Raw genomic sequence first — 72,089 nt, forward strand, 5'->3', positions numbered from 1 at the left:
AACCATTAAAACAAACTTACCGCAGGGATTATAAAAAAACTTGGCATTTCGGCTCTGGGAGTTTTAAGGGAATAGTAAGGAAACTTTCGCATGACTGGTTGCTTGCAATGGACCAATTAGTCTAAGCTTGGGAGACATAATAAGTTCTGTGTTACAGTATTGCTACTCTATTATCAAACATTTTAGGATTAATGTAATAGTCAGACAGTGTCCTATTAGGCCTTTATACCATAGAATATTTAGTTATGGTTCCTCATTGACAGAGAGGTGACTAGACTCTGCTTTGTATATATTTAACTTATCAATCTAGCTTGTTTCTACGATAGTAAGTTACTAGTGCGTTTAAAACAATTAAAACAAATTCCCCGCAGGGATTATATAATGAGACCTTTTAGACATTTTTTAGCAGGTCACTGCACGTGCCTAAGTGAACTTCTACTGTTTTGGATATTTTATACATTCACAAACGATTATTTAAGAAAATATTCATACAACATCTGTAGTTATTTTATAATAATTGATCTCATTACATGACTTCCATGTAACTCTAATTAGAGGCAAATGGATGTGTAAAACTTAATTGATCCACAACTAATATCGAATGCTGCACAAAATTATGTAAAATGCATGTTTAACATACTTGTAACTATGTTTACAAGGTTAGAGCATGTTCACAAACAAACATTCACACAAAAATATGATTAAATTAACTCCATAACTAATAAAAAATATTGCATTCAAATTGTAACGAATTGTAATAGAAACGAAATCAATGTTTTTGTTTTTGTTAAATAGGTTTTTGTTTTTGTATGTAAATAAGCTGTAAGTTGCTGTTGCTGTATTGCACGCATACTAGACTCTACTGTAAAATCCCAACTCAAAAATATATGAATATGATTTGAAAACTAAACCTGAATGAATGGCTAAGCGACCACCTTTGATGTTTATTGGTATCAATCATTAAAAAGTGTAACTTAAACAATTTTTATGACAAAAATATGCAAAAATTCAGATATAGGCGTTTTTGGAAAATCATCTCGTATATGATTTGTGAAACGTATGTCGGTGTCGTATTAAATTTCTTTTGTCAAAAAAAAAACTGGGAATTATAAAGAAGATTCATAATGATAGGCTTATATCCAGTTTTATAAAACTGGTAATGTTGCATTGAGATTTCATCGAGTGAGCAGAGGAAATTTTTGGAGTAAACAATGTGACCAACTATTTATTATGAGATTATTCGAGTTATTGCAATAACTGTCATTAAATGACAAATTTATTTATAATACTATGTAATTTAAAAGATTTTGAAATGATCTGAGCAGCTTAAAGTTTATTAAAACAAAGGTAAGGATTAGGGTATTCGAATTATTCGATTTTTCTCTTGTTCGAATAAAACGAATAATTCGAATAAGAGATTTCAACTTGTTCGAATAATTCGATCACACGTTTAAAATTAATCGAATTATTCGAATAATTAAAATTTTTTTAAAAAAGTAAAGAATGAAGTTTTGATGTCGGTTTTTTAATATTTAATATTTAAGAAAAACAAAAAAATAACGTTAAAGTTAACAATTCAAGTATTGATAATGTTAAAAAACATTCGAAAACAAAGTCCATCATTAAATTTTCCAAAGAAATATTCTCATCAGATTAACTCCCGAACAATCTACAAAACAATTGACTAGCAAACCATTTAGTTTCCGTTTTGGATGCTTTATAAAATTTGAGCTAGTTAGACATGATCTTGAATTCAAATACAATATAAACGTATTAAGAACTTTTTATGTCATTCATTAATTCGGGTTTTAAATTGAATAACTAATTCTTTAGTAAATTAATTATTCAATATTTCTAAATTATTTATAATTAATTGTATTATACATCAAGCTCTATCAACGTTGCCGAATCTTTGCTTAATAAAGTGGTCTTGGGGAATTTCACAATAAAGGGAATCTGTCCAAAGTTTGATATCATTGTCAGTGAACGTGGCTAGTTTGAAGTCAGGCACTGCATGATTGACGCATTTACAAATATGCAAAAAGTTTATTACCATGTTAGACAAAGATGTTCAACGATGTTCAAGATCATATATAAGACGAACTCCATGCTTTTCTTGCAACAAAACGTTAGTTTGCAAATATTTGTGTTTATCATCCGATTTATTAAATATTTTGCAACACTTACGTACGGTTAATAACATCACTTATATGCATATATTTTAATATTCTCCATCACATTCAATTAAATTTGAATCTAAGTTAATATTTTGATTATTAATTGCGATGCTTCTAATATTTTGCCAGCTAAATAACAAATATTTTATTCCGTACCTTTTATTTTCATTGGTTCATGTCCTAAGTTAAAAATTTTGAAAGATTTGTTTTTAGAATTGTAACTTCTTGCAGTAATATTTATATATTTATAGAAGGAGCTATCGGAACACTCATCTACAGTGATCGAAAGTCCCATTGTCTTTAGTTATTTGTCGAATTTCAGAAACAATACAATTTATGTGAGTCATTATTACTTATTTAAATTTGAAATTATGAAACTTTTTAAGCAATTTAATAATTTTAAATATATGTATATGAACATTTATTCGGTTTATTCGATTATTCTACATAAAATTGTTAGAATTATTCGTTATTCGAAAATGCCCATTTTTAAATTGTTCGAATAGTTATTCGTAAGAAATTATTCGATTAATCGAACGATCATTAGTCGAATGAATACCCTAGTAAGGATAGATGTATAAAAAAATGTTTAGCAGGAATCATGAGAGTGTTCTGCTACCTCTTACCATACTTCCAATCCAAAAATAATTAGTAGAATTCTTGCTTAAAAGATTCTAGCTGAAGCTCATTTAAGTTTCAATATTTAAGCTGTAAATGCCTTACTGCAATAGTTTGGGCATTCACACATAAACGACCCTAATTCAAAAATGTTGGTCACATCAATACTACCATTACAATTAACAATATCTTATTGATTCACACGAAGAAGATCAAAAAATATATGCTGATCTTGATCATGAACATTGCCCACTGCTAAATGACGTTGAACAACACCCAAAAGAGCATAAAATTAGTAAAAAACAGTTTGAGTATCAGTTTTCTAAGAAAAAAAATCTATTGTTTGATGAAAAGTTTCAAACTATTGTAATAAATGTTGTATCAGAAATGAAGATGAGATTATCAGTATAAAAACTCTTGAGTTGTAATCATTTGACAACATTCGTCAGAGAGACATTTTCTGAGTTAGACACAGGTACAATTTGTAACACTTAAGCGGAGGAAATATCAAAATGAAGGTAAATTAAATCACGGAAATAAAAAATTACAAGGAATTTAAAAATTAATGAAAATTTTCTTTTTAATAATTTACAGTTGTTTGTATGTATGTGTGCTTTGTTTGCTGTTGCCAACGCTGGCTTTTTGGGACTCTTAGGAGGTGGTGGTGGAGGTGGCGGCTCTGAGCATGGACACGATCATGGACATGGAGGCGGTTATATCAGCGAATCTCATTATAGCCATGATCATGGACATGATCATGGTCATGACCACGGTCATAGCGCTCCTGCCCAAATTATCAAAGTAAAACTTATAAATGAAGATCATGGTGGTAGCTATGGTCATGGTGACAGTTATGGTCATGGTCCAGCCGCTGCTCCTCAAATCATTAAAGTTATCCATCAAGAATCATCAGGTGGTTTCTCTGGTGGTCATGGCCCAGCACCCGCTCCACAAGTCGTTAAAGTTATTCACCAAGAAGCTGGACCATCAGGTGGTTATGGTGGTCATGGTCCTGCTGCTGCTCCTCAGGTTATCAAAGTAATTCATCAAGAATCTGCTGCTAGCCATAGTCATGGCGGTCATGGTCATGGCAATCATGCCGCCGCTCCTCAAGTTATCAATGTTATTCACCAACAAGCTGAATCTTCGGCTGGCGGTCACAACTATGGTCCAGCTCCTGCTCCCCAAGTAATTAATGTTGTTCACCATCAAGCTTCTGCTGGTGCTTCATCTGGTTCACTAGGTTCAACAACTGGACCAGTTTCTGCTCCCGCTAAAGTTATTAAGGTCATCCATCAAAATGCTGTTTCTAACGGTGGTTCTTTTGCCGCATCTGGTGCTGTTCAACAGCAAGTCAGTGCTCCAGCCAAGGTAATTCGTGTAATTCACGAACAAGTACAATCTCAGTCCTTAGCTCAGTCTGGATCTTTCCAAAGTGCTTCTGTAGCTGCTCCCGAAAACACTTACTTGCCTCCTGTACAAGCTCCTGCTCCAGTTTTCAGCCCACCTGCTCCACAATACAGTGCTCCTGCACCACAATACACCGCTCCCGCTCCTCAATACACTGCCCCAGCTCCACAATACAGTGCTCCCGCACCTCAATACAGTGCCCCAGCTCCTCAGTACAGTGCACCTTCTTTTACCGCACCTGAGCCCGTCCCAGTTGCTGCCCATTTCCCCGCTCAATCCTATGGACCACCACACCATTAAGCCATATTTTCAAATTTTTCCTCTAAGAGGAAATTTTATAGCTGAAAATATTTTCAGCATAGGAACATAGTCATACACACCCACCCACACAAACGTACTACTACTTACTCATTTTGTACCTGTCTTGTTACGCCATAAATTAATTTTGTGTACTTTAGTTTTTAAGATATAGTTAAATAAATGAAAATTTTTATAGAAAAAAAAACAAGAATATTTTTTTGAGAAAAGGATTTCCGAGACACATGTTTGGTGCCTATATCCCAGTACTGATTAAGCCAAATATTCTCAATGTCTGGTTATCGTTTTTCGTAGCGATATAACTTCCAATTAATATCGTCACGATACAAAATAACCAGAGATTGAGAAAATGGGACTAAGAGGTTTTAATTAGAAATTTAGAAAAACAACACAATACATACATTTAGGTAGTTATGTGATGAAAATCATGTTTGAAAAAGAAACGTTTTAAAAAGGAATATAGATATGTGTTTATTATTTTCATTAGGGGCATTGTTTACATTGTAATAGTTACTTTTAATTTACTAATGAAAATTCTATTCCTAAATGTATTTAAATTGTTTTTAAGTACTGGTCTATATTTTCTAAGAGAATAAATCGAACGAGTATCATCCAATACCTGATGGAGATGTTAGTGCAGTAAGTTTTTAATAATATGCCTTTTATTTAAATATTCCGTTGCAATTCAAAAATGATTTTAAAAAATTCAAAAAAATAGTTGTATGCATTTGTTTAAAACTTACCTTAACGTTTACTTTAATTCAGGTTACGTTTCTATTATTTCCAAAACAAAGAAATACATTTTTTAAATTTTTTAACACAATACACACATTATTAGATTTTTAAAGGTCGCACGCATATTTTATTAATCACAATAGGAATAATTTTTTCTTTAACCTTTTTTTAACAATAAACACACATTTTCTCTTTCATTATCTACTCCCTTTTCAAAAATCATGCCATTATTACAACAACAAATACACTATTAAACGACCCGTTAAAAAAGAAGCTGCAGCAAAAATTTCATTGCCGATTGCAGTTAGCTTTTCTTAGTTATTTTAATAACTATTGACGAATATTAACCATTACATTTATTGAAAAACTTATTAAAACCCGTATAAACTAAATTAATTTATATAAAACAAACACTTTGCACTTTTATTACATTTAAATTAATTTTTATTTGCAAACACGACTGCGTGACGTTAAAAAGTCCAATTAAAACTGAATGACATGAAAATTGTAAAAGAGTACAATGACAGTATGAAAATTTGTTCTCTGGAATTGTGGGGTTACCGTATTGTGTGCATTTATTTTCATTTCTCTATTACACACACACACATACAGTGGAGAAAAAGTGCTCCATTTTTTGTAAACACCGGCAAATTGCATTACTATACAACAACAGCAAAACCCGCGAAATAAACAAACACAAAACAACAATCACAAGTGCAAAAGCCAATTGCATTATATTTTTTGTTCAAGCTTTATATTAATTAATAAATTTCACATTTTTTAATGGTTTAAACAATTATTGCACTATTAAGTATTCATTTATTGTTAATCACAATTTTATTAGGTTTTCTTATTTATTTTATTAAATTATTTTGTCAAGACAAGTGTGTACGTTTAGAATTTACGAATTGAACTGAGGAGAATAAGAAAAAATGTAAAAGAGTTCAAGTGAGAAGAGTTTCGTGCTCCATTTTTGTAAACACCGGCAAATTGCAACAACAACAAAAACCGCGAAATAATAAACAAACACAAAACAACAATGATATCTGCATTAGATTTTTTCTTAAAGCTTTATATTAATTAATAAATTTCGTATATTTTAATGGTTTAAACAATTATTGCACTATTAAGTATTCATTTATTGTTAATCACAATTTTATTTGGTTTTCTTACACAGTACAACATTTTTCAGTTAATTGCTTTGGGACTCAATTCTGACAATTGCACGTGAAAGTAGCCCCAACAAAAGGAACTTCTGCATCATTAGTTTTGTCAAGTTGGCTGCCGTAATAATTTAATGACCATACGAATTTTTTTCCTCAAGGTGGATCGTATACCGTACGGAATATCTCTTTTGTGGCTGAAGCAAAGTTGTAGATATTGAATAGTAGAAAAAAGTACGGAACATACCTACCCGAAAAAGGTGCATCCAGTGCCTTAAAAATTGCAAAAATGCCCATTTTTTTTAAAATTTTTTACAAATTTTTCACCTTTTTTACTCAATAACTGGATTACAAATCCAATAATGAACCGATCACCATGAAGGTCGTGTGATTTGTGTCTATATGAAAGTTATTTATCATGAATTTAGTATGTATACCATCATTAGTATGTATACAATCATTTTTAACAGATTCATGCACTTTAAAGTGATTTTCGGAAGCGTGTCTTATATGGGAGCTATGACTAATTATGGACCGATCATAATAACTTTTTTTGACATGAATTTTGTATATATCAAACTTATTTGGAGCGAAATTTGTGTAGATACATACATACATATATAAATTAAACATTTATGACCGATAAAGTCCAATTTCTGGAGTACATTTGTATGGGGCTAGGTGAAATAATGAACCGATTTCAGCCAATTTCAACAGAATTGGTTCTTGGGCCGAACAAATTATATGTACCAAATTTTTTTATGATCTGTCTATAATTAGTCATAGCTCCCATATAAGACACGCTTCCGAAAATCACTTTAAAGTGCATAAATCTGTTAAAAAGGATGGTATACATACAAAATTCATGATAAATAACTTTCATATAAACACAAATCACACGACCTAATTTCATGGTGATCGGTCAATAATTGCATTTGTAATCCAGTTATTAAGCAAAAAAGGTGAAAAATTGGTAAAAAATTTAAAAAAATGGGCATTTTTGCGATTTTTAAGGCTCTGGATGCACCTTTTTCGGGTAGGTATGTTCCGTTCTTTTTTTCTACTATTCAATATCTACAAGTTTGCTTCAGCCACAAAAGAGATATTCCGTACGGTATACGAAATATAACCGTGCTAATATATAGAAAAACTGATAAAAATCCACCTTGAGGAAAAAAAAATCGTATGGTCATTAAATTATTACGGCAGCCAACTTGACAAAACTAATGATGCAGAAGTTCTTATTTTTGGGGCTACTTTCACGTGCAATTGTCAGAATTGAGTCCCAAAATCATGTGTTGTACTGTGTTATTTATTTTATTAAATTATTTTGTCAAGACAAGTGTGTACGTTTAGAATTTACGAATTGAACTGAGGAAAATAAGAAAAAATGTAAAAGAGTTAAAGTGAGAAGAGTTTTGTGAGGATATGTATGGATGTAGTATTCCCATATAAAAAATAATATTAAATAACGATTTTAATGAAATTTAAATTTAAAATTTATTATAAGTACAAACTATGATCGACAATACTATGGAAATCTAAATATGCAATAATTAATAGTTCAAAATCGAAACAAATTACAAAGTAATTTATATTTTTTAGTACATATATATTTCATTAATATATCAAAATTTATTAACTTCTGATTAATTTAAAAATTGATTATGAATAAGGAATAAAGGGGTTCTAATTTAATTTTTCAAATCAGATTGTATATAAACAAATTTAAACCATACAATTTCATACTTATTTCATTCTTATGTGCTGTTTTTCTATATCGAACGAGTACATGTAAAACGTCCACTCAAAGCACTCGTTCGCTATAGAAAAACAGCACATTAATGAATTTTTTGCTGTGGCTTGAGTTGTGTGAAAAAATTCGATTAACGAGAACCGAAAAATGGAATGGAAATGGACTCTTTCAATTAGGAACAAATTTGGTCATCGCTACGAATCTGAATATTGTTACTTTAAGAAGAAAACTTATTCGGGGTTGTCATAGAATCCAATCATTGTCGGAATCGGTTTTGAAAATGACAGAAAAAGTACATTGGTCTTTTGAAATCGAAAGTTATCGGTTTCATATTCGATCTAGAATTAAATTCTTTATCGATTAAACAAAAAATTAAATTGAATTTCATAAGACAAATGTACCTTTTTTGTAGTTTTCAAAACCGATTCCGATAATGATTGGATTCTATGACAACCCCGATTAAGAAATTCCTGACAAAAATTTTCTGAAAATTTCCAAAAATAGAAAACAAAATAAAAATTATGCATTATTATGGTATTGACAAAACAATGGAAACTAATTTTTATAAACATTTTCGGGCGCTTTTAGTGACTTATTATCCCAGAAACTAACTCTCAGTATTTTGTTGCATATCCCTGGTTTTTTATTACTGCCAAATAAAGATTTAACCTATTTTGCAATCTACAATTTCCAATAGGTTTTCTATGGAATTGAAATCTGGCGATTGGCAGGCCACTTCAAAACACATACCTCATTGGATTGTAAGCACTCGGTTACCACCCTAGAGGTGTGTTTGGGGTAACTGTCGTGCCGGAATCTCCGAACTAGGGGTACATTCCTCAGCGTATGTATTATACATAACATTGTTTGAAATGGATCTCTATTCGATTCCAATCATAGTATATTTCATACTTTGCCCAACAAAACAGCATCACACCATAATGTTGCCCTCTTCAAACTTGACTGTCTTACTTGTGTACTTGTAGACCATTCTCTTTCACTCCGTCCGTCTTACAAATGTTCTTCCATCATTCCTCCCTATTAAATTGTATTTGGATTCATTCGAAAAGAGAAGAGTATTCCATTCCTATCTAGGCCAGTTTAAATGTTCTTTTGCAAATTGTTTTTGTTAAAAATAACAGGTTTTTCGTGGGGTTAACCAAGACCAGCATCATTTGCACTGCGGCTAACAGTTTTTTTTTAAAAAATTTTAGATTATTGATAACATTACGTTGAGTTATTTTTGGGAATTTCTTAAACTCTCTGGCTATAAAAATTTAACTTACAGAATATAGTTTTCAAAAATGTTTCTTTTCCATCCAAGTTTTCATTATCTTCTAATTTCGAAAGAAATTAGATTTCTTGTGTACATACTAAAGATTACTTTTCAAAGTCAGTGTTAGCATATTTTTGTAGATTACTCTACACTTTCCTTACAAGATTATTATCTTCTTATTACAAATTACATACTTATAGCCATTTAGAAAAAGGGCTTACAAGAAGTTTATATACAAAATTTCCCAAATTTTATTAGGTTTTTTCGTTAAGCCAACGAAATTATCCTTTATGTAAGTTTCTACAAATCAATATTCGAACGATTTATGATTTTCAGCGGCATTAATTTGCCTAATTATTTAAACAAATGACAACCGTTACTTTGAAGATAAAATTTAAGCAAAGACAAATCTCTTTAATATGTAAAACCTTGATTAATTAATTCGCGACTATATTTAAATGTAAAACTAATTTTCTGTCTTAAAATATATATAAAGAAAACCATAAACAAGTGCTATTTTACATTTTAAACAATAAAATACTAAACTAGTTAAAAGCCAGGTAATTAATTTGTGTGAAACGTGCTAAAAACACACCTTAATTTAAACAACAGCATCGCATCGTCGCTCTAAAACAAACATGACCTTCATAAAAGCGGCTGACAAAAAACCTACCAGACAATAGATACACAAATGAAGCATAAATGCAGAAGTGATATGCTTCCAGGTATTTGAGAAAGATTAAGCGAAAAAACAACGCAGGTATTAATTAACATACATGTGTATGTATAATAAATTGATAGAAATCTGCTAGATAAATGTAACTCAAGCTAAAATATATGTAATGAAGACAATAAATTATAATCAAATCAGTTACGCATATGGGAAAGCGTCAATGGTAAGGGGGAGAAGTCATGAATTCAAAAAAAAATAAAGCGGTAAATTTTGTTTAAAACAAATCAAATTAATTTTTACATTAAATGCCAGTTTCATATAAAATATGCAACAACAAGCTGAAAAAATACATAAAAAAGACTAAGTTTGTTTGTTGTTTTTTTTGTATAATTTTTTATATTGTTTTGGTTTGTTTTTTTTTAATTATTTCATAATCATACCAAACATTATTCATTCATACATCTTTTCATTTATTAACACCGAAAAAAGAGCTGAATTTGCTGCATTAATTCTCTTTACAACTCGCTCTCTCTTTATTTCAGCTTTACAAATTTCAAGATGTGATAAATTTTAACCAGTTTTAAGAGGTTTTTTAAAAACCTTTTATTTTATTACACTTAAATATGTTCCTATTAAGGTTTTTTTACGGAATTTTAAAGATGTTGCATTTTTGACGAGTTGTTTTATTGTTGTTTTTTAGACTTAAACAAAAGTTAATAAAAATTATTCGGCAGCTTTGACAAGAGCTTCACAAGCTTCAATGGCAATGGCAGCTTCAGCTTTAGCCTGTAAATATACAAACGTTTTTATAAGTTTAAGTTTTACTTTTGTTTTGCTTTGTTATCTTACCAAATCAGAGGAGGCAGAGGAAAGAGCTGATTGGTATTGGGACAACAATTGACGAGCTTCAGAGGCATCGATGTCAGCAATATTGTGAGCTTCTTCAGCCAATACTTGTACGGAAGAATCCTCGTTGACGGTGATGGTACCGCTGGATACAAAGTATTTGGAGGTTTTGCCATCATTTTCGTATACTTGGACAACGCCGGGTTTCAAAACAGCTGTAAGCATGAAATATTAAAGAAAAGTAAATGTGTTAAAAATGTATGTACCTATATACAAAATCAACGATTTAAGTGTAATTTAAAATTCAAAATGCTTAGAATTATGTAGGGATAATGGACGGATTCCGTTTGTATATCGATATTGCACTTGATATATACACTTGCAAACTAAACTAATTTATTCACAGTTTTAGTAAAATCAATATCCAACTATTAAAAAAACTTACCCAAAGTTGGTACATGCTTGGCCAAGATACCGAAGCTGCCGGAGAAAGAGGGCACATCGATTTGACGTACTTCGGCATTATCGAAGAAGGTTTTGTTGGCGGCAGCAAAGGTGAGTTTCATCTCGTCAGCATAGCCACGGGTTTGTACGAAACGGGCACCACGGGCAGCCAACATACGAGCACTCTTAGCCATAGACATGATGATCTAAAATAAATAAGTTACTTATTATTTATACAATTATTACATAAAAACAATGAAAATCTGTTTGTTTTCCAAAAATCCTCGAATTTTTTCCATTATGTAACTTTGTAGGTTATGACCACACAACAAAACATAATAAATTCAGACATTTGATTACTTGCATCGGTTAATTTTACGCGATCATTCTGAGATTTTCTGGAGCGTTCACCAGGTGCATTTTTATTTACCTGTTAATTTATTTAAGTCTGTGGGAGCGTTTCAAGTTAAATTTCTTTGGAAATTATGTGAAAAACCCTTAACTGCTACGGTTCTCCAAAATGCGAAATGTCAGTGCGGCCTGTAAGAAAATTTATCAGCTGTCAATATGACATTTGCAAAAAATTGGTAGCACTTTTTATTTAGTTGATGTGAGTGCTGCCAGACTAAAAATTATTAGTGTAATATATTAGGAATTTTTTATTTTAATAATTTTATTTAATATTTATAACTATTTAATTACTCATATTTTAGGAAATGATACAAAAAATATTAATGCGAATCCCTGCAACATGTATTGTGGTTTGTTTTTTCGATAATATAATCACAATAAATTTTACCATAAAATAAAAATTTAGTTTGATATTGGATTTTGCCAAAATCTAATTAAATTTTATGGGATTTTAAAAATTATCGATAAATTAACTATATTTGTGTCTGTGCATTAGTAAAATGATAATTTTTGTGTGTAAATAAATATTTTAAAAATTAAAATAAAATAATAGATAAATTTTATAATGTTTTTCTGATTGTCCATAGTACTTATGTAAACAGATTTTATTCTAATCGAAATGTCGTACGAACGAGATTTAAAGTTACGTGGCTATATTTTTTCTAACGTTAAACTAATATTATATAAAACCTTTATAAAATACATACATTGTATTAATTTAAGTAAGCAAAAAACTAACCATATAAATATATAGGGGTTTTAAATATCAATATTTTGGAGGTACCACTTGAGTTTGATGGACTTGATTTTATGGTTTTTTTTAAATATTCTGCAAACTCTGTTATATTTATACATGACCAAAAATACTAAATTCGTTTTAATCTACAAATTTTGTGATATTTTTTTCTTTTCTGGGCGTGGCAGTTGGATGCTCGAAAAATCAAAAATAACTTTATTTTTAAAAAAGTAATCTTTGATGTTTCTTTTAATGAAATAAAATTCCAAAATAGTAAAATTTTACAATTTACAACAGAGCCATATCATTATTGTTGGAAAACTTTTCCATGCTCCATTTTCAATATCTTATCAATAATATGTTTACCTCTTTCAAAAAAAATTCACTTCTCTGCTTTTCATTTCCACTTTAAGTAAAATATGACTATTTTCCCGATGAATATAGAAAAATTAAAGATTACAAATATTTTTCCATGGTAATTCTTGTTTTGTTCACATTTTGAAATAAATAAAGGTCAGATTTTCAAATAGTTTTTTAAAGTATTATCACAAAACATAACGTTATTCAAAATGAGCCCTGAAAGCGTCAAAACTAGAAAATTCAATATTAATATACATTTTTTAAATAAACTTTGATTATTGTTTGATATAAAATGTATTCATTTTAATCGAAATAAAAATTTTAAATTTATTCATATTTCCAGACTTACTTAATAATATTTTAACTCAGATGAGAAAATGTGAAATTTTCTATAAATATTTTCAAATTAAACGGAAACGTAACAGAAATCCAAAACAAACTCAACACGCCCCTCTGAATTAATGATTAGAGTCAAATAAAATTGGAAAAATATCAAATAAATATCGAAATCTTAATATGAAGTTTAAAAAATTCCAATTAGAATTGAGATTTTATTTTGAAAATAAGAAAATTCCAAATGAATTTAAGATTTTAAAAGAAATTGAGAATTCTAATGAAAAAACATTCTTTCATTTCTTTATAAATAGGATTTTTTAAAGTAAATAGGTGAACTAATAATGTCTTTCTGTGGTATGTCCGTATTTATTTTACTCAAAATATAAAATTCCTTACTTCGCATATTAACAATAATTTTTAAGTTTATTAAGGAATTTACAAATAATTATTTTCGAATTTCACTTTCTCTTTTATAAATTTAAATTTTCAATTGTATCTGGAATGTTAACATTGATAGCAAAACATACATTCATATTCAAATATAAATTTTGTTTGTAAATTGTCTTTATATTTTTTTGTATTTTTAAATTTAAACTCACATACATTTTTCCTTTAAGTGTTTATTTAATTTACATTTCATGTTTTGTTCGTTTACTTCCTAGTTTTTACCTGCTTTGGAAATATTTAATATAAGCTGTATATTGGAAAATAGTAAAACTAGCAGGTAAACAGACTGTTAGTTTATATCGACTACCTATTTTTTTCCAGTGTATTCACATCTGTTTCTACCTGTTAATTGGGTAACACTTTTATTATTCTTAATCTCTTGAGTGGTGCCAAGTTTATTTAAAGTATATTTTCTCAGATGCTAATTAATTTTCATATTTTTTTGTTTATTATTACATCAACCTTTTAAACTGCACGTTCTTGGTCAGTGGCCCGAAAGAAAATTGCAAATTAATTAACTCAGTTAATAATCAATTACTACTTAAATCTCCATTACGTTGCTAACAATTGGCGCGCTCTCTGACATATTAAACAACAAACAATCAAGTGTCAAATAAATACAACGTTACAAAATAAAATAAACAAAATTAGTAAACAAGAACAAGCATCATTTTTAAATCTATGCAAAGTGTTTTTTATCTTTTGCTAAATTAAACTTTTACATATTTATGAAAACCAGTGCCAATATTGTGAAAATTACGTGAAGAGAAATTAATTAAATTAAAGCTTTTAACTGGAGTAGAAATTCTTCAGAGGACAATTTAAATTAATTTTGAGTTTTTACAAATGTGCGCGCTTTGATTCTTGTTGTTGGTTTATTTTTGTATCTGAACTGTCAAAAAAAAATTATAAGCGATTGTATGAATGAATGGGTTTTTGTTGTTTTTGGGAGAATAAGCAAAGAGAAAAGAGAACTAATTTTCTTGAGGAATGTAATTTTTGTTCATAATTTCAAAAAAGAACATACAAATTTTTCGTCTTGTTTGCCATTAATACTCCACATTTGATTAAAAAATTTTGGAGGAAACGCAACGTTTTATTAGAGGAGTTCAGTAAATGTTAGGAATTACAACAACTTACAAAGCATTTTTGAAAAATTTAAAGTGACTTTTTTTTCCATTAGTCAATTTTTTGAACTGAGAGTGTTGAATTGTGTTTAATTTAAGCAAATAATACCTTAAATAGACAAATACAGTTTAAAAATACGCTGATAACACCTCAAAATACTACAGAAATAGTTAAAAGTTTATTATTTAATAAAACAAATAACCACTGAAAGCAACTAAAAACTATAAGAACAGCAACAACAACATGTCATCATCAACGGCTCCCATTATAGCCAGTTCTAGTTCGACAATGAGTTTGCCATCCCGTGAAATGACTGATAATCGTTTGTTTCAGTTTTATTTGGAAAGTTTCTTCAAAATTCCCAAAGACATTAGCCATGATATAATCTATTGCCAAAGAGCTTTGAAGGCTCACATCAAGGTTCATCAGGTGAGTGAATGAATGAGTCTCGGAGACATATACAAATTAAATATTATAATAAGAAATCGAAACTTACAAAACACACGCACACATTCACCTGACTGACCATCCATACACACTCACACTAGATAATGAACAATTTGCAAACTTGTTAACAAAAAATAAAAATGAAAATGCTTTTGGACGTTGGTCATTTATAGTTTTTATTTCTTATTGTAAATTATTAAAATATAATTAAATAATATATTGATTTAAGAGAAAATAATGTCATGAAAATAATTTTCCTTTGTTTTCTTTCTTTTAGATGGTTTTGGATGTCTTTCAACAACAACCAGATGCAGTAAGTAGAAAAAGTTTTTAAATCATTTTGTTATTACTACAATTGAATATTTGTTGATACCTATTTCATAATTTCTATTAATTCTATATTTATTTCCCATATAATTTGATTCAATGCTAATCTAAAAGTCTTTATTATGTACACGTTTTTTTTTTATTCTGTATTTTATTTTTTTTTTGTTCATGCCATCATGTGCTAGATTTATTTTTTTCTCTGTTGTTTTATAGGTATTTCTTTTTTAAACACTTTCACTTTATTTATTTATTAGTATTCTTGCTTATTAACCAAATATTGTTTAAAAACAAAGTTTGTTTTTAATTAAAATGTCCTTACATGACTTTAGTTTTAATAAGTTGTTTACGTTTTCGTTATATTTTACCCCAAAAGTCTTTGTTCTTCTAAAATAAAGCAAACCAACCTACAACGTCACATCATCACCATCATCATCAGCACAATGTGTGTATTTTAAATGGCAGCTTATGTTTTTTTTCGCTTTCTATAAAAATTTAATAATAGACTTACTTCACCCCTAAGAATTGATAGTTAAATAGGTGTTATATATTTTTCATGAGAAACTTGATTATTGAATAATTTTTAACAATTGTTTTAAACAATTTATTATTATGAATAGGTATGTAGGTATTGTTAGCGTAAGATATTAGTAAAAGACTTCATGTTATCTCTTAATGTTTTCTAACAGGTACCTAGTTGTTATATTAATATTATTTTAGTATTATCTGTCAGCTAATTTGTGTTGTTGTATAATTGGTTACATTAATTTCTAATATTTTTATTTTTTAAATTCAATAATTAAAATATTTTTTTCCAACCAAATGTAAATATTATTTTGTATATACATACGTACATATGTAAATGCTGTGCAGCTTTTTAGGTTATGTTGAATTATTGTACATACATATGTACATGTAGTTATAACTTTATCATTGTAATAAAACTAAAGATGTTTAATAAAATGTTTAGCAAAGTTTGTATAATTTTCTGCGGCCTTTTAAAGTTATTTTATTTTTAGATTCATATAATTCTTTTGAATCTTTGTAGTTAGACTACAGAGTATATGCAAGTTGGTATTTTGTTTTTAAACATTAAAATTGAAGATCGGACTTGAAAATATATATTATAAAGCAAGAATGATAAAAAATGGGGATCTCTGTAGCTACTGAGAGTTCTAATATGAGTTCCAATTTGTATTGCATAATAATATTAACAATATCAGACCTATAGCACTTATGTATGTATATAGTAATTTGATTACATTAATATGGTCAAACGAAAAACCATATGTGTGTCTAATTTATCATGAACAGGAATAATATGCTCTTACAAGTGTCCTTTTAGTAAACAATCCTTAATAGAAAACTACAGTGGCAATATACCTATATTGGATAATTTAAAAGTTAAATTGTTTGTCCTAACTTTATCTCTTAAAAGCAATCTGACATTAATTAGCTTTCTTAATTTTTCGTGATACCTCCAAGCTTTTTTGTTATAACCCAACTTTATGTTAAGTGTTTTCATAACTTTACCTTAAGTGAATTATAATAATAAATTGTTGAAAACTTATTAATATGACGCAACAGAGTTTCCAGCAGTTTGGAATCTTTAAATCATACCAAGAGTTATGGGTCCATACTGGCTGCTGTAATTTTCTGTTGCGAAATTTGCAACCAGAAATTTGTGGTTGCCCTCTAACAATGTAACTGAAATTCGATTGCCATCCGTAACCGAACCATTGCATACATAGTTAAACTTTTAAATTTATTATTGGTTTTCTGAGAAAACGATGGATATATTAAATCCAATATATACAAATTTTCTTATAAATCGAAATTGCAATGAAAACAAATATGAATGTTCGAAATATTTTGAAATGATAATTTTCATTTGCTGATAGAGAAATGAAGATGACTTACTGCCAGTTTCCACATGTCGAAAGAAGTTAGTCGATGACATTTTGATGCTATTTCTATAACAAAAACATTCTGCGGGTCGATATATTGCCAATTGACGACAAAAAATTATATTTTTATTAAAAATTGGTAAAATATAACAAAATATGCATTATGATTAAAATTTGCAAAAATATGCCCGCCCCAAACAATCGATGAAATTTTACAGCAAAATGTGTGATTCGGATAGATAATTAGTCTGTATTATATTTGGACGTTCGAGTAAAAACATAAATTTGCAAATAAATCCGCCCCCTACTAAAAATCTAATTAGTTTACTCTGAAGTAGAATCTAAATTAATTTCGGTGAACTTCAATTTGCATTAAAACCAGTTTGGGTATAAAATTAAATGAATCAAGCCAGGGAGACCCTCTTTTATAGAAATTCAAAAATATGGATCCATTAAGTACTATAAGTATGACAAATTTTGACTTTCTGGGAGCTTCAACAAAAAAATCTGGAAAGAAGCAAACATACACATAGCCACACAAATGAGCATTGGAAATTATATATTTATACTAGCTGACCGACCTCCAGGCATCGCTCGTTAGCTATTAATAAAATTTTACTTCGTATGGGAGGTGCCACGCCCATTGTACCAATATAGGTCAATTGTGAATCTAACCCAGTAATGTTCACGCCATACAACAATTGTTTGAAAAATTTACACACATTTGTTACGCTCTTTTAAAAACTTTTGTTCATTCATCGTTTAGCTCTCGATGAAAACACATGCGACGGACTATCGTCATTTTTTTCAGACATTTACTAAGCATTGTTGTTGGTTGTTTTTGGACGAAGCATAGCAAACACAAGCGTTTCAATTGCAATTGAACACAAAATAACAAAGTCAAAAATAAATACAAAATTAAATAGAATTTAGGCCGTATAATGCATATTTTTTCTTTTCCTTAAAATTTAAATTACATTCATTAAAGAAATTGGTTATATGTGACAAAAATTCTAAATCTAAACTTTCATTATTTTGTTCTTATTTTAAATGTTTGACATTATGTTTGCTGGGTAGCTCTCTCACCAATACATCTTCATTTTTATTTTTGAACATCACTGATCTAACCCATCCAGGGACCCGCTCAAACACATACAATTTCTAATTTGAGCCAGTTTTTGATTTCAAGTCATTCTCAATTTTATAGCCAAACCCATAGATAAATATACATAGATCGGAAACTCTACGTCAAAAACCTAAGTGGTGAGAATGTATTTGTAATAAAAACTATGTGAAAACAAACAAGTAAGAGATCTATATTCTGCTGTGCCGAATCTTATATACCCTTCACCAAATTATACTTCAAAATAAAATTTTTAAATATTTTTAGGTAAACAAAATTTATTTTTTTTGCAGTTTTTAAATTTTTTTGAAAAAAAAATTTTCGAATTTTTTTTTAAATTTTAAAACTTTTTATAGCCAAACAATTTAGCGAAAAAAATCGGGTTAAAAATATTTTTTCCGATTTTGACCCATTGTAGGTCCAACTTACTATGGTCTTATATACGTCGTTGCAAATGTCTTTGAAATATCTATCATTAGATCTCCATATTGTCATTAATATAGACTTAGTAATCCAGATATAGGTCAAAAATCGAGGTTGTCCTGGTTTTTTCCTCATATTTCAGCCATTTGTGGACCGATTTTGCTGATTTTAAATAGCAAACTTCTCGAAAGCATGTCTGACAGAATTATTGCAGATTTGGATTTCGAAGATATCTGAACAAAAGAGCGTAATAGAGCATAAAAATACACACATTTCATTCAGTTGCTTGATGTTGTTGTGGATATTTTATTTTTTACAAAAAAAGCACACAAATTAAATGCCTCTTTTTGCCTACCAATGCTTTATAGGGTCGGAAATCAAAAATGTAGAAATTACAAACGGAATGACAAACTTATATATACCCTTCTCACGAAGGTGAAGGGTATACAAAAGGCGAATGTGTGATTATTTTGAGTAATTTTAAGTTTCCCTTCTATGTCTATTTCTCTATGATCATAAATTTGTTGGGTTACTAGAAAAATCCAGTTTATTAAAATTGTTAATTTCGAAAGTGTCATAAGTAAATTTTTATACGATAAGAAAAATTTCGAATGACGTCACGAGGCATACACAAAAACTTCACTGATCGATTTTCTAATGCAGATTATAAAAATCTGTTTGTATTTCTTTTCAAAAAGCTTAATTTGTGCCAAAAATATGCAACTTTTTGTGTTAAATCTTTTAAATGCGATAATCATGAGGGTATAACTGATAAACATGTCAAAGCTATATTGTGTTTCTGAAAGCTTTTACAAATATTCACTATCTAGGGGGAAGAAAAATGACACGTAATTAGTTTATGACTGGTAGGGAAGGATTGGACAATTTAAGTGTGTCTTCTTTTTGCAAATTACAGGACTAGTACATTTGTACAATTATACAAATACAATTGAATCAAATTTCTTCAATTAAATTTTCATAAGATGATGAAATCTTTTCTTTTTAAATGCATAAAGGGGAAATACCGAACTTCAAAATAGAACTGCAGTTCTTTCGTCATATATATGCTCGTATTTTCTTTTTTACATTAAACTTAAAATTGTGCTATCAAATTAAATACGCCCTCTGAACCAACACTAACTCATATCTTTTAAAAAACCCCATAACAAATTATCAACCAAGTTTTGCAGAACTCATATTAGATGTAATTTTAAAAGAACATTTGATTCGTCAATATTATATTATTAGCAGATAATTGAATTCATAACGTAGCACTCACTATGTCTTACTAACGCCATTTAATTAAACTCTAAATTATTTACAGAAAGTAATGCATATCATTTATTTTTTTTTTAAAAAAACCTGAGTCATCATAATCTTAAATACTCTTAAATAACTATAAATAAGATTTGTTATAAAGTAGATGAGTATAACAATAATATACAGCTGAATACCAAAAGTACTATATTTCTTGTTTTGTTTAGTAAATATAAGAATCAACATTTATTTTATCAATATTTTTCTAAAATAAACAAAACAGAAATACATACGAGTACATACCTACCTACCTATCTACATACATACAGTACAAACTTAACAGAAATTATTTTTCCTCATCTCTGCCTTGGACGATAACCCAGTAAAATATTAGCTGGAATTTATTAAATTTAATCTTTAAGATTAAACTTTATAAGAATTTTAGAAATGTGAACAAAAAACAGGCAGTGGAACAAGCTGTAATAGATTTAAATTAATATAGCTTTAAATATTCAAAAGATTTGCTGAACTAAATTAAATTAAAGCAGAGTATGTATTAAAAACTAAACAACATGATTAAATTTTGTTTGATAATAAGTCACTGGGCTAGTCTTTGTACACTCTTAAGTAAAAATGTGTAGATTTTGCATAAACACAGTGTAATTTGAGGTTATGTTTTGTCAATATGGCCGTTGGTGCTACATAATTTTGTAAAATGAATACTATTTCCAATGAAATCAATAACATCTAAACTGATAATTTCTTGAAAAAATCTATAAAAATTTCTTCCTATAACCTTTTAAATGCATTTTCTTTGCTCAAGCTACAGCGATTTATGTCTATTTTAACGCCATTTTCTTCTTAAATGTAGTATGTGTGTAAGTAGGTATATTATGGTCGGTCGGTTCGTTGGTTGGTCGATTTGTATTGTTGTTGTTGCTTTGTTTATTGTTTAAGGTCGTTATTATTTTGTAGTCAGTTTATTTTATTTTATTTATTTTTATATTTCAGTATTTTTTAGTCATTGTTTATAAAGGTAGTTTGTGTTTTATACATATATTTTTCAATTTTATTTTGTCATGTAGTTGTGCTGGTACAAAGAAAGTGTTTAATTAATTTAAAGGAAATTATTTGTTATTGAATTTTCCTTATTTATACATCAGCACATAACGATAAACATCATTTTGTATGGCTAAATGATTTGTTAATCTGTAAATTATATGATTTAATATCATTATTATTATTATATGGTGGAATACATACATAATTATTATCTTAAAATAAATAAATTTAAACATTCATACATTAGTACAGGTTTAATGTACGTGCTATAATCATAGAGAAACACACATAGAACAGAAACTGGAAAAAAATTCAAACAAAAAAAACTAATCAAAACAAATCATACATACTAGTATTGTTTTTGTTTTCTTATCATTTGTTTTACTAATACATTCTCACCTCATAGATTTTGACAACTGAGTTAAGTATTTGAAATAAAAGTTTCTGCTCTATGTACATATATTCCTCTCTGATTATGTTTACTTTATAAACGCATCTGTCTCCAGTGTTGTATTTTCCACTTTTTTGTTGTTTTATTTATTCATGTCATCATTAGGGACAGATGTAACAAATTGTGTTGAAAATTTTGAAGATTCTTTGATTTTGTTTACTTTGTTCTCACTCACATGTGCGTAATTGGAAACCAAATGGATTTAGTTTCTTGTAAATTAGAATTAGATTTGAATAATTGGAAGTTGAAGATATTTATAACTTTAGAAAAACTTGTGTAAATAAACAAATCTTTTCTATTCAAGGAGTTTTAAGAGATTTTGTTAAAATACACACAATACTTACAATATTAACCTCATTTTTTCACATTACTTTGAGAATTTAACAAAAAAAAAAATGCAGTGTAAATTACGTGAAGTAATTTACAAAATAGGAGACTAATATTTTGAAAAGTCCGGAAAAAGAATCAAAATTTTCTTAAATGAACAGAAGAAAGAGATTTTAAAGTACTGCAATTATCCTAGCAAACATTTAGCTCTTCTCAAATGCCAAACTTTTGAGAATTATTAAATAAACATTTGAGAATAATAGCCTTCTCAAAAGAAGGTGAGTTTATTCTCAATAAAAGTTTTTAGAATGATTTTAGCTTTATAGTTGGAAAATTACAATGTTTCCAACGTTCTTCCAAGAACATACTCCAAAGGAAAACAATTTTCAAAGTTTTGTATGAAAATCACTCAGTTTTTTAAAAAAAAATTTGATTGTTTCTGAATCAGGCCCTAAATTTTTGGTTGGAGATTAAATTTTTAATATCAGATTGAGAAAATATAATTTTTCAATAATTTTCTTGCATTAAATTTAAATGTAAAATTCAAACCAATTTGTTGGTTTCATAACCCTTTGAGTATTAGCTTTCTTGAAAAGAACATTATTTTTCAAACGTTAGACCTTGTGTTTGTTAAAATATAGAAAGCATTAGCAGGTGATTCAAATGTTCATAACAAGATATCTGTATATATCGATTCTGCTTATCGATTTTCGGGCTAACATCGACATCTTTCGAATAGCTTCTTTGTGGTCCAATGTTCCTGACAGATATTCTTAACACAGAATTGGAAACAATACGAACAACTTTCTACCCTTCACCCAGAGTAGTATATAGTTTCTCAGTAGCCATGTCCGTCGTTTTAAAAATCTTGTTACAAATCAATCGATAAATTTCAACATTATTCGAAAAAGTTTGAAACTGTGGCCTAGCCTATATATGTATATGTAGGTAGGTTAATACAAGTAAGAAAAGTGAGAACATTTATATGAAACTAATTGTTTTCTTAATTATTACCATGATTACGTATTTTTTGAAATCAAATCGATCTTAGAATTAAAGGCGGGACAAATTACAGAAAGATGTAAATTTTTAATCGAAAATGTGTTTATTTTATTAATTTATCGAAAAAGTCGAAAAATGTTTAACCATAGAAACTAATTTAAATATTAAATATGTCTTTGAACTCACCATGGTGATAAAGATACACGTTTGTCATTTCGTATGTAAATTCAGCAATATTAATTTGCTAATCTACAAATAAAGAATATATAGTACATATGTATGAATATTCTAGGGCTTTTCATTTGTTGTGATGCTATACAAAGTTTTGAATCTCTGTATTATGAACCAATGGCGCTGGTTTTTTATAAATTGTGGAGCATGTAGTTACAGGATTGTAGGTTACTAGAATATATGAAATATTTCCAATTTCTGACTGATTATTATGCATTTATCAATATACAAATTCTTTTTAGATTATCATTATTAATATCAACAAATATCTCAAATATATTCAAAAACTTGTTGGCAATTAGGTCATATTTTCCAACAAATATAACACTTTTTTCTACATGTTCATTTTTAATTCAATATTATAATTTAATTTATTTTTTTTCCAGGATCCCCAACAAAAGAAACGCATTCTCGATGAACTGGAAGGGGAAATTTATGAAATCAATGCTGAACAAAACTTTCTATTCTTACGTCTCAGACGCATTATAGATGAATTTATGAAAATGTTAAAGAAAAATGACATACCAACTGATGCCACCACCACCAATGCCTTTGTGTCCAAAGAACTGGTACCCCTAATTAACGATACTACTTTGGAAATTATACCCACAACTGTAATCTCTCGCAGTAGCGAGGAGAAATTAATCGAAAAATATTTCGAAGTTCAAAAGGATACAAAACCTGAACCAGTTTATGAACATATGGAAATTATTGATTTAGACGATGATGATGACAGCAAAGTTGTGGTAAAGAAGAAAATTGAAAAAGCTCATGGCAGTCGGATAGAGCGCATTAACAATGCCGCTGTAACGGGTGAAAGTTTATTGAAAAATTTTCAAGGTAATATGGCGACTCAGCCTTCATTGCTGAAACCCTTCAATCAAAGAATGACCCATGATTTGATGACTTTGGATGTTAAGCCTAATACTGCTAAACCTGTAAAAACTTTGGGTGATCTTTACAAAAAGAAAAAAGAGGAGAAGGTGATTAATCAAAGAATGGCTCAAGAGTTAATGGCGGTGGATGTTAAGCCTAACATTATTAAACCGCTGAAAACCTTGGGTGATCTTTACCAGCAAAAAAAAGAGGAAAAGGATAAAGACTTCGAGTTGCCGGTATCCACAAATGTTAAAATGAGTCGTATGAATTTGAGACAAGCTCTTAAACGTGCCCAAGCCGCTGTTAGAGGACCCACCAGTAACACAATACCAGCACCACCTCCACCACCTCCAGCACCCGTTGCACCAGCACCAGTTGCTGCTACAGAAGTGGTTGTGAAGAAGTCTAATGCCGCTAAAACTAGAGCTACTCGTGCTGCCGCCGCCGCAGCAGCTGCTACAGCTTCAGCCTCTTCATCTGGTTCCCAGAAATCACCCGAAAGAAGTTCTTCATCTGAGGAAGGTACCCCAGAACGTGGCCATACACCACCTCATAACTATTGGCCCGATGAATTTGAGGAGACTCGCACTAAGGCCGAAGAATATGGCCAGGAAATGTTTTTGAGATTGTTCGATTTGTTTACACCCGAAGTAAATGCTCAATTGCAGCAAAGACGTTCGAAGAGACGTAGACGTTGTGTACAGAATAACAGTTATCATTATGGCAGGATTGAGGTAAGTTTTAAATAATTTTAAAACATTATTAATTAACTTTAATGAAGTGCTAAATGAAATCATAATTAACAAATATCTTTTATCTTTCTCCAGCATCATCCTGCTTCATCACTAAATGAACCAGATAACAAAAAGAAACGCAAAGCTTTTCTTTTGTCGCCTCAGGTTAAAAAGGCCATACCAGCTAAACGCACTAAAAGACGTAGTGCCGACAATGTGTCTGAAGCAAATTCAGCACCAACTTCACGTTCTGCCTCTAGATCACCAGATGACAAACGTTCATGCAATGAGTGTCTAAAGACTGGTATTAGTCTAGAGCAATGTGAAGAATGTAAATTATACTATCATGCCCAGTGTCATCGCGAAGAAGACGATCCCATGATTACAAATGATCCCAAAAAAAACTTAAATGATTTGAAAAAATGTCCAGGCTGTAAAAGAAAACATGATAAAGCTATAAAAGATGGTAGGTAGTCATAACAAAAACACAAATTTCCAAAAAAAACAAATGTTTTAATTTGCAATTCCTTTACAGAATTCTTGCTACATAAAAAACTGCAGTGTAGTGCCCAAGATTTGGAATTGCAATTAGCTAAAGAGAAGGATCGTAATGAAATTCTGCAAAGAACTGGCAAATCCTATAAAATACAAATGAATAATATATTTAAAATAGTTAATTCATTTAAAACTGAATCATCTACCTCTAAATCTAAATCTGCCGATGTAAATGTTGTCTATGACTTGGACAAAATATTGTAGATGATGATGTCATACAATTGGCAGAAAATAGCATATTGTAAATGCTGCGTATAAACTTAAGAATAGTTTGTATACAACATTAATTTGTAGAAATTTAAGTTTTTAATTACCCTATTGCTACTAACATACAATATATTATTTTGATTGTTCATTAAGTTTTGAAATAATTTTCTTTTTTATTATTATTAGTTTTAATTATAATTTTTTTTTTTATTTCTTAAATCTAGCAATTTGTCATATAAACAATGTTAATTACTATACCCCCCATCATGTTTATCAAAAATTTCCTTTTTTTATTATTATTAATATACATATCTTTAAGTTTTTATGGTTCTTTTGAGTTTTTTATTCCTACAATTCAAAAAGTCCTGCATTATTAAATAAATAAAACACATTTCATTTTAATAATATAAAAAAAATTTGTTTATATAATTTGTTTAATATAACATTTGAAGTTTTTTAAAAGGTTCAAGGAAGCGACTTATTTATTTAAAACATTTATTCCACATTTTCTTTATTTTTTTTTTAGAAATTTCTATTTAAAATTTCATAATTTAACAGGCAAACAAGAATTTTACCAAAATCTGTGTAAAATTGTTAATATTGCACCAATGGTTATGATTTGCTTAAATTGTAATTTATTTAGTGTTTCACTGCCATTGCACAAGTCACCTTGACAGAAGCACATGTAGACCTTTTTGTAATTGTATATTGTGTTGGCACAGCGGTCTTGATTGTCATCAGGGCCACGTTGTACACACATACGTTGTATGGCTTGATCGTAATCTGAAAGAGGAAATTTTTTAAAAAAAAATTTTATAATTAGAAGAGAATTTGTTATAATTCTTATGGTAGCAAATTAATTCTTAAATGAGGGAAGAAGTTATATATCTAACGTCGTTAATGTATACAATATTCATTAGCATCTCTGGATCCTTGTCCGTCTATCCTTCACCAAATTGTACTTCATAACAAAAATTTTAAATATTTTTAGGTAAACAACATTTTTATTTTTTTCATTTTTTGGAAAAAACTAATTTCGAATTGTTTTTTTAAATTTAATTTTTAATAATTAGTGAAAAAAAAATTCGGGTTAAAAAATATTTTTTCCGATTTATCCCATTGTAGGTCCAACTTACTATGGTCTTATATACAAAGTCGTCGTTGCAAAGGTCTTTGAAATATCTATAATTAGATATCCATATTGTCTATATTAATGACTTAGTAATCCAGATATAGGTCAAAAATAGGTAAAAAATCTATTTTGTCCTGGTTTTTTCCTTATATCTCAACCATTTGTGGACCGATTTTCTAGATTTTAAATAGCAACCGAGCCGGAGGAATTCCGAAGATATTGATGTATTAATCGTGTATGTAAGTTATTTGGGGGCTTCGGTATGTTGATTTCAACAGACAGACGAACATGGCTTAATCGACTCCGCTATCTATAAGGATCCAGAATATGATTAGCTTTCAAATTGACTAACTCATGAACACGATTTGATTTGCCCTTTAACTACTTGTAAAGTAGAGAAAAAAGTACAAGAAATATGCAAATTTAAGACAGTAATTGTGGGTCTCCTATAAAGAAACTTTTAGAAATTAATCGAGGATCTACTATAAAGAATCTTTAAAATAGAAATTGTTGGTCTTCTATAAAGATACTTTAAGAAAGTAGTCGTGGATCTTCTATAAAGAAAATTCAAAACAGCAAACTGTCGTTTTCTATGAAGAAACTTTATGTTAGTAAACGTTGATATTCTATAAAGAAACTTTAAGACAATAATCGTGGGTGTTCTATAAAGAAACTATAAAACAGCAATCGGGGTTTTATGTGAAGAAACTTTAAGATAGTAATCGGAAGTCTCATCTATAAAGAAACTTTAAAACAATAATCGAGAGTCTTCTATAAATAAACTTTTAAGCAATAATCGTAGATCTCCTATAAAGAAACATTAAAACAATAATCGAGGGTATTCTATAAAAGAAACTTTAAAACAATAATCGAGGGTCTTCTATAAATAAACTTAAAGATTGTAATATTAGGTCTCCTGTAAAAAAATCATTAAGACAGTAATCGTGGGTCTCCTCTAAAAATAAACTTAATTTTAAGGGTAATCGTGGGCCTCCTCTAAAAATACTCTTTTAGGCAGTAAACTTTAAGACATTAATCGCTTTCTCTAAAATAAACTGTATTCGTGGGTCTCTCTAATAATACTCTTTTAGACAGTAAACTTTAAGCCATTAATCGTGGTTCTCTAAAATAAACTTTAAAACTGTATTCGTGTATCTTCCCAAAAAATAAAGTTTAAAACAGTAATCGTGGGTCTTCTCTAAAAAGAAACTTAAGACAGCCGAATCTTATATACCCTTCACCAAATTATACTTCAAAATACAAATTTTAAATATTTTTGGGTAAATTTAAATTTTTTTTTTTTAAATTTTAAAAAACATTTTTTTTTTAATTTTAAAAAACATTTTTTTTTAAATTTAAAATTTTATTTTTTTTAAATTTAAAAAAACTTTTTTTTTAAATTTTAAAGAACATTTTTTTTTAAATTTAAAATTTTATTTTTTTTTAAATTTTAAAAAACATTTTTTTGTTTCTCAAATTTTTTTTTGCTGAAAAGAAAAATTCGGGTTAAAAAATATTTTTTCCGATTTTGACCCATTGTAGGTCCAACTTACTATGGTCTTATATACGTCGTTGCAAAGGTCTTTGAAATATCTATCATTAGATATCCACATTGTCTATATTAATGACTTAGTAATCCAGATATAGGTCAAAAATAGTTCAAGAGAGACATGGCTTAATCGACTCCGCTATCTATAAGAACCGGAATATATATATTTTACAGGGTCGGAAAATTATATTGTGGAAATTACAAACGGAATGACAAACTTATAATCCCCTTCTACCCTTCTCACGAAGGTGAAGGGTCGTAACTCTTCTATAAAGAATTAAACAAACTTTAAGACAAAAATCCTATAAAGAAACTCTAAGATAGTAGTAATGGCTCTTCTAAATACATACTTTTGGCGAAACAAATCAAAATCCTCATAGGTAGTATAGTGCAGTCAACATAAATAATCAACTGTTAAAATATTTGAAAAAAAAAATAACTTACCATCCGTAGCATAGGTACCACCACCCTCAATAACTTTGCCACACCAGCCGGAAGCACAGGGTATAGCCGCTAGGCCCGGTTCACTCTCTACATCGGTGGCATTGAAATTAAAAGGATCTCTGCAACTGCCCAGTTCACCTCGTGAACGACAAGAATAACAACGTCTTAGTATAGCTGTATTTGTATAAAGCAAAAGAAAACAAACAAAAACAACATGCAAATTATAAAATAAACAATAATAAAAAAAACAAGTAAATAAACAAGAAATGCTCGTTTTTTGTGCACACAAATATTTGCTAAAAAATTAAACCCTGACATATTCTAGATATTCAAATAAAATGTGACATTTTACTTAAAAAAATCACTAGTTGCACACCTTTATTTTTCCACTTGAACATAAAAGAAAACGAGTTAAGTGACAAAATTCTTTTGCTTAATTACAGATTTTCATAAAGAAACTACTGCATACTACTACATACATACAAAATACTTTAAATGAAAAGTGAAATTAATCATGAAACCTCAAAGTTTTTAAGCAAGAAAAAAACACATTAAAATGATTCATAATATTAATTCAGTTAAATTACAAAATTTATGTATATAAACTAACACACAAAAAAGAACTTAAACAATTAAGTTATTGTAAACACAAAAACATTCACATATTTATTAAATACTTTAAAATAGTAAAAATCTATTTTTAAATAGATTTTTTCTAGTTGCTGAGAAACAAAACAAAAGACTTTAAGACACCAACTCGATTTCTTTAAATTCAATGAAATTGTTTTTCTTTCTTACCATTAGAAAAATTAAATAAATTTAATAATATCACTATCACAGTTATTTGTATGCTGACGATTTTCATTTTATTCCACAAAATTTTTCTAAATATTTTTATTATTATTGTGTATTGTAGTTTTTTCTTTTGTACTTTTAGAAACTAATTGTGCAGAGTGGCACACATTACACTTCTTTTTCTTGTTACTTTACTTCTTTTGGTTAAAATAATTTCAGCATTGCCACTAAGTTGTGTTTTCATTTCCAAAAAAAAAATATAGCCACGTTTAGAGAATATGTTGAAACGATATAATGGAAAATGGTGGTAACACCATTAAATATCTCCACCTAATTTTTTTAAATTCACCTTGTCACTATTAATTGTGTGGTTGAATTGGCTAAACTTAGCGAAGACACTTTAAGTTATTCAATTCACCTTCAAGGAAACTGCTGTATCTACATTTGATAGGTATTACTGTTGCATAAGGTTTCAATGGTTACATTTTTACCATCTTTTTTGATGGTGGTTATTATATTGATTGATACCGTTTGTAACAAATCAAAATATTTGTCGCAGACTCGTATTAGTATACATATATGTATTATCTGGGTCCTCATACGATTCTAAGACGATCTAGCTATGCCCGTCTGTCTGTTGAAAACACTATAGGGCCCACACGAAAGGAGCTAGCTGGCTGATAAGGTTTGCTTAATATTGAAAATATCGGTTATTTCACCTAGCCCCGGAAAACAGTTTGAGCTGTCATAAATATATTGATTATGCGACTATCCTAATAAAATTTTGCACAAATTAGTTCTAAGTTCTCTTAAATTATACTGTAGAAAATCGGCCAATATTTGTCTCTAGCACCCATAAAAGGTTTCCCTTAGAAAACGACTTGAGCATTAAAAATTGTCTTATAATAATTAATATCGTAATGAAGTTGGACGTAAACAAGTTTTATATGAACTTAAATCCAACTTTTGTAAGCATCCGTCCATAATTGATCCATATAATCCATATATCAGACAAATATTTTATTGTCAATATATGTATATAATAATATTGTTACGAAATTGCAGTATCATGTCCTGGGATACAATTCCTGTGTTCTTTAATTATTTTTTTACAAGAGTCCAATACCTTTCCACAGGCCAAAGTTCTGGAAAGTTGGGTGGATTTGAATACCACTCAAGGGACTTAGTGGCATGATGCCAAATCGGACCAGAAATATGATGGCACTCTGTGCTGTTTTAAGAAAGGTAAAAGCCGTAGACACCCCGCAATCTTCTATCTTCTATATAAATAAAATCAAAGGTCGTTCGTTGGTAATTGCATCAGTAGAGAACGGCCGGACCGATTTAGACAATTTTTTTTTTTTTAAAATGTTGGTCATAGTCCAACTTAGGTTTTTACGGAATTAAAAATTTATCACGCCCACTTTTTCCATTTATCTGAAATCGGTAATTCAATTTAAGTTTTTACTGAAAGAAAAATAGACCACGCCAATTTTTTCGATATACATATCTATCGATTTAACTAATTTTTTTTAATGTTCGCAATAGTCCGCAAAAGCTTTTACAGAAATAAAAATTGTCCACGTACACTAATACGCCCACTTATTAAATACATCGATCTGTGATCACTCATATTTCAGACCAAAATTCGATTACTTATATAAAAACTCAAAATAGCTTAAATCGCTAATAACTTGGCCAATAAGCGTTTAATAAAGAAAAGGAGCTCGATCTGTGATCACTCATATTTCTGACCAAAAATTGATTTTTTATATAAAAACTCAAAATATCTAAATTCGCTAATAACTTGGCCAATAAGCGATTAATCATGAAAAGGAGCTCGATCTGTGATCACTCATATTTCTGAACAAAAATCGATTTTTTTTATATAAAATCTCACAATAACTTAAATGATTAATAATTGGCTAATAAGCGTTTAATCAAGAAAAGAAGCTCGATCTCATATTTCACTCATATTTCTGACAATATCTAAAATCGCTAATAACTCGGTCAATAAGCGTTTAAACAAAAAAGGGAGCTCCATCTGTGATCACTCATATTTCTGACAAAAAATTAATTTTTTATAATCAAGAAAAGCAGCTCGATCTGTGATTACTCATATTTCTGAACAAAAATCGATTTTTTATATAAAAACTCACAAAATCTTAAATCGATAATAACTTGGCCAATAGGCGTTTAATCAAGAAAAGGAGCTCGATCTGTGATCACTCATATTTCTGACAAAAATGCGATTTTTTTTATAAGAACTCACAATATCTAAAATCGCTAATAACTTGGCCAATAAACGTTTAATCAAGAAAAGGAGCTCGATCTGTGATCACTTATATTTGTGAACAAAAATCGATTTTTTATATAAAAACTCAAAATATTTAAATTCGCTAATAACTTGCACAATGAGCGTTTAATCAAGAAAAGGAGCTCGATCTGTGATCACTTATATTTCTGAACAAAAATCGATTTTTTTATATAAAAACTCACAATATCTAAAATTGCTAATAACTTGGCCAATAAGCGTTTAATCAACAAAAGTAGCTGACAATTCGATAACTTGGCCAATAAGCATTTACTCAAGAAATGCAGCTCGATCTGTGATCACTCATATTTCTGACCAAAAATCGATTTTTTTTATAAAAAATCAAAATATCCAAATTCGCTAATAACTTGGCCAGTAAGCGTTTAATCACGAAAAGCAGCTCGATCTGTGATCACTCATATTTCTGACAATTCGACAAAAACTTGGTACAAATCGTCTGTAGTATGGCCTAGAAAACTATGCAATTCGTGAAGAATTTTCGGAAAATGCCAGTTCTTTACAACCCGTATTTTATCTTCAACTGATTTTACGTGATGCCCCAAATACTTAACTTATTTCTGAAACAGTGCACACTTCCTCATGCCAGTTATGTCGAGATACACTAAGCTTGTCTTTCAGTAGAATCCTTTCAACACACTTTCAACTAAACGCACGAATGTGACTGGAGTATTGTAATGTCCAAATGGCATCTTATTAAATGCTGTTTTATCTTTGTCTGAATCCCTTCTTGCTTCATGGATTTGAAGACGGTTCGATTAGAATAGTTCGTTCAATTTAGTTGATTAGCTCCTTAATTTCTCTTCATTTGTTATAGGAATTCTTCTGGGTGCTTGCTTCGCCAGTATTTAGTTGATGTTTTTCAGTTGTTTGACTATTTAAGGATGTGTCCTTAGTATTAGTCTTATTGGGCATTTTCCACCTTTTTAGGAATAACTTCGAGATTTAACACTTTGCACATTTGCGGCTTAAACATTATTTTCGCAGTTTCTTGTGTCAGCGCGAATGAGACGGTTTCTGCCGGTCACATATGTAATGCATTTATTACAGGATCCAGGGTGTTGAACAAGGCTCACCGCCTTCAACTTTAACCTATTATAGAGCAGCATGTGCTTAAATTCTTCAGACAATGTTCTGGAAGCCTAACTCTTCATCCAGTTTTGTATAATGTTTTACATAAATCGGTCGAGTAGTTCTAAACATTGAGCAACAACTTTTAAAAATGGTAACTTTAACAAATATGTATAGAATTTGAACATTTTAAAAACTTTTAATTTTATTAAGCAAATAATAAAAACGATTTTTGGAATATATTTTTTTTAATATTTTGTTATATTTTCAAGGTGAGTTTGCCAATAAATATGTAGATATTTTTTACAATTTAAATATTTATTTAAAACCCATTTTCTACTATTATTATAAAGCACACACTTTGATTCTGAATAAATACTACACAAAAACACATACAAGTACATTTATATTTTGTAATTTGCACAGAACAAAATGGAAAATATGTATGTATGTATGTAGAACTGTTGTTTGTATTTTAAATTGGAAAATTTTTGTAATTTTCCCACATACATAAATTATTTACATATTTATCACATCCCCTGCCCCAAAAGAACCAAACGGCTTGCAACACACAGCAAAATACTTGATGTAAAATGTGACAGCATCAGAACAAAAAAAAAAAATGGAATAAAAACCAATCAAAAATTGCGTAGTGTTTTGTAAATTCCCAATCCATGAATATAAACTAAGTAGAGATACAAAACATACTCATACGCACTGGTAGTTACAAGTACTGCTTGCTACTCACACACATCAGTCACTCATTCATTCAGTCAGTCACATCATTGTGTGGCACATACAAAAGGCAAATATAATTTTCCAGTTATTATTACAACGCCATGCAAACAACAATCACTCACACACAGCCCAAATAAACTTACAACAGTTATGGAGACAATCAACAGTAAAACAGGGCCAACAACTACAACTAAATAACTATGTACTGCATACAACAACAGCAGCAGCAACATGAGGCAAGCAAATAGAGTAATTTCCATTCAACACATTTTACAATTTTACACTTAAAGCTCTAAAGGGAATTAAATCAAGTTGTAAACATGCACACACCCAAACACTCGCACTATGGGTTATGCTACATATTTGCTAATAGGGATATTGGACGTTCGTAATAAAGTCTGGTTGTATGTGTAGGAGAGTGTTTGGGAGGGGGGGAAAGGGTAAAAAAAATATGGTTTGAATAACTAGATTTTAAAATGAAATGAACGAAAACATTTCAACGCTTCAACACCTTCAGGATTTGTGTAGTAGATTGTGTGTGAGTGAGTTGAGAATTCAGATTGTGATGAGTACGAGATGAGATTGTTTGTTGGTTTGAAGTTGGATTATAATGATGATTTAATGCACACTTGAATGAATTAGAGAGAATCTGTGATTGTTGTATGTAGGTTTGTTTTATATGCTGCACACTTCTTTTGCTGTCAGGATTATGCTAACCTAACATCTTATAAATGTTAAAATGTCGAAGTATGTACTTGTTATAAATATGAATATATATTGTAAGAGATTTCATTTCCTTTTCCGTTTCAATGAATTTTTATTATCTATTTAGATGCAAGTCAAATTGTAAATGTTAAAGGAATGATGGAAAGGAGATTTACAACAAAGGCGCCTTTTATATTGCGACGATGCTAATCATTTGAAGGAGCAGATTGGATTTCAGAATATTGTTTTTAATGCTTTAGATTTTAAAAGAAACAATTAGGATGAGCTTGCAGGTATCGAAAATAACAACATTTCATTTACAAATGTGCATCGATTTCAATAAAACAAAAAGAAGCCATATTTTATACCAAGAGAAAGAAAATTGGATTTCTAAATAGATATTTCCCACGAACAAATTTAGAACAAGTTTCTGATCTCTTCCTCTATATTTCTTCTACACCTTTACTATATCTGACTTTCTTCTTTTCTTTTCATCTCTATCTGGCCTGAAAGTATAGAAATATACTTTCAGGTACATATCACAAAGGGACCCACTGCATTGACCCTGATAACCTAAACTTAAGAACGAGTACAATTAGCTCATCTTCAGATTCTAATAGCATCCTGAGAACTAGTAATGTCGCAACCACTTCCAGAACGGGTTCTATGTAGCAATATTGTAATTCGGAAGTACTTCCGAAACTTAATATGTAATAGAATCACAGAAACAATAAACGTTCCATAACATATTTTCAAAACTAATTACATGTGTAACAATTTCGATTATAAAGTAGTGATGAAAGAACTAGTTCTACAACTGTTCTCAATAAGGAGTGCTTATTACTTAACGCTGCTGTATAACTAATTTAAAAAAATTATAATTTGAAGCCAACATCTTTGATTAAAAACTGGTTTGAGAACCGTTTTATTAACAACTTATGGACCAAGGCTTTAAATCTTTTTTTTTATTAAATATTGAAAATAAGGACTTCAGGAAGTTATTTACAAAATTTTAACTTTGTACCGAAAGAGACCTGCAAGGATTCGAAAGGGACCTGGTACCATTGGGTCAGCATCAGCCAAAAGATAAAAAAACTCATAGATTTTTATTGACATTTTATTAATATATTGATTATTTTTGTAAATTTTATAAAATTTTCTATTACAAGTCGACAAAGGGTTAAATCTTAAGCTGTGTTACATTTTAATCTATTTTTTTATATTCCTTAAATATTTAGTTATTAATCTGGGATGCCTAATCAGCCTAACCCTGATACGTTCAATTATACTTTACTAGGGCAAGCCCGGGCATGTGCACACATCCATTTATTTATTACATGACTGATGAATAAGCACTATGATACCGCTCAATACCCTTCCTCCTCCCACTTTTATGCTCAGAAAGACGATACACATGTATACAAGGAAATTAATATACACATAAAGGGCGTCCCAAAATTAGGAATGTTTTTTTAAATTTGTAGCTTTTATTTTGAAACTATTGGCCATTCTTAAGGTAGGGTCACACATGGCAAATATTTGCTTAAAAAAGCGTAACCACTGTTTTTAGCACAAATTTGTTTGATGTGTTTACTCTTACAAGTGTTTTGTAAGATCAAACAGCATCAAATAAAATAAAACTAAATTTTTAGTTTTGAATCATTCTAAGTAAAATAAGTTTTTGAAATAAATAATAGAATTCAAATGTATTTTATTTAGTGGTTACGTCTTTTTCGTCAAATATTTGTCATGTGTGACCCTACCTTTAGCTATGACCTCTTCCCATCTTTCAGGAAACATATGGATTCCGAGCCAAAAGAACTGCTCATCTTTTGAGGACAAAAACGAATCAAGCCAATATCGGATACTCTGTTTCAAAGTGAAGAGTATCCCAGAGAGAGCGTTCTGTATCGATCGAAATAAATAATAGTCTTGAATATAAAGCGGGTGAGGCAAAACTTCCCAACTACTTCATTCTGGTCAGATTTCAGCAGCTCATAATAGATAGTACCTTTTTGCTCCCACTAGAGAATTACCTTCGCGTCATGGATATTTGGCTTTGGTGACAATTCGGCAGGTTGATCGCGCTTCACATACGATCTCTTACGCATCGGATTATCGTAATGGATCCATTTTTTATCGCAAGTAATGATTCGTGAAAAATTATTTTCTTTTATAGCGTTGAAACGGACATGCAAAATCGTCTTTCAAGGTCTCTCGGCATGAATTCGTATGGTACCCAATTTTCTTGCTTTTGGATGAATCCTGCTGTTGCAAACATTTTGAAATTGCTTCAGTAACACCCAATGATATTTCATGCTCTTGTTGAGTTTGACAACAATCTTAATGCCTCCAATTCTAGGTCTTCTCAGTAAAACTGAGAGTCGTCTTAAGAATCTATCAGATTCCTATATAAATTTTCAACCAAATCTGGGAGAAAAAATACTATAACTGAAAGTTCCATATAAAACAAATAAAGTTTTAGTTCAATTCTAAAGGTTGGGTCACACAAGTCAAATATTTGCTCAAAAAAGCGTAACCACTTTTTTTAGCACAAATTTGTTTGACGTGTTTACTCTTACAAAACTAAATGTTTTGTTTGAAGCATCCTAAGAAAATAAGTTTTTTAAAATAAGTAAACGAATTTAAACGTATTTTATTTAGTGGTTACGTCTTTTTCGTCAAATATTTGTCATGTGTGACCCTACTTTGGCTAGCCTGGGCGATCTTTGTTTTCCGTGTCAAAATCACCAATTCTGAAACGCACAAACTACCTCTAGTACATTGAAACCGATGGAACACATTCACCATAAGCTTTGGTGAGCAATCGGTGTCCTTCAGCAGCACTTTTTTCAAATTAGAAGTAAAACAAATCATTTCCCACATATGAAGATTCATTGGTACAAAATTTTAAATTTTCGAAGCAAAATAAAACTTTGTTGTTTACACTATAATGTTCAATAACTAAGTGAGAATAAATGACAGATATGTACCCTTTAAAATGACATAAGTCATTAAAAACAAGTAAGAGAGCTTGAAGATTCTATATATATGTAATTTTTTTGAAATCGGAACACAAACGAAGAAATATTATTATTTTTAAAATTGAACATACCCGAGGTCTCCTAGCAAAAGAGGTCTTGAGCTCCAAATCTTCTCGTAAAAAACCGGAAGCTCGATTTTGATTTTAGAACCATGGTTTCTTCTGAAAAAGTTCATAGAATTTTCCGTAGATTACAAATTTGCTATACGCTTTACCTGATTTGATACTAAAATTTAAACAGGTTCTGAACAACCAGTTTGTTTAGCTTAATCAATAACTCTCTTCATAGTTGACTTAGTTAAATCAATATGCCGACCATATTTCATACAAAATCTTCGAACTATGTCCCCAAAACTTTCATTAATTTTAAAATATAGTTCAAAAAAGAAAACGCGTTGTTGTCCTGTGTTTTTTTTTTTTGGTTGGCAAAATGTTACTGCACAAATTCAAATCTTGCGAGAGTTTTGAGAAACCCTTTTACATTTTCATATCAATTTTACATTCATACAAGATTTATTTAAAAAAATACAACCTTCTTTTCGCCTCCTCAAACTCAATTATATATGCTGAAGAAGAAAAAAACAACAATTTTCATATTAACAACAAATTCATTCATCTTTGCAATAATATTTTTACAAACGTGATCAAATTAAAATGTAAAATAATTTAAATGAAAATAAATCTATAGGACTGTAAATAAGTGACAACATGGAATCATATCATTCTAGGTACATATATGTAAAAGTAATTTTTATATGTATTTTCAGTGTCTACTAGGGAAAATAATATCTACTAAGGACAATTTTATTACAAGTACTATTCTGATAACAGTAGCTATAATAAGTTCGTCAATGGTTTTGCAACAAATTACAAATTTTAATGACAAGTTATTTGACATGATCAAGATTATTGAGAGCAGTAAAACTGAGAGTCGTCTTAAGAATCTATCAGATTCCTATATAAATTTTCAACCAAATCTGGGAGAAAAAATACTATAACTGAAAGTTCCATATAAAACAAATAAAGTTTTAGTTCAATTCTAAAGGTTGGGTCACACAAGTCAAATATTTGCTCAAAAAAGCGTAACCACTTTTTTTAGCACAAATTTGTTTGACGTGTTTACTCTTACAAAACTAAATGTTTTGTTTGAAGCATCCTAAGAAAATAAGTAAACGAATTTAAACGTATTTTATTTAGTGGTTACGTCTTTTTCGTCAAATATTTGTCATGTGTGACCCTACCTTAAGTCCTTTACATATGTAATTGTATGAACATAATTCCTGATTTCCATAATTTATATAAGTAGGGTATTGAATTATCGGGTCTACTTACTTGTTCACATAATGAAATTGATGTCGCTGCATCACATACAAGCACCGTCTGTCTGTCTGTCTGTCTTCACTTACACACAGTTTCACATTTATTTAGTCTACTCTACGATAATGATATGCAAATGGAATCATGTTCTTTATCTGAATCAACTCTATGTGTGCATGTGTAAATTTATGTTTGTATGAATGTTATTAAATGAAATACTGTGTAATTTACAAGTCCATTACATTACAATAATATTCATTATTGTTATTTGAATTTTCATTATTTTTATTATTCCTTCTTTAAATCTGATTGGATTTTTGTTTTTTTAAACAAAAAGAGAAAATACATTTAAATTTTTAATATGTTTATGACTATAAAAGGGAATATAGACGAATTGTTTACAAATTGATATATCACAATCATAAGATTTTAAAGGTTGTAAAAAATTTAAAACATGTTTCGAAAAATACGATTTTTTTAATAAACAGTGGATCCAAAATATCATCGGGACATTATTGAACATAATCTAATGAATTTTGCCAGATATACTTACTGAGACAAGAGAAACTCAGAATTTTTTTGATCGGCTACTGTTCTTAACTCAAGTTCAGTTCTAGTTCAGTTCTAGTTCAGTTCTAGTTCAGTTCTAGTTCAGTTCTAGTTCAGTTCTAGTTCAGTTCTAGTTCAGTTCTAGTTCAGTTCTAGTTCAGTTCTAGTTCAGTTCTAGTTCAGTTCTAGTTCAGTTCTAGTTCAGTTCTAGTTCAGTTCTAGTTCAGTTCTAGTTCAGTTCTAGTTCAGTTCTAGTTCAGTTCTAGTTCAGTTCTAGTTCAGTTCTAGTTCAGTTCTAGTTCAGTTCTAGTTCAGTTCTAGTTCAGTTCTAGTTCAGTTCTAGTTCAGTTCTAGTTCAGTTCTAGTTCAGTTCTAGTTCAGTTCTAGTTCAGTTCTAGTTCAGTTCTAGTTCAGTTCTAGTTCAGTTCTAGTTCAGTTCTAGTTCAGTTCTAGTTCAGTTCTAGTTCAGTTCTAGTTCAGTTCTAGTTCAGTTCTAGTTCAGTTCTAGTTCAGTTCTAGTTCAGTTCTAGTTCAGTTCTAGTTCAGTTCTAGTTCAGTTCTAGTTCAGTTCTAGTTCAGTTCTAGTTCAGTTCTAGTTCAGTTCTAGTTCAGTTCTAGTTCAGTTCTAGTTCAGTTCTAGTTCATTTCTAGTTCAGTTCTAGTTCAGTTCTAGTTCAGTTCTAGTTCAGTTCTAGTTCAGTTCTAGTTCAGTTCTAGTTCAGTTCTAGTTCAGTTCTAGTTCAGTTCTAGTTCAGTTCTAGTTCAGTTCTAGTTCAGTTCTAGTTCAGTTCTAGTTCAGTTCTAGTTCAGTTCTAGTTCAGTTCTAGTTCAGTTCTAGTTCAGTTCTAGTTCAGTTCTAGTTCAGTTCTAGTTCAGTTCTAGTTCAGTTCTAGTTCAGTTCTAGTTCAGTTCTAGTTCAGTTCTAGTTCAGTTCTAGTTCAGTTCTAGTTCAGTTCTAGTTCAGTTCTAGTTCAGTTCTAGTTCAGTTCTAGTTCAGTTCTAGTTCAGTTCTAGTTCAGTTCTAGTTCAGTTCTAGTTCAGTTCTAGTTCAGTTCTAGTTCAGTTCTAGTTCAGTTCTAGTTCAGTTCTAGTTCAGTTCTAGTTCAGTTCTAGTTCAGTTCTAGTTCAGTTCTAGTTCAGTTCTAGTTCAGTTCTAGTTCAGTTCTAGTTCAGTTCTAGTTCAGTTCTAGTTCAGTTCTAGTTCAGTTCTAGTTCAGTTCTAGTTCAGTTCTAGTTCAGTTCTAGTTCAGTTCTAGTTCAGTTCTAGTTCAGTTCTAGTTCAGTTCTAGTTCAGTTCTAGTTCAGTTCTAGTTCAGTTCTAGTTCAGTTCTAGTTCAGTTCTAGTTCAGTTCTAGTTCAGTTCTAGTTCAGTTCTAGTTCAGTTCTAGTTCAGTTCTAGTTCAGTTCTAGTTCAGTTCTAGTTCAGTTCTAGTTCAGTTCTAGTTCAGTTCTAGTTCAGTTCTAGTTCAGTTCTAGTTCAGTTCTAGTTCAGTTCTAGTTCAGTTCTAGTTCAGTTCTAGTTCAGTTCTAGTTCAGTTCTAGTTCAGTTCTAGTTCAGTTCTAGTTCAGTTCTAGTTCAGTTCTAGTTCAGTTCTAGTTCAGTTCTAGTTCAGTTCTAGTTCAGTTCTAGTTCAGTTCTAGTTCAGTTCTAGTTCAGTTCTAGTTCAGTTCTAGTTCAGTTCTAGTTCAGTTCTAGTTCAGTTCTAGTTCATTTCTAGTTCAGTTCTAGTTCAGTTCTAGTTCAGTTCTAGTTCAGTTCTAGTTCAGTTCTAGTTCAGTTCTAGTTCAGTTCTAGTTCAGTTCTAGTTCAGTTCTAGTTCAGTTCTAGTTCAGTTCTAGTTCAGTTCTAGTTCAGTTCTAGTTCAGTTCTAGTTCAGTTCTAGTTCAGTTCTAGTTCAGTTCTAGTTCAGTTCTAGTTCAGTTCTAGTTCAGTTCTAGTTCAGTTCTAGTTCAGTTCTAGTTCAGTTCTAGTTCAGTTCTAGTTCAGTTCTAGTTCAGTTCTAGTTCAGTTCTAGTTCAGTTCTAGTTCAGTTCTAGTTCAGTTCTAGTTCAGTTCTAGTTCAGTTCTAGTTCAGTTCTAGTTCAGTTCTAGTTCAGTTCTAGTTCAGTTCTAGTTCAGTTCTAGTTCAGTTCTAGTTCAGTTCTAGTTCAGTTCTAGTTCAGTTCTAGTTCAGTTCTAGTTCAGTTCTAGTTCAGTTCTAGTTCAGTTCTAGTTCAGTTCTAGTTCAGTTCTAGTTCAGTTCTAGTTCAGTTCTAGTTCAGTTCTAGTTCAGTTCTAGTTCAGTTCTAGTTCAGTTCTAGTTCAGTTCTAGTTCAGTTCTAGTTCAGTTCTAGTTCAGTTCTAGTTCAGTTCTAGTTCAGTTCTAGTTCAGTTCTAGTTCAGTTCTAGTTCAGTTCTAGTTCAGTTCTAGTTCAGTTCTAGTTCAGTTCTAGTTCAGTTCTAGTTCAGTTCTAGTTCAGTTCTAGTTCAGTTCTAGTTCAGTTCTAGTTCAGTTCTAGTTCAGTTCTAGTTCAGTTCTAGTTCAGTTCTAGTTCAGTTCTAGTTCAGTTCTAGTTCAGTTCTAGTTCAGTTCTAGTTCAGTTCTAGTTCAGTTCTAGTTCAGTTCTAGTTCAGTTCTAGTTCAGTTCTAGTTCAGTTCAGTTCTAGTTCAGTTCTAGTTCAGTTCTAGTTCAGTTCTAGTTCAGTTCTAGTTCAGTTCTAGTTCAGTTCTAGTTCAGTTCTAGTTCAGTTCTAGTTCAGTTCTAGTTCAGTTCTAGATCAATTGTAGTTCAGTTCTAGTTCAATACTATTGCTTTAGCAATTGCTTTTATAATTATATATCGGGTCAGTCATTTAGAATTTACTTATCCATATGAATATCTTTTTTTTAACAATTTAAATGCAATGTGTGGTTTGCGAATTGTTCATTATTGACTTTATTTTGATTTTGAATTTACAAATCAATTTAGCTGAGGTCTAAATAATTATTAAGGTTATCAGACATTTGTCGCCTTTTATAATTGTTTGTCTGCTTTCAAGTTTTCCAAATTCAAACTCATTTCAACATGAATGACGACAGACACAGACCAAAAAACCAAAAAAAATAAAGAAATGGTGCTGTGTTCGTTGAAAAATCTGTGTTAAATGTGTGGGGTCTTTTAATTAATTTCAAATAACATTTCCACAACAATGAGCCATCATAACAAATTTATCAAATTTATACATATTTAAACGATAATAATAACTATAATGTATTTGTTGTTGTTATTGTTGTTGTATTTCATTCTTACAAAATAAAACAACATCAGAAACATAAAAAACAAAAAAAAGATCAAAGGAACAAATGGGCAGCTCTTAAAAAAATGTACTCGCATGGAGAGAATGTGAAATTAACTTGTGTTATTTATAAGATTTTAAATGGAACAATATGGAAATTAGTAAGATGAACAGAGAACAGCAACAACAATAACAAGAAAACACGTTATATAACAGAGAATAATGCAACAAAAAAAAAACCACTCGTATTCTTTTTTTTTATTTATAATTTTTGGAGATACAGGTAAAGGTAACAATAAAAGAAATTTGAATTTAAGTTAAAAAGACCCAGAGACGAGCACAGACAGAATGACGTCTTTTAACAGCAACAAAAATTAAGAGGAGTCCCAAACTTATATCAATAAAAAGCGCCAATCAATTGGAAACTTCTTTCAACATACAGTATGATTAAAGAACAACAACAAAAACATATATACATGCATCAAATAAAAATTCGAGCACTACAACATTTTAAGGCTTGTGCCACAAATATTACACACTATGAAATTAACAACAACAACAGAAACGAAAAGAACTGAGGAGCAGAGTAAAGAAAAGGCCGATATTGTCACCTTTATTTTCTGAATTTGTTAAAATAAAATGCATATCAGTCTAACTGTCTGTCTGTCCGCCCGTCTTTCTGTCTGTTAGTTCGTGTGTATGTCTGTCTTCTGTCGATCGATCGATCGATCTGCATGTTATAACAGGGCTTTTATTTAATGCATTTAGACACCAACACATAACGATCATATTGAATGGCCTGCCTGACTGCAATGTATTGATGATGGGCGGCTTAATATTACCTTAAGATAAGATCAGATTTATAACAAACTACGAGTGTATACGAATATACATATGAACACACAAATAAACATTTATACTTGTGGTGTGTTTCTTTTTGTTGTTATTGGTTTTTGTCGAAATGACAACAAAAATATGTGACATATGTGACAATACACTCGAAAAAATTTAAGCTATCGATGTTACCATAGATTCTGCATACTCGTTCGGTATTGTCAACAACATCTTGACTGGATTAATATTTTGTTTTTCATCATCGCCATCAAGATAATCGAATATCTGAGTATCCATCAACATCTTGTCAAAGTGCACATCCTACTTGAATAAAGATCACTCTATGTTTTCACCTAGATTTTATGCAAAACTCACATCAGCAATTGTTAATAGGCAACACAATCTAGATAAGATTATTAATATTTTCCTTGTGAATCGCAAGTTAAAGTTGTCCGTCCGACCATCTTTATATACATGTAAACCTTGACCAAAGTGCATTATTGAATAAAATCGATTCAAGTTTCCAGGCAATCCTGCAACCCTAAATATTTGTATTTATTATAGATTCTATACTGTTTCCTCGACGCATTACCCAGAGTGTGCTGATGGTATCTAAGTCCACAATATCCTGTAAATTATCCGATAAGTACCCTTAAGTCGCCCTTAAGCTTGCATCATTTTATTGAAACAAGAACGACTTCCGAAATTGTTATAAAATGTTGGTGATAAAATACAAGCCAAGCCAAAGAGCTTCACACATTTCAATCACGAGGAAAACTTTTGATCGACCAAAAACATCGTGTCTGTGACTCAAGATCTTTATAGAATTTATCCAATGTTGGTTTGCATTTTTGCATGGTTTGCATTTATTCTTTTGAAAATACACCAAGAGCTATCCAAGTCGTGAAACATCTCTCCCCGTAGATCAGTTTGAAAGTTAGGAAAATATTCAGCTGCATTCTTTCCGACATCGTTAAAGGAATTACGATGATAAAGCAACATCCCGAGTCAAAAGGTTTCTCTAATTCAATAGTAATTGTTCTTCGTTTCAAACTAACTAATATTTAAAGATCGTCATAGGATTGTTCCTAAATTTAAGGCATATTTTGCTAATAGTTGCAAACAGTTTTATTTTGCATTAGGTACAGCATACTTTCGTCACTCAAAAGATTTTGAGCTTTTTGACTCAAAGCAATGTTGATAAATTTTGATCGTGGTGCTTAAGTAAATTCTTCGATGGTAATAGACCACATGGATCTTTAAAGATGAACGAATTCCATTGAAAGTTGTTTGTAGACAAAGTGTTGGTCAAACAAATTAAATGTACATTAGCTAGCGATAATTAAAATGCAGAGCAGTTTATGTCGGGTTAATTGTCAAACTTCGCACGATTGAAGGTTATGAAAATATCCTGCTGCTTTCTTTCGCAAATCGTTAAAAGAATTACGATGATAAAGCACAATCCCGAGTAAAATTGTTTCTCTAATTTTCTTAATTCAATTGAAGTCGATCTTTTTTTTAATTTAAGTCATCCAAAAATAGAGCCTACTAATAATATTTAAAAAAAAAGATCGGCATTGGAGTTTGCAAACTATTTTATTTTGCATTAGGTGCTGCATACTTTGGTACTCAAAAAGTTTTGAGTCTCTTGACTTAAAGTAATGCTGAAAGTTTTTCACCACGTTGCTTTAAAAGACGTAACTAAGATCTCGCTTAATCATGGAATTATACATATGAGCCCGAACTTAGACAGTATTCTTTAAAAATTCTTTAAAAATAGTTCATAGAAAACGTGTTTATCTAAAGGTAGGGTCACACATTGGAAATATTTGCTCAAAAAAGCGTAACCACTTTTGACGTGTTTACTTTTACAAGTGTTTTATAATGTCAAACAGCATCAAATAAAATAAAACAAATTATTCTGTTTTGAATCATCCTAAGTAAAATATGTTTTTGAAATATATAAAAGAATTCAAATGTATTTTATTTAGTGGTTACGTCCTTTTCGTCAAATATTTGTCTTGTGTGACCCTACCTTAAGAAATGTAATTAACATTTTCAGGCATTAATGTTCAGATCAGATCGTTTCAACTTTTGGTAATGAAACATCTTCCCTTGGATTTCATAATTAAATAGGAAAATCTTTGTAAATGCAATTCATGCCAAGATCGGTATGTGCTCGTGAATTAAGGTAAGCTTGGGCAATAACTCCACTCTCATACATTTATATTGGCAATATTATGGCAGCGAAATAGAAAATTTTGCATTGGATATTGCAAAAGGGGCATGTTGAATCACGATTGTTGATTGATCAAAAGAAAAATTGCAGAATTTCGATTGCGATACTCAAATATTCGCGAATATCATGGCATGCGATCATTAATGTATAGAGCAGACCCAACCGACTTTTAGTTATGATGCAATATCCTTGCCTTCGTTGATTTTTCGAATTGAATTCTTTCAAAATCTTTTTGTGTTACAAATCGTCTATGCTGTTCAGGAACTAATATTTTAAGATCGATGCGTGATGTATCCTAAATTATTGAATGCATAATCACTGAGTTCACTCTCATATATTTAAAATTGCATGAAGATTTATTCAAATTTGATATTGAATAATTTGGTAATCCGTTAAAAAATTATCATGTTGATTGATGAAAAGAAAAATATATTAATTTTGATTGTGATACTTTAAAATACGTTAATAAGATCACTATCGTTGACAAATCATGTTTATGTCACAGCAGAAGACTGTATGGGGCTTTTGATGACAAACTGAATTCAAACAGAGTCAATCATATAGGAAACATTTCGAACCGAATAAACAGCTGTTTCTTCTAACGATTTGTAAATATCTCTAACATGCTGTACAGATCGATCATTTCGAGCCTGAAAAAGCCATTCATGCATTTAGAACTGTTTTGGGGATTCAATGTTTGGGAAATGGTATTCCAAAGCTTCCGAAAATATGTTTTAGTGCTTACCTTCTTTTTAACAGAAGATATGATTTTTGTATGGTGAGTTCCCACTTGGAAGCATTTCTATGTGTGTTTTGTTCTGTTTTAGTCTTAGGCCCTAATTTTGTAAATCACGTCACCAAGTGATATTTATGTGCAAAGCAAAAACAACAATTCACACATTTCAAAAATTTGTTTTTGTTTTATGTACAAATTGTGAACCAAACAAACGCACAAAAATTCAAGCGTTGATTTGCCTTTCATAATTTGAAAATTGTGTACACAAAACAAAAACAAATTTTTAAAATGAGTGAAATGTTGTTTTTGCTTTGCACGTAAACATCACTTTGGTGACGTGATTTACAAAATTAGGGCCTTAGTTTCTTTTTTACAATTGATCGTTTATTCCCTTACACTACTGCATCTAAGAAGGTGCCCCAAAAATGTTTAAAATTTTCAATGGGTTATAGTTTTTCTTAAATAAAATATGTAGGTTTTTAGCAACAACTTGGTTAATATGTTTACAAAATTCTTTCAGACCAATGACCAAAATCTAATACATCAGCCCTTTCAATAGCTGGAGTCAAAGGTGAATTGTTTGTAAAATTTTTGGAATTTGAGAAAAATATATTCGGATGTCAATCAAACACACAACTTATAGATAACAATAGGTTAGGGTAGGTTACGTGGGTTGCTCGCAATTTAGCGAGTTCACTCGGAGGCCATGTGGCCCATTCTGGTACCCTTAGAAATACTGAAATGCTGAAAATTCGTACATAAAGTGAGAATAGTTTCCCTCCCTAATTTCGTTGACTATGTGATTCCTGTGGTCCCCGTGGGAACCAACCGGTACTTCTAATAAATCTGATCATATTTACTAGTGACACATCTCTGAGACAGTCCAGATCATGGAAAAGAGCTCTACCAAGATGTAGTCTATGCTCTTGTAAGGCTGGGCATTCACATAGAAGGTGCTGGACCGATTCCTCCTCCACTTCATCTAAACAACTTCTACAATAGCTTTAACGTGGGTAACCCATACGTTCCGACATATGTCCAATCATACAGAGCCCAGTAATTATACCCGTAAGAAGCCTAATCGAATTCCTGCTAAGACAGTCCTAGTTCTATCCTCTGTCAGATTGGGCCAGAGCATTCTGAATATTCTACAAGTGATGATATTTGACCACCTGAGTTCCGTCTCGCTCAAAGCCCATTCATCTATCAATTTCGATACTGTCACTAGGGGAGTGTGAATATCCCTTTGCGCTAGAGATACGTCCAGGGACGAACCGTTGGTTGCGCACTTATCAGATACTTCATTTCCCCGGATGCCCTCGTGTCCTGGAACCCATATCAACTCGACGTGATGTTGTGTCAGTTGTGCCAGTGATTTGATACAATTGAGATAACGATAAGAATTCATTAATTTATTATCATGTTTTTAAAACTCTTTCTATTTTCTCTGAGTGTAACAAAATTGTGTGCCTATGTGTGTTTGTAAGTGTGTGCTTTTATTGTATTGAAAATATGTTTTAATTCACTACATCTTTATGGATTTTCATATTATCTTAAGTGACAATCAAATATTTTAATGCAACATATTATGAAAATATTGTATGCTGTCCACAACAAATCCCAAAAATAAAAAAAAACGAACCATTTTTTTTTTGGTTAACAAAATAAATCGCCTTATTATCGCAAGGCGCGAGCTATTTATTCATGAAATTCTTGTTATGAATACTTTTCTAATTTCGATATCACAAACTGAAAATTTAAGAGATTAGTGGGTTATTTTTATGAACCCACACTAACAACAACAGCAATAATCATGTGTGTAAATAGATAAGACACAGCACAACAGCAACAACTAGAAAATAAGACAGGCAGGTTCAATTATGCAACACAACAAAGCTGACCAATATGTGTGAAGACCACACCATCACCAGCCCTCATATCCATATTGGCTATACATTTGAGACTGTTACATCTACCACTACCCTGCTCCTTGAAGGCAGCAACAACAAAGTTTATGAAAACATTTATCTACATTTCCTATCTATTAGTTGTGGTATTTAAGTGCAAATGTTCGTAAATTAATTTCACAAATTGCATTTAATTCGCTACAAAATTGCATCGTAAACTCGATTTAATGTTCTGATAAGAATTGTTTGATATTTACACTCGCCTCTCCACTAGTTACAGCAAGAGCTGCACATTCTATGAGTGTTTGTGTGTTTTGCAATTTCCAACACCCATGCTTACCCACAAATGTTTCTCTACTAGGGATGAGATATTAAAATTTACAAAATGCCCCATTTAGATGGGAAGTTTGGAAGATGTTTGTACTTTTTCGCTTATACATTTAGATTAAAGACTGTCTTTTCAATCGCACTTAAAACACGTCGAACCGAATGATCCACCTTTTCTTCGGAAATGTCTACTGTATAAATTGATCAATTAAGAAACCACCATTTGTTTAGTAGAAGTCTTTGAAAAAATATGAAAAATCAATCATCGAATATGCATTTCGATCACAAAGAAAAGAACTGAATTATTGATTCGATTGCGATACTCAAATTGTCGCGAATATCATGACATGCGATGTATAGAGCAGACCCAACCGACTTTTAGTTATGATGCAACATCCTTGCCTTCTGTACCCCCTTGATTTTTCGAATTGAATTCTATAAAAATGTTGTTGTGTTACAAATGCCAATGCTGTTCGGGAACTAATATTTCAAGATCTATGCCTGATGTATCCTTAATTATGGCATGCATGATCACAGAGTCCACTCTCATATATTTAAAATTCCATTAAGATTTCTTCATATTTGATATTGAATAATTCCGTAATCCGTTAAAAATTATGATGTTGATTGATGAAAAGAAAAATATGGGGCATTTCATGTCAAGTGAACCAACTTTTGAAATCGATGTCTTCCGATCGGGATGAAATTTGCACCAAGGTTAGCTCTATTGGATAGTAACTCAGACACAATTTTTCAACAACATCGGTCGAGAACTCTCTGAGTTATAGGGGGTAAAATTTTGACAATTTGGTCAAACAGGGGTTTTTTCTTATCCATGTAACTTATTACCTATTGTTCTTAGCAAAATGTGTCCCAAATAGTATAGATAGCTATTTCTTCGATCTTTCGAAAAAAAATATTTAAAAAAAAAAATAAAAAATTTTTAATATTTTTTTTCCGAAATCAAAAACTTTTTTGACTTTTTTTTAAAATACGTCCTTTTTTTTTTTTTTTTTTTTTTTCTTAAAATAAAATTTAGATATTTTCCTTGAACACCTACTTGGTCGCTTAGTGGGATGCGAGTGGGATATCTATCAAAATAAATATTTTGTAACTCAAAACATAAAATTTTTGACTTTTTTTGCAAAATCAAAAACTTTGTTGACTTTTTTTTTTCAAAATGGACCCTTTTTTAATCTTTTTTTTTAGGTCAAACAAAAGCTTAGATATTATCCTTGAAGACCCTTTTGGTCGCTTAGTGGGATGCGAGTGGGATATCTATCAAAATAAATATTTTTTAACTCAAGACTTACAATTTTTGACTTTTTTTTTTGCAAATACGATTTTTTTCCAAATGGGCCCTTTTTTAAAATTTTTTTTGTAGTCAAAAGAAAGCTTAGGTCCATTCCTTTAAGATATTTTTAGTCCCTTAGTGGGATGCGAGTGGGATATCTATCAAAATAAATATTTTGTAACGCAAAATCAAAATTTTTTTCCAATATGGGCCCTTTTTTAAATTTTTTTTTTGCTCAAAAGAAAGCCTAGGTCCATTCCTTTAAGATATTTTTAGTCCCTTAGTGGGATGCGAGTGGGATATCTATCAAAATAAATGTTTTAACACAAAAATTGTATGTCTTGAGTTACAAAACATTTATTTTGATATATATCCCACTCGCATCCCACTAAGCGATCAAAACCATCTTAAAGGAATAGGCCTAAGCTTTCTTTATAGCAAAAAAAAAAATTACAAAAAGGGCCCATTTTAAAAAAAAGTCAAAAAAGTTTTTGATTTTGCCAAAAAATCAAAAATTGTATATCTTGAGTTACAAAATATTTATTTTGATAGATATCCCACTCGTATCCCACTAAGGGACCTAAAATATCTTAAAGGAATGGACCTAAGCTTTCTTTTGACTAAAAAAAAATTTTTAAAAAAGGGCCCATTTTGAAAAAAAATTCGAATTTGCAAAAAAAAAGTCAATAATTGAATGTCTTGAGTTACAACATTTTTATTTTAATAGATATCCTACTCACATCTTCCTAAGTGACAAAATGGGTCTTAAAGGAAAAGACCTAAGAAAAATTTCGATTTTGCAAAAAAAAATTAAAAAATTGTTACAAAATATTTATTTTGATAGATATCCCACTCGCATCCCACTAAGGGACTAAAAATATCTTAAAGGAATGGACCTAGGCTTTCTTTTGAGCAAAAAAAAAATTTAAAAAAGGGCCCATATTGGAAAAAATTTTGATTTTGCAAAAAAAAATTAAAAAATTGTATGTCTTGCGTTAAAAAATATTTATTTTGATAGATATCCCACTCGCATCCCACTAAGGGACTAAAAATATCTTAAAGGAATGGACCTAAGCTTTCTTTTGACTACAAAAAAAATTTTAAAAAAGGGCCCATTTGGAAAAAAAATCGTATTTGCAAAAAAAAAAGTCAAAAATTGTAAGTCTTGAGTTAAAAAATATTTATTTTGATAGATATCCCACTCGCATCCCACTAAGCGACCAAAAGGGTCTTCAAGGATAATATCTAAGCTTTTGTTTGACCTAAAAAAAAAGATTAAAAAAGGGTCCATTTTGAAAAAAAAAAGTCAACAAAGTTTTTGATTTTGCAAAAAAAGTCAAAAATAGCTTGTTTTGAGTTACAAAATATTTATTTTGATAGATATCCCACTCGCATCCCACTAAGCGACCAAGTAGGTGTTCAAGGAAAATATCTAAACTTTATTTTAAGAAAAAAAAAAAAAAAAAAAAAAAGGACGTATTTTAAAAAAAAGTCAAAAAAGTTTTTGATTTCGGAAAAAAAATATTAAAAATTTTTTATTTTTTTTTTTAAATATTTTTTTTCGAAAGATCGAAGAAATAGCTATCTATACTATTTGGGACACATTTTGCTAAGAACAATAGGTAATAAGTTACATGGATAAGAAAAAACCCCTGTTTGACCAAATTGTCAAAATTTTACCCCCTATAACTCAGAGAGTTCTCGACCGATGTTGTTGAAAAATTGTGTCTGAGTTACTATCCAATAGAGCTAACCTTGGTGCAAATTTCATCCCGATCGGAAGACATCGATTTCAAAAGTTGGTTCACTTGACATGAAATGCCCCATATATTAATTTTGATTGTGATACTTTAAAATATGTGATTAAGATTACGATCGTGGACAAGACTGTATGAGTCTTTTGATGACAATCTGAATTACACAATAAATCTTTACTACATAATTTCGGTATAGTGAGTTTCCTTTTGGAAGCAGATTTTGTTCTGTTTGAATCATAGATTTTGTTTTCTTGTTTACAATTTATCGCTTAATACCTTGATTTACTGCATTTGAGAAGAACATTTTTCGAAATGAACGAAAAATACTTAGTTTAGTTTAACAGGCGGTTTAGTTTATACTTGGATTTATTCAGTTGGTCTGAAACGAGAAGAAATGGCTAGTGAGTTAGTGAGTTAGGAAAGGGCTAAGACATAGGAGATAGTGTAATATAAGAAATCGAAATTGATTTTGGAGTTTAAGAAGATGTGAGAAGAAAAGACAAAGACAAGTAATTTGAAGCATTTAAGGTTTCTCCGAGGAGATTCATATGTTCTCCCACGGTAATCAATTGCTATTCTTAATAAAGACATAAATACACTCTAAATCAGAGGTTCGCAAAAATAAATCCTCTCACCAATACACTTACTCTCACCAACACATTCAATTCATTATTTTATTCAGTGCACCTACAAACACAAAAACTGAAAAAATAAAGGAAAAGTCATACACCGGTGCTCATGCGTATTCCTAGTTGTCTCGTTGAGTGGACAACGACTACTAAAATGTAAGAGCATAAGAATACGTGTGATTTGATTCTGCACAATTGTGCTATGGGCTGCGCATTACTGCTCTAAATTCATGTCCGATAGTTCAGAGAGACTATGGAAGGGACGATGTCCCAAAAAACCTAATACGTAGATCTCCTAGTGCCTTCTTCTCCATTATAACAAATCCTGCAGAAGTCATTGTATGATTGCCAAATTACGTAGTGTCCTGTAATCATTGCCACATCGTTTGGTTCACTCTTCCGTCTTATCTGAGGAAGCTTGTAGAAAATGACACTAATGCGGAGCTTACATGTATATAAAGATAACGGAATATCGGAAATCTATGGCGCTTTTTTTACGCCAGCTCATCAGAAACACAGTTGATTACTATATCTCTGTGGTCAGGCACACCTGTCATATGTCTCTCAATTATATTCATGAATGCGTGGCTTTCCTGGACCAGACTCGATGTCGTGAATATCTCTATCAGAAGCATTATTTCAGCACTATATATATACGATAGTACGTTCCCGATTTCCTGTTATATCACAGCTAGCCGCTTTTTTATAGCCGATCCTTCAGCCTGATGAATACTACACCCATTCGGAATCCTAAACGACATTCTTATCCACCTCCGCCAACTCGATCCCCTTTATTAGAGCCGTCCATATAGACGGAGAGACTTGTCGTATCAAGGGGGACCCTCCATTAAGTCTGTGTCGTTCGGAATTGAAAAACAGAAGTTCTCGAATGTGTACCATCGGTTTCAACGTGCGATATATGGCTTATGCGGTTCAGAAGTGATGATTATGACACGGAAGATAAAGATCGACCAGGCCAGCCAAAAAAGTTTGAAGACCAAACTCAACAAGAGCTTGCAGAAGCATTGGGAGCTACTCAAGCAGCAATTTTGAAATGCATTTGAAATGCAATTTTGAAATGCGAATTGAAGACGAGGGACTTTGAAAGACGATTTTGCATGTCCGAAATGATGATTCAACGCTATAAAGGAAAATCATTTATGACCGAATCATTACTTGCGATGAAATATGGATCCATTACGACAACACGAATCATAAGATATCGTATATGAAGCCTGGGCAATCAGCCGAATCAACACCAAAGCCAAATATCCATGGCGCTATGGAAATGCTCTATATTTGGTGGGACTAAATGGGTCCTATATATTATATGCTGCTGAAATCTAACCAGACCATCACATAGAGCCTGCACCGATCACAACTGATTCGTTTGAAGCAATCATTTGCCGAAAAATGCCCAGAATATGCGGCCAGACATGAAACCATAATATTCCTGATAAAAACTAATTTGAATGAAGTGGTTGAGAGGTTTTTCCTCACATGCCTTATAGTAAAGACCTCTGCCCCTTCCGGATACTATTTGTTTCGATCGATGCAGAACGCTCTCTCTGGGATACGCTTCACTTTGAAACAGTGTATCTGATATTGGCTTGATTCGATCTTGGCTTCAAAAGATGAGTACTTCCTTTGGCTCTGAGTCAGTTTCATTACTAGCTTACTTGACCAGCTACATAACTAGTTATTTTAATATGTACGTATTCTAGGCGGATGCTAATTCACCCATAATAGTCAGTTTAAAAGACAGCTTCTAGTACTCAACCCAATCCGATTCAACGAGTAAGAGAACTATATTCGGCTGTGCCGAATCTTATATACCCTTCACCAAATTATACTTCAAAATACAGATTTGAAATATTTTTAGGTAAAAAAAAATTATTTTTTTTCCAAAGTTGTTTTTTTCATATTTTGGAAAAAAAAATTTCGAATCCAGATATATGTAGGTCAAAAATATGTAAAAATTCGAGGTTGTCCTGGTTTTTTCATCATATCTCAGCCATTTGTGGACCGATTTTGCTGATTTTAAATAGGAAACTTCTCGAAAGCATGTCTGACAGAATTATTGATGATTTGGATCCCGAAGATATCTGAGGACTTCAGAAAATTTACTTCAACCGACGGACAGACAGACAGACAGACAGACAGACAGACACGGCTTAATCGACTTCGTTATCTATAAGGACCCAGAATATATATATATATATCCAGAATATATATACTTTATAGGGTCGGAAAATTATATTGTGGAAATTACAAACGGAATGACAAACTTATATATAACCTTCTCACGAAGGTGAAGGGTATAAAAAGATAGTATAATAGTCGATTGTTTGTAATTGACTCATTCTAAGAAAATGTGAGTAAAATCGATTTTCCTAAATTGATATTAAAAAAGACTACATTTTATATTACAAAGTTACAATTTATTATTCAACATATTACTTCTGTTGGGTAAGATAACTACTTATTCGGAGGAAATGTGATTAAAATGGCTTAAGCCTAAAGTGAAATGAAAAAAGTAGAAACAGACTACACTTCATATTACAAAGTGACACTAAGTGACAATTGACTCTCCAATAGATTGCTTCCGGTGGGTAAAATTAGTATTAGTACTTGTAAAACTGCTAAGATTTGCTGGAATTGTACCAAAGAACCCAACAAAAGTACCTAAATTTTCAATCCCAATTTCGTACCTGTCTGTTCGATTGTTTTGACCGCTTTTGCAGTTTTATATTTTTTTTTGCATTTGATTTTTACAACATTTAGTTGCTCTTTTATGTTTAAAACTCACCAATAAATACAAATTAAATGTATTTTTGTTGTTCAATTTACTCATTCCTTCTCAGATGGTTGGTCGGGTGTTGCATTCGTTCGTTTGGTTTTTTTCTGATTTGGTTTTTGATTTTTAACAAGTTTTTGTACTTTGGTTTTAAGCTTTTTTGCTCTGGTTGTTGCTGTTGTTTATTGATGTTTGTTATTAGTTGCTTTTTTTTTGTTGGTTCGTATGTAATATATTTGCCACATGTTGCATGCTTGTAGTTTATATGATTTTATAGTAATTTTTTTTTTTGCAAATCAAAATTTAATTTGTTAAAATTGACATTTTTATTAAACGTTTTTCTTGTTCATTGTTGCATTAAGAAGGGCAAATTTTGTAAGCCAGCACGTGTCCTGGTTTTAGGGATATTATAAGGAGGATATATTTAGGATGAAGGGAGGTAATTACCACTGTATGTGGTTAAATCATTAACAAAAAAATAAAATAATATGAATTCTTTTAATTTATGGAGTGTGATAAGGAATTGGTGCGATAAATATAAATCTTAAGTTACTTAAAATATTTTTTCAAAAATTTCAAATCTTTAGAAGATTTTTACCATCAAATAGAAAAATATTAAACGATTTTTTTATAATTTTTTTAATTCTTTTTTTTTAGCTCGAATGCACTTTTCAGAACCCCACAAATCCGGTATTGCATTTACAAATTTCAATACAATCAAAATTCTATACAGCTTTTATTTAAATCTCGTTTCATAATCTTTTTTCAGTCAATAAAACTCTCACATTTAAAAGCAATCAAAATATAAATAAAACTAACACAGACATCTGAAACGTTATCCGCGCCTCAGGGGGTGTCTTAAATTTTATTTCCAAAAACAAAAAAAGATGAAGAAGAAATATAATACAATTATTACAAAAACGCTACCGTAAAAAATAAAACACAGTAGCTAACTGTGGAAATTTAAACAAAAATTACCAAGAACTTGAAATAGCGGCATTTTCTCTTGAAATGTGGAGATTTTGAGTTTTCAAAAAATTAATTACAATTAAATTGCTACGTTATAATAATCATCAGCATCCAAATGAAACTTAACCAACATCATCAACCAATTCACCGGGAATTCAGCGGAAAGAGAAAATTAATAATAAACACATACTTTTAAATTTACAAATACATTTACGTATGTATACATTTTTGGAATATATGCGAATGTGTGAGTATTTTAATAAAACTTAAAAGAAAGGAAGAAGAAAGATTAAAAAGAGTAGAAATCACAAATTAAATGAAACGAAAAGCAGGGAATTTTTAAATATCTCACACAGTTTCATTAATAATTGTTTTAAAAAAATGAATGGAAACGAATGGCAAATAACTTATATTTATATAAATTAGACTGCTGCTAAATTGTAAGGAAAAAATAAAAACTTCAGGTAAAGCAGAGTAAGCTCCCTTTCAGTTCTGTTCTAGTTCAGTTCTAGTTCAGTTCTAGTTCAGTTCTAGTTCAGTTCTAGTTCAGTTCTAGTTCAGTTCTAGTTCAGTTCTAGTTCAGTTCTAGTTCAGTTCTAGTTCAGTTCTAGTTCAGTTCTAGTTCAGTTCTAGTTCAGTTCTAGTTCAGTTCTAGTTCAGTTCTAGTTCAGTTCTAGTTCAGTTCTAGTTCAGTTCTAGTTCAGTTCTAGTTCAGTTCTAGTTCAGTTCTAGTTCAGTTCTAGTTCAGTTCTAGTTCAGTTCTAGTTCAGTTCTAGTTCAGTTCTAGTTCAGTTCTAGTTCAGTTCTAGTTCAGTTCTAGTTCAGTTCTAGTTCAGTTCTAGTTCAGTTCTAGTTCAGTTCTAGTTCAGTTCTAGTTCAGTTCTAGTTCAGTTCTAGTTCAGTTCTAGTTCAGTTCTAGTTCAGTTCTAGTTCAGTTCTAGTTCAGTTCTAGTTCAGTTCTAGTTCAGTTCTAGTTCAGTTCTAGTTCAGTTCTAGTTCAGTTCTAGTTCAGTTCTAGTTCAGTTCTAGTTCAGTTCTAGTTCAGTTCTAGTTCAGTTCTAGTTCAGTTCTAGTTCAGTTCTAGTTCAGTTCTAGTTCAGTTCTAGTTCAGTTCTAGTTCAGTTCTAGTTCAGTTCTAGTTCAGTTCTAGTTCAGTTCTAGTTCAGTTCTAGTTCAGTTCTAGTTCAGTTCTAGTTCAGTTCTAGTTCAGTTCTAGTTCAGTTCTAGTTCAGTTCTAGTTCAGTTCTAGTTCAGTTCTAGTTCAGTTCTAGTTCAGTTCTAGTTCAGTTCTAGTTCAGTTCTAGTTCAGTTCTAGTTCAGTTCTAGTTCAGTTCTAGTTCAGTTCATTTCTGAAATTTAGCAAAAAGTAATTAAATCACTTATTTCCCTAAAGTTTTTTTTTCTTCCACAAAATTTAGCTGTAGCCTAATAAATATGTATTTATGCCTGTGATGAATAGGTGTGTGTACTAATATATCCGTATCTGTGTGTATATTTTATCATGTATGTATTTGTATCTTAAGGGCTTGCGTGTTAACGTGTTAAAATACATGATTTTTGTCTTTATTTAAAAAGAAGAAAACTTCATTCAACTAAAACAACATTAATTATACAATTTTAAGATGAAAAGGAAATTACACAAAATAATCATGTGTTTTATTAATAAACTTATACAATTATATTAACTTAATCTATCAAAAATTACTTTCAAACTTATGAATCTAATGAGATTTATAAACGGATTGAAATTGATATGAAACTAATTTTATTTTGTTTTTAGGATATTAAAACAAACGGAAATTATTGCTTTTGTTGGAGATTCAAATATTACTTTAAATTTTAAAGAAATTTCCAGTGACATTGAATGTTGTAAAAGATTGGGAGTTATTGTATAAACATTTCTTATTTAATTAGTTAAACACAGAATTTAATTTGTCTTTGATATAAATATGAAATTAAACAAATAAAAAATATCTAAAATAAAGAAACTTGAAATGATTTCTTAATTTCACCTGCTCTCAATGACACAAAATTAATTTTAAAATGTTTTTCTTTTACAAAAGCGGAAACATTAACTCCACTCTAATTCATAATACACCAATAAATATTAGGTTTTTTCCCCGATTCTGCGGTTGACATTACGAACAGTGTCACAATATGAGTGGACTTCTCTAAGCCAAAACCGTTAAAGTGAAAGGTCAAAATACTTGATTAATAAAACAAATTTTGATTTGGTCTCACAAAACCATCAAACCATTCAACCAATATCAACGATGCATGACACAATTAATGATGACCATAATTAAACCAAACTAAACAATAATAATAAAACCCAAATAGTAATAAAAAAGAAAAAAAAAATAAAACATTTTCGGTGATAATTTAAGTCACATTGTTTTAATTAAAAACGCACTTTATTATTTCAATTTCAGAAATTTATATGTTAATTAAAACTAAAATTAAAACAAATTGAAAATCATAAAACCGTGTGACCCTTGACACATTTTGTTTGTATTTTAAAATTAAATTAATTTCAAAACGCACATTAGTTGACATTTTGTAATAACATAATTTTAAATAAAAACTAACGGTGATCATTAGTAAGATAGACTATTTTTTGTGAACAGAGATTTAATTTTAAATTTATTGCACTAAAAACTAGTGTTCAGCAATTGTAAACTGTGAAATATGTTTAAAGCAAATGAGCACCCACCTATTTTCATTGTAATCGTCTTATAATTTGTTTGTCTGTTTATGGAGCGGAATTATGTCTTTTTTGTTTCATAAAAACCAATTAATAAATTTTCGAAAATGATCTGAACAAATCTCTAATGAGGGTCAAATAACATTAACAACTACTATTTATACTCTTTCTTACTCATTCTCGCTCAAGCACTTCTGATAAGTGCTACATATATGTACATATGAAATGAAGGCATCAACACGCATGTATAAATGGGCAGGACTTTAAAAGAGAATTTCTTTATTTAACAAATTGTTAAAACTGGGCAGAATCTTAACACATTTTTGTTGAAAAATCTGAAAAAAAAATTTTAGTTTTAAAAAATGTCCATGTTAATGACTTAGTAATCCAGATATGGGCATTTCCATGGTCACATCGCAGACTTAAATTTTTCTAATTTTTACGGTTTATTTACAGGAAAAAAACCCTATTTTTAAAAGGTAAAAAAAGGTGATTGGAGCTTGCTAAGGCCGGAAAGAGCGGATATATAAAGATATAAGATATCATACATAAAGGAACATATATCGAACATCAAATGCCTTCTCTAATCAACACCTTTGTACTTTAAATAACTTCACTCTTTCCCATATCTGCTTATAAAATCAAATCCAACAAATAATAAACATACAAACAAACATTTGATTAAGGAGTGATATAGTAGACGAGATTTTAAAACTATTAATCCCCTTCTCAACTCAAAACTAAATCAACAACCATCAAAAAACCGTCAAAGTAACAAACAAGACCGAAAACAAAACATGAAGAAGGGAAGAAGAAATCCAAAATAAAAGAAAGAGGAACCGACTCTGAACGACAATGAATGGTTTAACAAAACGTAAGCGACAGCGACAACATTGCGTGATTAACAAATGCCATTAAATACAAAAATCTTTTTTTTAAAAAAAAAGAATTTTGAGTTTTTAATTCTTTCAATTCGTTTGTTACTTTTCCTTAAATTTGTTTCTCTTTTGAAATGTTTTGATGATGTTGTTGATGAAATGACATGACGTGACGCAAAAATATAAATGTTTGTTGTTGGATTTTGAGAATAGTTTAGGGTTTTTTTTTGTCTTTCTTCACAATTATTTGATTTAGGAAACAAGAAAAAAAGATGAAAGAAATATGTATTTATGAATGAAATCACGTACTGAAAATAAAGCTCAGATACACAAACATAGAAGATGATGAATTTAAAAGTATTTGAAAAAAATTAAGGTTTTTAAGATGTTGAAGCTCTGGCAACGCCTTTAAATGCCATAATCATGCTACAAATTAATGAATGAATGACTGAAAGAATGTATAAAAATGCATGAATTGTAAGATTTTTTTAAATAAATTTAATAACAACAAAATCAAATATATAGCGGAGCTTTGGCAGATCATTTAAATGCTCAGTATTCAGCCAAATAATCAAAATAATTAATAATAATAGTAACAATAGTACGACAGCGGCCTGAAAAGTATAAAGCCTCAGTCTTTAGTATAAAAACACTGGCTTTAGTATAAAGACACTGACTTTAGAACAAAGACACTGACTTTAGAATAAAGTCGCTGGATTTAGTATAAAGACTCTGACTTTAGTATAAAGACACTGGCTTCAGTATAAAGACACTGGCTTCAGTATAAAGACACTGGCTTTAGTATAAACACACTGACGATAGTATAATGACACTGTCTTTAGTATAATGACACTGACTTTAGTATAAAGACTCAGTCTTTAGAACAAAGACTCAGTCTTTAGTATAAAGACTCAGTCTCAGTCTTTTGTATAAAGATACAGTCTTTAGTATAAGGACTCAGTCTTTAGTATAAAGACTCAGTCTTTAGTATAAAGACTCAGTCTTTAGTATAAAGACTCAGTCTTTAGTATAAAGACTCAGTCTTTAGTATAAAGACTCAGTCTTTAGTATAAAGACTCAGTCTTTAGTATAAAGACTCAGTCTTTAGTATAAAGACTCAGTCTTTAGTATAAAGACTAAGTCTAAGGCTTTAGTATAGAGACTCAGTCTCAGTCTTTAGTATAAAGACTCAGTCTTTAGTATAAAGACTCAGTCTCAGTCTTTAGTATAAAGACTCAGTCTCAGTCTTTAGTATAAAGACTCAGTCTCAGTCTTTAGTATAAAGACTCAGTCTCAGTCTTTAGTATAAATACTCAGTCTTCAGTATAAAGACTCAGTCTTTAGTATAAAGACTAAGTCTCAGTCTTTCGTATAAAGACTCAGTCTTTCGTATAAAGACTCAGTCTTTAGTATAAAGACTCAGTCTTTAGTATAAAGACTCAGTCTTTAGTATAAAGACTCAGTCTTTAGTATAAAGACTCAGTCTTTAGTATAAAGACTAAGTCTCAGTCTTTAGTATAAAGACTCAGTCTTTAGTATAAAGACTAAGTCTCAGTCTTTAGTATAAAGACTCAGTCTTTAGTATAAAGACTCAGTCTTTAGTATAAAGACTCAGTCTTTAGTATAAAGACTCAGTCTTTAGTATAAAGACTCAGTCTTTAGTATAAAGACTCAGTCTTTAGTATAAAGACTCAGTCTTTAGTATAAAGACTCAGTCTTTAGTATAAAGCCTCAGCCTTTAGTATAAAGACACTGTGTTTAGTAAAAATACACTGTTATGTCAGAATTTTGTTTAAGGGATTCATGATTCGTTCAAGGAGAATAGCTAATATTTGTTTACTTAAATTAAATGTAATAAAATCCCTATATTTTAAAACTACTTTTCAGATTACCCTCTCTCAACAAATTATGAATGAATTTTTGTGATTGTTTTCAATACAATTTAAACTTTTTAAGCTTAAAGGGGGCTTATTGTAGGCGCGGCATATTAAGGTCAAAAACACCAACAATAACTAACGTCGGCAAAATTTCAATGCTCTTAATACCAAAAAAAAGCGGTAAATGTTGTGTTAAGCCACAATTAGGTGAGCTTTCAAGTTTCTTTTATAATTTTAAAATTTTCTTATTATAAATGTTGTTGCTGTTGTCGTATTTAAAGCCTTAAACTGAACAGGCTTGACCGTTTCACTAATTTGATTTCTGGTTGTGGCTTAAAGCACCTCAAAAACAACAATAATAATAATGTCTTAAGGATTTATTAAAAGCTAAGCAGGATGTATGTTAAAGTTAAAGTATGATTTGGGTGCTTTCAGTCAAATGATTTCTGCTTAAATGAGGGAGCGTTTAAATGCTGAAGCCAAAAAGAAGGGCAAAAACTTAACTGTGTATGTTTAAAATTCAAAGTGACTGACTGACGCCACACGACAATATGTTAACATTATAAATAACACAAAAAAGAACCAAACAAATCAAGAGCTTCAGACTGAGCAGTTAGTATTTAAGAAGGTTTGTTATGTGAAGTTTTATAACAAAAATAGTGTGAATTTATGTTCTCAAAAGAGGAAATATATTTATGATTCTAATTGATTAACAGGATGTCTGAATGTCCAAATAGATGAACTCCTATATATATTTAAATTTATTACATTATTTAAACATAAAAAAATCGGCATTATATAATCCTTAAATTTTAGTGAATTAGTATTTATTGTAGGGTACACATGATAACACATGACCGACTATACTTTCCTACTTAATATTTCTATTTATTATGCTAAACAAAGCTTTCGCTTGTTAAATTACTAAGCAACCCTCTTTACGTTTAAAAATCTTAAACTAAAACTTTATCTCTATTAAAAATTCACTTTAAACATATGTATCGCTTTTCTCATCTCCAGCTCTTTCCCTTTTGCTTTTATAAGATAATAAATCTTTTAATTTGTTGCTGTTTAAAAAAGTGTCACACATTTAAAACAAATATAAACCGTAATGAAAATAATTCCTCCAAAAAGCCACTTTAAAGAAACAAAACTAAGTTTTTTCTTTCATTTCATTGTTAACAAAAATCAGCTTCATAAATTATACACTGAACCAATTTACACAAATTAAGAACTTCCGCTTTGACGCCTTTTTTATCACCAGTTAGGATAGAGAAAGAGAGTGAGAGAAGGAACAAAAAAAAACAGAGCTGCAACAAAACAAGGCTAATTTACATAAACAAACATTTGTTTTGAACACAAACACACATTAACACCCAACACTTACAGATACTACAGCATTAACAATCCACTTAAAGTCGTAGGAAAAAAAATAGAACAACTCAGCATCAAACAAAAAAGAATTAAAAGAACCATTATGGTGACATAAAAGTGAGTACTTACACGTACGAATATTTCCACCTTTTTTTATACCCACCACCAAAAAGATGGGGGGTATATTAGTTTTGTCTTTCGGTTTGTGACATATCGAAATAATGGTGGTAGATCCAAAGTATAAAAGCAGGGAATTGAAGCTGAGAGACCCTGAAAGACGATCTGAAATGCTGCTTGAACGCTATAAATGAAAATCATTTTTGCATCGAATCATTACTTGCGATAAAAAGTGGATCCATTACGATAACGATCGTATTTGAACCAGCCGAATCGACACCAAAGCCAAATATCCATGGTGCTAAGATAATTGTCTGTATTTGGTGGGTCAAAAATGGAACTATCTATTATGAGCTGCTGAAATCTGGCCAGGGACTACAATTTTAGCTCTTTTTACATTCCTGGTACCAAAATTACCAGAATTTGTAAGCATGTATATTCGTACTACTATTTATAAATCGACAACCACTGAAACAAATCTCCGCAATTACGACACCTTTTTTAAAAAGCTTAACATAAAAAAGAACCCATCATCAAACATCCCAAGGGAGGCAACCAACAAAACACACTCTAATTCATCCTCAGCATCTCATACAAATACCAGGTTATTGGCTGAACGAACAAATTCAAGAAGGGGGTTAAAAGCTGTAGTTGTTGTTAGTAAGTAAAAAGAAAAAAAAAACTGGTAATAGCAATAGAGTTAGTACGTAAGTAACGTAATGTAATGTATGCCATCATCATCGTCATCATACAGCAAGCAGCCTTTTAAACAGCTTTAGTCGTTTGGCAAAATGTTGGTGGCAAAGTATTTTTGTGCATTTGTATGCACGAAGTATCATTTGTGGGCAATTAGCAAACAAGTGTGAAATTCCTTTTGGGTGAATGAGGAATGGAAATAAGAAACAGCCAACAACATAAAGAGAATTAGGAAAAAAAAAGTTTCGTAGGATTTCCTAATGGTACTTAAGGGTTGTTGGCAACAACAAACAATTGACAACATTAAAGAGGGTGGTAAATGCGTAAAACGAAAATTAGATTTGGAAAGAGAGAGAGAGATGATTGAAAATAATTACAGAGGTCAGGCAGTTGCTTATGAAGGATTTAGTGTAAATAATTTAATGTTTCTATCTAATATAAAAGTTTATTGTTGCTAAAAATTTTGTTCTAATGTAAGCTGTTTGAAAAAAGTGGTCCATTTTGGTGTTTTTCAATTGTTTTTCATATTTATTTCAATGGAGCTATACTCATATTACTCTAGAGTCGGTGGGTGTTAGGGTTTTGAATTATTTGAATTGTATTTTAATCGAATATAAGTTCATATTTTGCTTATTATTCAAGTAATTTAATAAAACCAGAAAATTTAATAAAAAATTAATAATATATTATTGCCCAATATTTTTCAAACAAAATTTTTTGAAACAAAAACAAAATATAAAAAAAAAATTACGACATACAACGCTACAACACTACGACACCAATTGTGAATTGGGCATATATATAAATGGTCTTCTAATAGGGACTTCCGAATTTTGACAGTTGATGACGTCAGCAAACATAATTGTCGAGTTTGGGATGATAAAAAACCATGAGATCCAAGACCGTCCAATGCATCCCGAAAAAAATAACGGTTTGGTGTGGATTTTGGTCTGGCGGCATCATCGGTCCATACTTATTTCAGAACATCTGTGGCCTGGCCATCGCCGTAAACTGCGAGCGCTATAGGTTGGTAATTACCAACTTATTTTGGCCTGAAATGGATGTGGAGGATACAGACGATATGTGGTTTCAAAAGGACGGCGCTAAGTGCCACATTGGACATTCTGCACAAGCGATTTGAGGGCATGGTCATCTCACATGGAGGTAGGGTTGCCAGATTAAGATTTGCAAAAAGCTGGACATTGGGGTATAAAAAGCTGGACAAATCAAAAAAAACTGGACATTAAAAAAATTACTGAGAAAAAGTTAATTTTGGTTTTATGTAAATAATTTTTATTAAAATATGTTTTTATCCATTGTAATCAACATATGTATTACACGGTGCTACAGTAGGGAAAAAACTTGGAAAACGACAAAAAGTTAGTTATAGGTCTTGTTGAGTACATTACAAATTGTGTCTAAAAATTTGAGAACACTCTCAAATTCAGAAGTTATTCTATAAACCCGTTTTAACAGATGTTTGTCAACTTATCGACCAGTAACTCAGTCAGCTTTTGTCCGATTTTAATTTTTTAACGGGTTTAGAAAGAAAATTTAATACGCTTTAAAATGACGTGCATTTTTTGATTAATACATTTTTTAGTAAAATATTTGTAGAGTTTCTAATTTAAAAGTAATTTTTTTCGAACTTTTGCAAATTTAAACCGATTTTAAGAAATAATGTCTCGTTTTTATCTATATACAATTTTTTTTAAAACATTGTACAAAAAAAATATGTTTGAAAGCTTGCCTTTCCATAACTGTTTAAAATTTTTCGGTCTAAAATTGTATGAGTTAGAGGTACTAAAGTAGTACGTAAAACAGTTTTTTCAAAATAACTCAAAATTTTGGGGGTGTTTCAAAATCTTGGTCGCTTTTCAAGTTGTTACAAAAAGTGTTTTTTAGCAGTGTGTTATTATTTAAAAATTTAGAATCACAATTAAATATTTTCATTTCGTTTCTTAAAATTTATTTAACTAAACTTAAACTTGTTTGGTTCAGTCCGTCATATACATATTTATGCACTGTGCATCAAATTTCGGGTCATTAAATCTTTCCCGAATGAGACCAACGGGAAGTGATGTAGAACAAAACCCCCAAAGGGTTTTAAAAAGTTAGCTCGTATTTTAAAGTTATGTGCCTTTAAAGTTCAGCTTTTTTGAGTTAAAATTTTTCATATATATTTGATTTTTAAAATTTAATTTGTATTTGTTTTACATAGTTTATATAAAAATGAACTACATTATATAGTTCGGGGCCAGAATTTGAAGTAGACAAATTTTGTAGTTCACTTCCTGTGTTTTCTTCTCCTTCATCATCGTAATGCAAGTGCTCCAACAACAAATTTCCGCTAATACAGCATCGGGAGACTTCTTTCCTCGATATCTGCAAAATTTGTGTTAAAATGTATTGGGGAAAAAAATATATGTATATTAAAAATTACCTTATTTCAAATGGCATTGCAATTTGGTGGTACTGTTCACCTTGTTCACCTTGTTCATCTGATTCGGTCGCTAGTTACTGACCGAAGTAGTCTAGATGATGATGTATGTAATGAATATTGAGCGACATATTACCGCCTATTTTAGAAAAAGCATTCATAATTGCGTTAATATATCTCTGATAGCTGTCAGACCTATTTTTACCCAACAACCCGCCAATAACCTCTTTATTTTAATTTAAAATATTATCAAATTCCTTATTTTTGACCAGCTTCCGAATGTCTGGACCATTCACAATAGTGCTGTAACATTCTACTACTTTTGATTACTCAATACTACTCAACACTTTTCGTTTGGGTACTCAATACTATTCGAAACTTTTAACGGATTTTTTTAAATTTAAAAACGATATATTTTTCTGCTTTTCGGTAATGTATTAGCAGACATCACTCCTTTTTAGAAACATTTTAGGTTTACAAGATTATATCAATAAATATTTTGAACTTTTTAACTATTATTCCAGTTTTTTTAATAATATTTTATTCTGATTTGAAAATTTTTTACGCTAATATTGATTTGAGTTGTATTTATAGTAGAGATGCATTTTTTGCACCATAACCGTTAAATTTAAATAAATTAAATTGTAAAAATACAAGTCTAAAAGTATTGAGTAACTACTTTTGAGTATTGAGTACTCAAACAATATGGCAAATACTCGATACACGATACCCACTACTCAATACTTTTACAGCAAAAAGTGTTAAAATTAATGAATTTTAAGTATATAGTATATAGGACTAGAACATTCAACTAAAATTACTTTATATAAATATTGACTTACTTCAATAGATTATTCATAAAATATATATGAAAAATTTTTACTCAAAAAATCTGAACTTTAAAGGCGAATAACTTTAAAACATGAGCTAACTTTTAATAACCCTTTGGGGGTTTTGGTATACTAAGTATCTACTTTCATTTCCCGTTGGTCTCATTCGGGAAAGATTTTCTTGTTGCACAGTGTTATTAAATACTAAAAACACTGTCACTTTATTTCGTTTTTGAGCTTTCGGATTTTGGTCAATTCCAAACCTAGAGGTTTGTAAACAATTTTGAAAATCTTTACAAACTTCCTCTAAATTTGTTCGTATTAATATTTCAGCTCCAATCAGGTCGAATGACATTCGGTTTATTTCTTTCTTTAGTATACAGATTGTTTAAAATAGTAAAACCTCTTTCACAAAAAGCTTTGCTTACTGGTATTGAAAATACGAAACATACAACTTTTCTTAAATTCTCGAATTCATTCCTTTCACCTTTGGTAAAAAAAATAGGACCATATCATTTGCAAATCTCTTGGTATTTGTTTATAAACTTCACGAAGGCTGCATTAATCGATATATGTATAGTTTATCGTTATCTATTTCTTCAGATATTTGAAGGTTTTGCGGAAGTTTTTGTAAATCTTCCCAAGAAAATATCGCACACCCAGTTCAAAAGTGACACAACTCAAAATTAATTTCTCGGGTTATATAAACCCGAAAAATGAATTTTACGCTTAAACTATGCACTATACACTTGTTTATTTATACAAAAGATATCAGTGTATTTTGTTGTTGTTAACTGTGGCTAAAAAAACACTAATGTCTTTCATTATGTTTCAATTGGTATATATTTATTTTCGATTTCTGAAAAATTTAAATTTTGAGTTGTGTCACTTTTGGACTGTGATATGTTTTTTTTTTAAATTTAAAAATGCTATTTTAAAAAAAAAACATTTTCTAAATAGCTGACCGCTGTTATTAAAAAGTCTTCTACTTCAGTCTTAAAAGTTCATTAGGCGAAATGCTGTTAACTTTGGAGCCATTCTCAAGAGCTAAAATAGTTGTATGTACTAATTAGTAGTAAATTTGAAGTAATAAATAATATAGATATTATTGTCGAAAATTTCAATTTAGCTGGGCAAATGATATTTTAGCTTGAAACTGGACAGGCATCAAAAAAGCTGGACAATCCAGCCAAGTCCAGCCAGGCTGGCAACCCTACATGGAGGTGATGTGAACCAGCCACCGAGATCGTGCGATTTGACCCCATTTAGCTTTCTTTGTGGGGTTTTCTTAAGTCGTAGGTCTATTCGAATAAGCCACAAACCACAGTGGCCCCTAAAGCCAACATAACCGATACCATCGGTCAAATTCAGCCTGAATTATTCGCTAGGAAAATGGACATTTAGGATGCGCGCCACCCAGCGAAGCCCCGAGGACATTTGTTCAATGTTATATTCCATACATAACAATTGCCAGAGTAAAGGAAGCACTTAATAAAATAAAATAGTCTCGTTAAATATTTTATGAGATAATTGTTGATTAAAATACTTTAGATTACAAAGTATTTTTACATTCTTATAAGGTTTACTATAGACCGATTCCGGGTAAACAGGGCGGTTTTCAAGTTAAGCTAAAACCAAACTATTATAAGGGTTGGATATGGGCTGTCAGAAATGGAAGACCGGCACTTCCGAATTTAGTAGGAATATAATGATTTGGAGACTATAGACTATTTTATCTGCTATTAATTTAATTGGCTGGAAGATTCTACTACTTTTATGTTCCATTAAAATATATGTATGGCGATTGTTGTTAATGTATAATGATGGCTCTCCGAGTAGAAGTATATTTTGCTGTACATTAACCAACCTTACCTATTGTACCATCCATTAAGACTCCGACTTTCTGAAAACCAAATTTACTGGCAGTTTATTTATTACTGCTTTTGATGGTCACACATATGCTATTTGCTTAAAAACCCAGTAGTTTCAGAATCCTAACTTTTTCTGTTTTATGACACATACAAAAGCTTGTCTCCATTAAATATTCGCGATGAATCATCCAAAATCTCTACAACATTTTCTTCTCTTTAAGACTTCTAACCATTTTCTTATACTGCTCGACCTTTGCTGATTCTTTCTACATTTTTAAAAGCTAAATCAAAGTATCGTATAAATTGATAGGACTTTCATTAGGAAATGGTGTAGTTTAAGTTCCGCAAGTAAATAATTTTGAGTGGATATCCGTATATCACTTCTTTTCATCAGCATTTGATAAAACAGTTTGTGAACTGATTCTTCCAAGACCTTCAGCAGTTTGGCCATGAATTCGATCTTATATAACACTATGCAACAAATGAAGACTTTTGGAAAAACACAAGATCATGACAGTATAGGTTCGACTCTACTACCAAAGGGTAGTAAAACCCTATACTCAGTTTGTCCATTTTGGTGACCGATTTTTTTTATTCTCTGAAAATCAGTGGGGCCTCTAAAAAGGTGTCATCAGTTTTTGGTTAACAGCTAATTCAGACTTTGTGATACGGCTTCACTTTATATGGCAATAATATAGCTAGGAGTCCGCCAAATAAATTTTGTTAAAATTGTTTTCCAAAAAATAGCTTTTTCGTGGATCGTGGAAAATCATAATGAAATTTCTCCTCATTTTCTGTGTAACCAGGTGAGGTTACTACCAACTTTCCACATTCAAAACAATATTTTATGAAAATCTGTTACAGAAAGAGGATAAAAAGACATCAACAATTACACAGGTTAACAAATAAAGAAAAAAATCTATCTTTATTTTTCAATATAGACTGTCAAAAGCAAATTCATGTGTACGTTTCATAATCTTACGCTCTCTTTGGGATATATTTCTATAAATAAATTGATTTTACGCTTTATCGCAATGACTGAAATGTGTTTTTTCTACAGTCAAAAAAATTAGAAAATCTATAACAGACTTTCAGTTACTTTATTGTATGTATTTCAATTACTTTATTGGGTGTATGACTTACAATAGATCTTTTGAACTCGGTCTTTGTTTTTAATAACTTATATGTCAATTATTCTCACTTATTTATTGAACAGATTTTTTGCGAAAATATAAAATTTTGTGCCAACAAAGCGTCATATGCAGGAAGTTTTGCTTTATTTTTTTAATTTGAAAAAAACTACCGCTCAAGCACAACGATTGTTCATCAAAGCATATGGTGAATGTGGTCCAACAGTTTCAACGTACGAGAGATGGTTTGAAAATCTAATGTGCTGTTTATACCCTACACCACCATAGTGGGGAGGGTATTATTTTATAATACAAGCAAGTACTTTGAGTGAAAATATTACATGTTTTTTGTTATTGTAACCAAACCAAAATACATGTAAAATTACCACTCAAAGTACCTACTCGTTTGTATTATAAAAACTACATATATTTATTACCATACAGATTCCTTACATTACCGGAATCGTGATAATATTAAAATTCTATAGGTAGTTCTAACAATTTCAATTAAGATATTTCAAATAAAATGCAATACGAACTTTAAACTACTAACATTTTAAAAACTCAAACCAAAATGTTAACCCTTCATCTCATTGAAAAATACTAAACAATAAGTTTTTATCGACATCGATACTTGCAACTTGTAGTTAAACTTGCGCAAATATCTTTATACCTATCTACTTCTTATAACAACAAATGTGTTCATAAAAACAAATATTTAAACCCTCCCCGACACCCCTTTACTTAACACTATGAAAAAAACAATTTTAGTAAAAGTTTAACAAAAAAAAAAAACAAGAACCAAGAACTTCATCATCATCAAAACCATCATTATTTAACTGGCGTCAATTTACTGTTTAAATGTCAAACAAAAAAGTGTTAAAAGCCGAAAAAATAACAAAAGAAAAATATAAATGTACAGCAAATACAATGAGTGAGAGAAGTAGTACCTTTTTTTGAAAACGAAATTCTATAAAGATGAAAAAATCATTAATTGCAGCAAAAACAACAATACAATAAAATCCCTCTCTACTTACTTTAATGGAAGAGTGAAATAGCATGAACAGAATTTTGTATCTATAAAATACTGCTGTAAACAATTTGAAAATGAAAGAAACAAATCTTAAGTGGGTTGTATAGAATGGATGCTTTGCGCATTTGTTAAAGTAGTAACAATGAAAGAAAACTCGTTTAACCAGATGTTTAAAATATGTGGGGCGGAGTTTCACACAGACAAAAACCTCAAAAACAAAGAAAAACAGACAGATGCTGCAAATTTCAACTCTAATCTAAAGGAAATCAAAGAGATGAGAGAGATTTGATACAAATTACAACAAAGTAGTGGTGTATAAACATAAACACAACTCTAAAGGTTAATTCACCTTTAGTGGTGGAATGTCAGAGAGTAACGGGGACATTAGGGTGAATTTAGTTTTTATTATGGCAAGGGGAAATAAAATATGTGGTGCTATAATTTTGTTCTGTTGAATTTGTTTTTGTTAATTTCACCTTATTTCAAGATGGCCGTAGTTTGAGTTGATTTATTTAAATTGTTGTTGGTATGTACCTACATATAGATTGTGTAGAAATTTGTAATAAAGTAAAGTTAAATTTTCATTTTACTGTTTTAGAATTATAATGAGCGTGTTAGTTTATTAGGTTAGTCACTTTGTGTGTGTGTTAATGTGTATTTAATAATTTAATTTTGTTTTTGTGATGTTTGACCTTTAAGTTGACCTTTGGTACAATATTGTGATGTGTGATTATGAATGAATAGATGTATTGTAATATTTTGCTGACTGGAATTTATAACCAAATTTAAAAATATTTTATGAAATTAATTTGCGTTAAAAAAAAAACATAAAAAGTAGAATCTGTTGTAAAATAAAAAAAATTATTGATACCATTTTTTGATATTTTAACGATTTTCGAACCGTTTGAAGTTAAAAAAGAATTTATTATCTTGTCACAAAGTCAGCTTTCTTGTTT

General features: G+C 30.4%; 4 protein-coding genes across 4 annotated transcripts; 2 read left to right on the plus strand and 2 right to left on the minus strand.

Moving 5' to 3' along the window:
- Window positions 1-3,307: 3,307 nt before the first annotated feature.
- Window positions 3,308-4,505, plus strand: LOC135958402 (hornerin-like). Its single transcript, XM_065509306.1, has 2 exons — window positions 3,308-3,313; window positions 3,390-4,505. Exons 1-2 carry the CDS (start codon window positions 3,308-3,310, stop codon window positions 4,503-4,505), a joined length of 1,122 nt encoding a protein of 373 aa, XP_065365378.1.
- A 5,986-nt stretch (window positions 4,506-10,491) lies between these two features.
- Window positions 10,492-12,000, minus strand: ATPsyndelta (ATP synthase, delta subunit). Its single transcript, XM_065507033.1, has 4 exons — window positions 11,847-12,000; window positions 11,418-11,622; window positions 10,976-11,187; window positions 10,492-10,912 (listed from the first exon to the last, which is right to left on the minus strand). The coding sequence occupies exons 2-4, from the start codon at window positions 11,614-11,616 to the stop codon at window positions 10,850-10,852; spliced, it is 474 nt and encodes a 157-aa protein (XP_065363105.1). The 5' UTR covers window positions 11,617-11,622; window positions 11,847-12,000; the 3' UTR covers window positions 10,492-10,849.
- A 2,648-nt stretch (window positions 12,001-14,648) lies between these two features.
- On the plus strand, window positions 14,649-25,900 carry Lint-1 (l(3)mbt interacting protein 1). Its single transcript, XM_065508311.1, has 5 exons — window positions 14,649-15,263; window positions 15,559-15,594; window positions 23,775-25,001; window positions 25,095-25,467; window positions 25,537-25,900. Exons 1-5 carry the CDS (start codon window positions 15,078-15,080, stop codon window positions 25,758-25,760), a joined length of 2,046 nt encoding a protein of 681 aa, XP_065364383.1. The 5' UTR covers window positions 14,649-15,077; the 3' UTR covers window positions 25,761-25,900.
- Window positions 25,901-26,154: 254 nt separating this feature from the next.
- Window positions 26,155-29,863, minus strand: rtv (QVR superfamily protein rtv). The gene is made up of 3 exons (XM_065508312.1): window positions 29,687-29,863; window positions 28,889-29,062; window positions 26,155-26,546 (listed from the first exon to the last, which is right to left on the minus strand). Exons 1-3 carry the CDS (start codon window positions 29,751-29,753, stop codon window positions 26,335-26,337), a joined length of 453 nt encoding a protein of 150 aa, XP_065364384.1. The 5' UTR covers window positions 29,754-29,863; the 3' UTR covers window positions 26,155-26,334.
- Between the last annotated feature and the right edge of the window lie 42,226 nt (window positions 29,864-72,089).

This window comes from Calliphora vicina, chromosome 4 (assembly GCF_958450345.1).
Source record: "Calliphora vicina chromosome 4, idCalVici1.1, whole genome shotgun sequence".
Taxonomy (NCBI): Eukaryota; Metazoa; Arthropoda; class Insecta; order Diptera; family Calliphoridae; genus Calliphora; species Calliphora vicina.

Bases quoted from the DNA above. Each gene is read 5' to 3' on its own strand.
- ATPsyndelta (XM_065507033.1), bottom strand. From the start codon at position 11,616: ATGTCTATGGCTAAGAGTGCTCGTATGTTGGCTGCCCGTGGTGCCCGT. The intron at 11,188-11,417 runs GTAAGTTTTTTT...TCATGCTTACAG, and splicing joins CAAGCATGTACCAACTTTGG to CTGTTTTGAAACCCGGCGTT. The intron at 10,913-10,975 runs GTAAGATAACAA...GTATATTTACAG, and splicing joins CCTCTGCCTCCTCTGATTTG to GCTAAAGCTGAAGCTGCCAT.
- Lint-1 (XM_065508311.1), top strand. From the start codon at position 15,078: ATGTCATCATCAACGGCTCCCATTATAGCCAGTTCTAGTTCGACAATG. The intron at 15,595-23,774 runs GTAAGTAGAAAA...TTTTTTTTCCAG, and splicing joins TTCAACAACAACCAGATGCA to GATCCCCAACAAAAGAAACG. The intron at 25,468-25,536 runs GTAGGTAGTCAT...ATTCCTTTACAG, and splicing joins TGATAAAGCTATAAAAGATG to AATTCTTGCTACATAAAAAA.
- rtv (XM_065508312.1), bottom strand. From the start codon at position 29,753: ATGAAAATCGTCAGCATACAAATAACTGTGATAGTGATATTATTAAAT. The intron at 29,063-29,686 runs GTAAGAAAGAAA...ATACAAATACAG, and splicing joins TTTATTTAATTTTTCTAATG to CTATACTAAGACGTTGTTAT. The intron at 26,547-28,888 runs GTAAGTTATTTT...TTCCTCTTTCAG, and splicing joins TGGTACCTATGCTACGGATG to ATTACGATCAAGCCATACAA.